The sequence below is a fragment of the Haematobia irritans genome, chromosome 3 (genome assembly GCF_050003625.1).
Source record: "Haematobia irritans isolate KBUSLIRL chromosome 3, ASM5000362v1, whole genome shotgun sequence".
Classification (NCBI taxonomy): Eukaryota; Metazoa; Arthropoda; class Insecta; order Diptera; family Muscidae; genus Haematobia; species Haematobia irritans.
This window is the reverse complement of record NC_134399.1, coordinates 17,527,713-17,590,869: the sequence shown is the minus strand read 5'-3', so window position 1 is coordinate 17,590,869 and position 63,157 is coordinate 17,527,713. Positions and strand designations below refer to the sequence as shown.

The following is a 63,157-nucleotide window of genomic DNA, read 5'->3' as shown; positions in this document are numbered from 1 at the left end:
CCGTTCATATATAAGTTTATCCGGACAGCAGTGCTCGTGTCGAACATATCCCATATATTGACCACATTATAAGTTAAGTTCGAAGGCAAAATCGATATTGCTGCATGTTTTATAATTTTTTTTTTAAAAGAAATTTTTCATTATTATTTTTAAAGATATTGAATTTATAAAAAAAAATTTTCAAAAATTTTAATTCTATAGACAGTTTTTCGATCTTTTATTTCTATAGAAAATATTGCCATATTATTTGTATAGAAAATTTAGTCAAAATTTTATTTCTATAGAAAATTTTTTTCAAAATTTTATTTTTCTAGAAAATTTTGCCAAAATTTTATTTCTATAGAAAATTTTGTCAGAATTTTATTTCTATAGAAAATTTTGTTAAAATTTTATTTCTATAGAAAATTTTGTCAGAATTTTATTTCTAGAGAAAATTTTGTCAAAATTTTATTTCTATAGAAAATTTTTTTTATTTCCATAGAAAAATTTCCGAAAATTTTATTTCTATAGAAAATTTTTTCAAAATTTTATTTTTCTAGAAAATTTAGTCAAAATTTTATATCTATGGAAAATTTTGTCAAAATTTTATTTCTATAGAAAATTTTGTAAAAATTCTATTTCTATAGAAAATTTTGTAAAAATTCTATTTCTATAGAAAATTTGGTCAAAATTTTATTTCTATAGAAAATTTTGTCAAAATTTTATATCTATAGAAAATTTTGTCAAAATTTTATTTCTATAGAAAATTTTGTCAAAATTTTATTTCTATAGAAAATTTTGTCAAAATTTTATTTCTATAGAAAATGTTGTCAAAATTTTATATCTGTAGAAAATTTAGTCAAATGTTTATTTCTATAGAAAATTTTGTCAAAATTTTATTTCTTTAGAAAATTTTGCAAATCTTTATTTCTATAGACAAATTTTGTCAAAATTTTATTTCTATAAACAATTTTTGTCAAAATTTTATTTCTATAGACAAATTTTATTTCTATAGACAATTTTGTCAAAATTTTATTTCTATAGAAAATTTTGTCAAAATTTTATTTCTATAGAAAATTTTGTCAAAATTTTATTTCTATAAAAAATTTTGTCAAAATTTCATTTCTATAGAAAATTTTGTCAAAATTTTATTTCTATAGGAAATTTGTCAAAATTTTATTTCCATAGAAAATTTTGTCAAAATTTTATTTCTATAGAAAATTTTGTAAAAATTTTATTTATATAGAAAATTTTGTAAAAATTTTATTTATATAGAAAATTTGGTCAAAATTTTATTTCTATAGATAATTTTCTCAAAATTTTATTTCTATAGAAAATTTTCTCAAAATTTTATTTCTATAGAAAATTTTGTCAAAATTTTATTTCTATAGAAAATTTTGTCAAAATTTTATTTCTATAGAAAATTTTGTCAAAATTTTATTTCTGTAGATAATGTTGTCAAAATTTTATAGAAAATTTTCTCCAAATTTTAATTCTATAGAAAATTTTCTCCAAATTTTATTTCTACAGAAAATTTTGTCCAAATTTTATTTCTATAGAAAATTTTGTCAAAATTTTATTTCTATAGAAAATTTGGTCAAAATTTTATTTCTATAGAAAATTGGGTCAAAATTTTATTTCTATAGAAAATTTGGTCAAAATTTTATTTCTATAGAAAATTTTGTCGAAATTTTATTTCTATAGAAAATTTTGTCGAAATTTTATTTCTATACAAAAATTTTTAAGTGTACGTCTCTGGCGTTTACCTCTTAACCACAATAGCCCCCTTTCAATAAAACACTTAGTTTTTTATACATGAAAATGTTTAATGAATATTTTTTATTTATTTTCATTTTTATATTTTTTTTTTTTTCAAATACTCTGTATATACAAAGACTAGAAAAAATATATTTATTTTAAGTATAGTCTAAAATCATACATATACGACGATGGAACAAAGAAAATTAAGTACAATTTTTAGTATAGGATGTAAGAATAAAAGAAATAAATAATTAGTAAGCATAAAGTGAAAACAAGATTAACAATTATTAAGGAAAAAAAACTAAAACTAAATAAAAAAATATAATTTATAGAATAAAACATTTTTAGTAAAGAAAAATATTTATTTATAAAACTAATATGGCAAGCAAAGTTAAATGAATTGGCAAATTTTTGTTTTTTGGTTTGGGGGAATATTAAAAATTATTTTTTGGTTTTGTTTTTGGTATAAATCCAGACTTGTGGTTTCTGATTTTATTTTTGGTATAAACAAAATTAAATCTATTAAAAATTAATTATTTATATAATACAGTTTCAAGGGATTCTATAATAGTTAAAGATATTATAATTTATAAAAGTCTTTACAAAACAGAAGAATCGTTCTATTTTAAAATTGTAATATTTTTAGGTTTTTTCTTTTTTATAATAAAAATTAATTGAACAAATAAATTATAAGATTAAGCAATATTCCAAGGTTTTTTGAAAAAAAAAAAAACAATTTTAAAAAATTGTTTTGCTTTTCTATTATGTTTTTTATTGTTTGCTATTTTTAATAAACTAATAGAATTGACTTAATTTTCAATCTACAAATGTCACTGGGAATTTGAAGTATTTTATTTTTAAACATTTATGTATTTATTTATAATTTGTGTATAGCATTTTAGAGATTGGAAATCTTTTCACCTTAAAGACCAATATGCTAAATTTTTTGAAACTTAAGCCGCTCTAACGAAATTTCTGCTACTCATATATTGATCTTTCTGTTAACGAAAATGAAATGAAGCCTTGTTATCGACTGTTTACATTTTGCTATATTTTTGACAAATTTCCGCCAAAGATGCTTCCTCGAGAACATACTCTCCTCAAATGGCGAAACTGTATTAGGGGCGCGAAAATACGAAATATGAAAATGGAAATATATACTGCATTATCGATTTAAAATTTTCTTCTCACAAAAGCAGAGACCGAAGCCAATGTTTGATAAACAACTATTTTAATAATACATACACAAACGAAACATCACAAGACAAATTGGAAACCATAGATAAAACCGTCTTTCTGATTTTTTATTTATACTGTATTATCTATTTAATATTTCTTCTCACAATAAGTAGATATCGTTTTGACATTTCTTTTCACAAGAAGCAGATACCATGTTTCCAATGGGATAATATATACAGTCGATAACAAAATCTCTTGAAATTTTTAGTTAACAAAAATAACCACATACTATGCTTATCATTCTCTTGGCCTTTAAGGACAAAATTCAAATCTCAAAATATTACAAATAATTTTGAATGATTTTTTTTCCTTTTTACAATAAAGAAAAATCTCTTATAGGTTAAATTTCGTTTCCCAAAGGCTTATGTTGTTTTTTTTTTTGTTTTGCAAATTTTAGTAAATAATTTATGTATATGCTTACATGTAAGCATATGTGTGTGTATATATGTAATATTTTGTATATATCTCTATATATTGTATATATTTTAAAGGACTAGATTAGGAACCACATAAATAATTTGTACAACATACAATACATTAATAATATTTAGTTTTTAGTTTTTTTTTGTTTAAGATAATAAAATTAAAACTAGAGATATAAAATCAACTCAAATTAATTTTATTGTTTTGCGATTAACAAAGCAAATTGTAATGTTTCAATGGTTATATGTACAATTTAAGTTTACGTTTTTTAATGTATAAGAACATATATTTAAAAGTTGATTAAACAGGAGAATAAATATTTTTTCTAAATATCAAATTTAGTTTTTTTTTCAAAATATTTGTGTTGGAAGAAAACTGGGTTAAAAATTAAAAAAAAAAACGAATAGAATTAATTCAAAATTCAATCTGTTTCAATTCGATTATTTTTGTATTTATTTTTATAGAAAATTTTGCCTCTCGCTTCCAAGCCGATTTCTTGTTGGCAGCAATTTTCTTTTTACCCCGCTTTACAGACATTTTTAAATTCGAATGTCGTTAAAACAGTTCAACACGTGCATTAAGTCCCTATATAGACCGACGTGTGGCTTAAACGGAAGTTTCTTATTCGGGTCGATAAGACAGTTACACCAAGCTAATATGGTCCTCATTATATGTTGTATTTATTGTGGGTACCAATTTTCATTCTACCCCGCTTTACAGGTATTTTTAATTTGAATGTCGATAAAACAGTCAACTATATGTATTAAATTCCAAGGTTTCTCTAGAAAAATAACAGTCCTCTTCCAAACCGATTTCTTGTGGGCAGAAATTTTCTTTTTACCCCGCTTTACAGACATTTTTAAATTCGAATGTCGTTAAAACAGTCCAATACGTGTATTAAGTCCCTATATAGACCGACGGAATTTTCTTATTCGGGTCGATAAGACAGTTACACCAAGCTAATATGATCCTCATTAAAGTTTGTATTTATTGTGGGTACCAATATTCTTTCTACCCCGCTTTACAAGTATTTTTATTTTGAATGTCGATAAAACAGTCACCTATTTGTATTAAATTCCAAGGTTTCTCTAGAAAAATAACAGTCTTTGACTACGTTTATTAAGTTCCGATATAGGTCGACATGTGGCTGAAACGGATTTTTTTATTCGGATCGATAAGACAGTTATACCAAGCTAACATACTCCTCAATAAATTATGTATTTCTTGTGGGTAGCAATTTTCTTTCTACCCCATTTTACATAACATATGCATAGGGACTTTTGTTAACGAAATTTTCGTTAAAACCATGTTATCGATTGTAAGCAATAGCGGCTGTTTATAATCGATAAAAACATTTGGATGTAACCTTTTTCTTCAAAAAAAATTTGTAGATGTTATCGTCATGGTTAGCAACCAGGTTTCTCTAGATAAATAACAGGCTTTGACCATGTGTATTAAGTCCCTATATAGCTCGAAATGTGCTTTAAGGCGAGGTTTCTTTTATATGTCGATAATGCAGTATACGAAGCAAACATTGCTATCATTAAATTTTGTACTTCCTGTGGACAACAATTGCCTTCCTTCTCCGCTTTAGAGAAACTTTTTTAAATTGAATGTCGATAAAACAGGCCAGTGAAATGTTAAAAAAAAGACTATACGAAATTCTTGCTGGCACTATATCATTAAATTTTGTATTACTTATGGGCGAAAATTTTCACTCTACCCCCCTTTATAGGCATTTTTTAATTAATGTCGGTAAAAACATGCTGGTGATAATAATGTTGTTTATATAGAAATGAGGTTATCTTTAGTGATTTATGTTTAAATGTTTTATTCGATCATAACAGTCGATAATAATGTCTTCACATATATGTCATATTCCGATTTGTTAAAAATGTCGGTAAAACAGGCTAGTTAAGCGACAAAAAAGAACTATGCGAAATGTTTACTGGCACTACTAACCATACATTTTTTATCATAAATCTGGTATTTAACAAAATATCCTCTACCCATAATGAACTAATTCATGAACACTGTGGTTAACAAAGTATTCATGAACTTTTCACAGGCATCTATGGGGGCATTGGTGTTGGTAACATTTGAGAATATTTGATTCTGTAGGCATTTATTTTTCACTAAAAATACATACAAAAACCCACCAGAAGGTTATCAAATGAAAATTTAAACAGTCGATAACAAAGTATTAATGGGGAGATTTATATTTATGAATTTAGAGATTTATATATTATCGATAATAGTGCGCCTTTCAGTGAAATGGATGCATGTGTTCTTAAATAGGAATTGAACAAAAATTTCAAGAAAATTAATTTTCATTTGTAGTTTGTGGGGGGAATTGTAATATGCCATCAAGACAATCGATAACTATGTGCTCACAAAATTGTTCGCCGACATCTCCATAATCGTTAAAAGTACGTATTTGGATGGATATCATAATTACCGCCAGGGTTCGTGAACTTTTCACGGATACCTAATAAAGGACCTTAGAGGTGGTGAAATTTGGGAATATTTTATCCATTCTGTGGGCATTTAATTTTCATTAAAAATGCATTCAAAAACCCGCCAGCGGTTTAAAAAATGAAAATTTAAACAATCGATAACCAAGTATTCATGAACATTTCATAGGCATTCTCCATTGGTAATGTGTTCATGTGAAATTTTCACTGGGATAATACAAAAATTTCATTTGGCCAGCAAATCTTAAGTATATTCGGAAATTTCGTTTGCCTTATGCCAATAACATAATTTTGTCATGTATTTCTTATGAGAGAAAAATGTAAACAATCGATAATAATGTCGCATGAAAATTATGGGTAGTGGAAATCTCAGCTAGAGGGTTTATCAAATGAAAATTTGAACGGTCGATAACCAAGTATTCATGAAATTTTTACAAGCATGTATGGGTGGTAAAATTTGAGACCGTAGAGGTGTTAAAATTTGAGCTGCTTCAACCCGCAAGGGGTTTATCGAATGAATGTTTAAACAGTCGATAACAAAGTACTCGTGAATTTTTCACAGGCATCTATGGGGGCCGCACTAAAATTATGGGTAGTGGAAATCTCGGCTAGAGGGTTCATCAAATGAAAATTTTAACGGTCGATAACCATGTATTCATGAAATTTTTACAAGCATGTATGGGTGGTAATTGAGACCATAGAGGTGTTAAAATTTCAGATGCTTCAACCCGCTAGGGGTTTATCGAATGAATGTTTAAACAGTCGATAACAAAGTATTCGTGAATTTTTCACAGGCATCTATGGGGGCCTTAGAGGTGATAAAATTTTAAATCTCCGCTAGCGGTGTACGGTATGTACAAAGAATAAAATTTTGAATCAAGGTTTATGCAGCTCTAGAGAAATGCATACACACTTTTGGTAATGAAATTTCCCTTAGGGCCATATTATCGACTGTTTACATTTTCTCCCAAAGGCCGGTATGCACCTCTAAGAGTTACATACAGGTCTTAAAGCCTGATTCATTAATTTTGCTTGCCAATAAAACAGTTTTGCAAAAAAGAATGAAAAGACCGTTAACAAATATTTTGTAAATTTTCCATAGACATATCTATGTGTGAAAATTAAAACAGTCGATAACTGAATAACAAAATATTCATAAATTTTCGTCATAACGAAAATTTCGTTGGCAAAAAAGGCTATGCAACTCTTACGGGTAACGAACATTTGCATAACGACATTTATGACCCGTATGCACCTCTCACGAAATTTACGTGATGCTGCATTATCGATAACTTCAAGAAAATACACTACAAAACTTTGTTATTGACAAGCAAACGAAATGTCTTATGGAAACAATATGTAAAACGTAGATAATATCGTTTCAACGAAAATTTAAGAGGTGGCTATGTACATCTCACGAAATTTCCCTCTGAGACGTTATTATCGATTTTTTTACATTTTACTTCCATAAAAATACAATGCAAAACTGTGTTATGGGGAAGCAAGTCGATAATATCGTGTCAACGAAAATTTAAGATGTTGCTTTGTGACGGGTTCATGTCCGGTATATACCTCTCACGAAATTTCCCTGTGAGACGTTATTATCGATTGTGTACATTTTACTTTCATACAAAAATACATTGCAAAACTGTGTTATTGGGACGCAACGAAATTTTCGTAAGAGCCGCATTAAGGGCAAAAGACACGGATCGATAATACAGTTCATTATTATTATTGTTGTTTATAGGAGGAAAATGTGCAACTCCTTTCTGATTTCTTTTCAAACATAAGTAGCTTTGAAAATTCGATGGAATTCCCTAAAGCATGATAATCTACAGTTTCCATTTTTTTCGCCAAAAGGCTGATATGCCCCTTTAACGAATAAATAAAAAAACATTGAAACATAATTTCTCAAGCTTAGATAATCGCAAAACTTTTTAAGGTTTACAAGATCACACCAATCAAATATTTCGCCTTTAGATGGATTGAATTTTTTTCTAGAACATATTTCAGAATTTTTGAAACATTTTTTGAAATATTTACATGGTGTGACAGAACCATAATCTATCAAAAGAGTTTTTGGTTTTTTTTTTGTAATAACTTATTTTATAGGATATCTAAAAGATTTCTTTTGTTTGTAAAACAAACCAAACTTAAATTCTAAAAAAAAAAATATTTTAAGGAATTTCTTTCCTTTTTGGGTTTTGATTCTATTTAAATTTTAACTAATTTTTGGTTGAATTTTTAGTTTGTTTTGCTTTTTAATTTAGCTAAATATTTTTAGGGTTTCTATATATACATACTTTTACATACCAAAATCAAAAGCGGGCAGGCAATTTACAAAAACAAAAAGGGTGTAACAAGAACTTTTGATTGTTGTTTGTTTGGTTTTTTTTGCAGAGGGTCTACAGATGTTGCTAGGATGGCTAGGAATTCCAGTGGGTTTTTGAAATTTGGTTTTCTTGTTTGGTTTAAATCAATTCAGTCTTTCATATTTCCAATAATCCAATATAGAAGATTTTCTTCTTAGTTATCCTTTTTTGAATTTATTTTCTTCTTCTCTTTACTTGCATTATCTTACGGATTTTTTGCTCAAAATCATCATCTTCTTCTGTAGCAGGAAGAGGAGGAGGACGTTTTTTGGAACCCTTATCATCATTGTTATCATCCTCCTCCTCTATGATTTCATGCCATTTTATAGTTTGACTTATGTCTACTTGTAGATTTTTGGTATTTCTTTTGAATTTGGTGCGATTTTTGAGGGCCTTCTTATTACTAACTGCCTCACTTGCGTTGGATTTACTTGGCTCCAGCCTTAGAGAGTCATAAGTTAAAGGCCTTAAAAGATTCGGCGATTCCAAGCCCAGATCTTCTTCCTCATATTCATTAGTTTCCAAGGGATTAGGATCTTGAGCCTCTCCTGCGTCTGCGTCTACGTCTTCGTTTTCCTCTTCTTGTATATATACCGCCGTCTCCTCCTCTCCCGGCTCTTCCTCCTCCTCCTAGCTGGTTGATGAGGGCGTTTGTACCCCATTTACCTTGCCGGGAAAATGACACATACACGATGGATTGGGCGTGTGACCTGGTTGTTCATCCAATTTCTTGGTTAATTTCCTCCAATAGTCTATTTGGGCATTGAGCAATTCAATTTTCAATTTCCTCTCCTCAATGCCCAACATGAAATAATCATTTTGGGAATTTTTATGGCTAACACTATTCGGTGTTGAGGTTTGTCTCTGATGACCTCCTCCATAGTTTTTGGTATTGGGTGTAAATTGAGAAGCTGCTCCAGCCGCCAAGCTATTGATATTCAATAGCAATTGTTGCGTGGAGGAATGATGTGAGAGATTGTGTAGATTTGGAGGTTGTTGCAGCAAATGATTGGGTGTGTGATGGCCATTGGGCGTCCCAACATTTCCCACTGCCGTTGAGGGTATACCACGTTGGAGTGTGGGCATACGGGGATTATTATCCAAAGAATTTGAAGAATTGACTGCACTTAGACCCAGACCACTTAAGAGCAATTTTTGTTCTGTACTGGCCTGATGTAAATTCAAAGCTTGACCACCGGTCGCAGCAGGACCAACTCCATTACTGGCATGTGTTATACTTAACGATGCATTTCCGTTACTATTCGTATTGTTGTTGTTGTTATTAATGGAATTTGCCAAAGCCTTCATATTGGCCATGCTTCCAATGCTCCCGACTCGTATGCCACCTATATTTTGTATTGTGATCTCAGGTTGTTGTTGTGGCAATTTGGGTGTAGAGGATGTCGATGTTGCATTTGTTTGTGGTGTACCTCCATTGCTGGATGTCGATGTGGGTGGTTGATCTTGTTTTTGTTGTTGCTGTTGCAGCTGTTGCCTTAAATCTGTAGCAAAAAGTTCTTCATCTTCTTCCTCGAGACAAACTTCTGGTATATCTTTGGGACTGATACAATCATCATCGTCATCTTCATCCATGGCCTCACCATTATTGGAGTGTTCATTATCGCTGATATCTTCGGATTTAATTACAATGACATCGTGATCCATGCCATCGTAATTTAGCGATGGAATCTGAAATGATAGAAACTGATATAGGTTAGTAATTGAAGGAATTTTGTTTGGGGGGGGGGGGGGAGGGGTATGAGAAATCGAAGCAATCTGGAGAACTTTTGAACATGAACATAATTGTTCATGAAAATCTAACTTGCTAGTAGATCTTGCAAAAGGACGTCGGAATTCGCCGTATGAAGCCTACCGACAAATTCCCAGCAAAACTCGTACAAAGATGCCGGCATTCGTGGCACATAACCTAACTCAAGTGGAACCTGCAGTTGTTGTCTAGTGTTAGTGCCGCCGTAAACCTTGGTAGAAGGTTTATCAGCGATCTTTGGTTCTTTATCTGAAACGAAGAGGAGAGCGAGGATTTCAACATGCTAAATGAATTCGCCGTATGAACCCTGTCGTCGTTCAGACAACAAATTTCTTAAGTGAAAGCCAAAATCCCAGCGATTCTCGTAAAATAATGCCGGCATTCGTCGCATATAACCTAACTCAAGTGGAACCTGCAGTTGAAGTCCCAGTATTGTTATGATGTCTACTGTTAATATTGTCGTAAGGTTTGTAAGCGATCTTTGGTTCTTCATCTGAAACGAAGAGGAGAGCGAGGTTTTCATCCTGCTCAATTCATTAAGCATTACATGACAAATAGGAGAAGAGGGAGGGAGGAAGTTACCTCAAGATCTCAAAGGCCCTCGATCCCGAGAATAGTTCGGCATTAATGTTGAAAGACCTTACCAAGCGAGATCTTCGAAATTATGGTCCTTCCTCGGTATTTTAAATGAAGAGGAGTGCGAATTTTCCCACGACATTCAATTCATTAAACCTTGATAGAGAGAGGGGGCGATGAGTTGAGGCAGTGAGAGAGGAGGGTTGTAGGAAATAACAACCTCTCTTCGCACTCTTAGTCGGTGGATGTTTCTAACCTCAAGTTCTCAAAGGCCCTCGATCCCGAGAATAGTTCGGCATTAACGTTGAAAGACCTTGTCCAGCGACGATCTTCGAAACTATAGTCCTTCCTCGGTATTTGAAATGAAGAGGAGTGCAAATTTTTCCACGACATTCAATTCATTAAACATTTATAGAGAAAGGGGAGATGATTTGAGAACCTCCTCTCTTCGCAAGGTGGCAAAGACATCGACCCCGTGATTGAAATGATCAATTTCCTTAATTTAGAGCTGAATTCCCACCGGACCTCGTAAAACGATGCCGAAATTCGTCGTGCAAAATCTAACACAAAGTGCAAAACGTAACGTTTTGTAGGCCAAGTGAAGGAGAGAGCGAATTTTCGGACCTACTCAAGTCATTGAGCATTACAAAATTGATAGGGATAGGATGAAAGGAAATTAGAACCACTCCTAGCACCTGTATTTGGTCGTTATTTCTGATCTCAAGGCCTCAATATTAAAACACCTTGCCCATTGATGATCTTTTAAATTATAATCCTTCCAGGGTACCTTAAACGAAGAGGAGTGCTATTTTTTCCACGACAATCAATTCATTGAAAATTAAAAGATTGATAGAGAGAGGATGGATGAGTTGAGAACCTCATCAAGGTCTCAAAGACATTCGAGCCCGTGATTCAAATGATCAATTTCCTTAATTCCCACCGGACCTCGTAAAACGATTCGTTGTGCAAAACCTAGCAAAAATGGAACATGCAGTTTAAATACCTGAAGCAATGTAACTGAGAGCCTCCTCAAGGTCTAAGAAACATTCAACCCCGTGATTCAAATTATCAATTTCCTGAATTCCCACCAGACCTCGTAAAACGATTCGTTGTGCAAAACCTAGCACATATGGAACCTGCAGTTTAAATACCTGAAGCAATGCAACTAAAGGCGATTTCGTTTCTGCCAAAAAGGTGTAGCCCTAGTGAAGGAGAGAGGGAGTTTTCCGATCTACTCAAGTCATTAATCGTTACAAGACCTACTCAAGTCATTAAGCATTACAAGATTTATAGGGAGAGGAAGGAAGGAAATGAGAATCACTCCTCGCAGTTCGTCGAAGTTTCTGATCTCAAGGCCTCAAACGCCCCCGATCCCGAGATTATTTAGGCATTAATGTTGAAAGACCTTACCCAGCGACGATCTTCTAAATTATAATCCTTCTAGGTTACCTTAAACGAAGTGGAGGGCTGTTTTTTCCCATCTTGTCAGTTTATTTAACATTACAAGATTGATAGAGGGTGGAGGGATGAGGGATGAGATGAGAACTTCTCTCCTCAAGGTCTGAACGGCACTCTAACCCTACAGTGAAGGCCTTACCAAGTAATGGTACAGACCTTATCTAGTAATGGATAGGTCCATGGCAATGATCTTTCTTCCCTAAAACTTACCTATGACAAAAATGTGCTTATGAGATCTCTTACAGATTCTTCTCCAAAAATCCACAAAGGAAGACCTTCAGTACGAAGAATTTTTGATTTTTTGACCGAAACTAAGAGTACCTCAAATCTGAGTATGGCATGACTACATTATGATCTTTAACGCTTCCGGATTTTTTTTTTCATCCTGGATTTCCTTTTGAAAGCTCCTATAGATCCCTCTCCAAAAAATCCACTAAGGAAGACCTTCAGTACGAAGTGCCGATAGCATTGATGACCGCTAAATGCAAAGCGATGTTTTTGACCGAAACTAAGAGTACCTCAAATCTTAGTATGGCATGATTTAACGCTTCCGGATTTTCTTCTCTATCAGCCCCGGCACAAAGAACCGACTGCTATGATCTTTAACGCTGAATTTCCTTCCAATGGAGGCCATCTATGCAAAGATCTTTCTTCCTGAGACTAAGAATATCTCAAATGTATCTATGGCATAAAAAACTGAACGCTCCTGCAGATCCTTTTTCAAATATCCATGAAAAATCTTCAGTAGTTCTTCGATGTAGTACAGCTCAATAGGCAGTCCTTGATCAGTGTAGTATACCGTTTATCAGCTTTGGTAAGAAGAACCGACTGCAATAAGGGCCCCCAAAGTTACGTATGGCATGACTAAATTATATTCTTGAGTTCTCCTAGAGTTCCTTCCCCCAAAAAAAAATCACGAAGGAAGATCTTCATTACGAAGAGCCGTCTGCAATAAAGACCGCCAGTGATCTTTTTGGCCGAAACTAAGAGCCCTCAAATCTGGATTTCCTTCCCTATCAGCCCACATACGAAGAGCCGACTGCTATTATCTTCTTCCCGATCTTTCTTCCCAAAATTAAGAATATCTCTGATATGCGTATGACATGGCAAGATTATGGTCTTCAATAAGGGACGAACACGGAATTATGTTCTGGTCTCTGGTTAGCCAAGTCAGTTCTCTATAGGTGAGAAAAAACTTCACGGGAAGCCAAGCCCACGCGCCCCCTTTCCTACAACTCCACGAAGAAAAATCTTATAGTATTATGTCCATCAAGTAGTTCTTCGTTGTAGTCCACTTAACAGCCCGATAGGTCTACTTTGCAGTGGAGTTAGCTGACGGAAATAACTGTCTTAATCATTCTCTTCATGGATAGTTGGGGGTACCTTTTTGCAGTAGGATACCGTGTATCAGCTCCCAAATACTGAAGATCTTTTTTCGTGGATTTTTTGAGAAGGATCTGCAGGAGCGTTCCAAAGCGTAATTTTTCATGCCATATGTAAATTTGTGCTATTCTTAGTTTCGGGAGGAAAGATTATTGCATATATGGCAGCCCATATTGCAACCGGTTCTTCGTGCCGGGGCTGATAGGAAAGGAAATGCGGAAGCGTTAAAGAGCATTGTTGTCGGTTCTTCGTGCCGGGGGTGATACAGAAGGAAGTCCAGCGTATGTCATAACAAGATTATGGTCTTCAATCAGGGACGAACACTGAATTCTGTTTCGGGGAACCCAAGCGATAATTTACTATGGCCTCTGGTTAGCCAAGAATGTTTTCTATAGGCGAGAGAAAACTTCAAGGGAAACCAGGATCCCGCGCTCCCTCTACGTTCCGCCCTGTCTTGAACGCTCCTGAGGTTCGTTTGAGAAATTTTGGATTTTTTTTTTGTCTTCGAGGTGATCTACCGAAGGTTTCTACAACTTCTGTGTACCAGCAAGAGTATTATCGACATTATGGAGCATTGGTTATGCCCCAATTACTCCATTACGTTAAGTATATTGATTTGAAGCCTCTAACAGACCGATAGGTCTACTTTGCAGTGAAGTTACTGTAATAGCTACCACAGTATCTTTACTCCATGGATAGTCGGATGTACCTTTTGTTAATTTTTCAGTTTTCAATTTTTAAATAACCAAGGAGATATACCGCAAGTTATTAACATTTCTCTATGCTAGCTACTGTTTTAGCGACATTATAGAAATTGGTCTATACCGCCCTTACTCCATTATATTATGGATATTGTTTTGGAGCCTTATGTTTATCAATTTGCTGTAATTGCTTCCAAAAAAAAACTGACATTTGGTTTTAATCCTCATAAATGGTAGAAATAAAAAAATCCCCTCCCTTATTGAGTCACCTAATGCTTGTGCAATAACCCCCAAACGAGAACTTCCTCATTGAGTGAGTGAGAGTGTGTGCGGGTATAGGTAACTGGAAGAGTAAAGTTGCCTTTCCATTGTTTTCAGTTTTATCAAAAATTCCACTTGACGCTTAATATGCGGACTGATTTCCCCATTGTGTTGGCCATTTCAAAGCCCGTTCGTTATCTATCTTCAAATATACACTTCACCTAAATACAAACATACACCCATACAGAGAGGGGCTCATATGATTTTTCAATCCAAAAAACCAGACAAACCTACCCCCACCTCCCCCCTAGACTTCATAAATCTCCCCTTGCCTTCTATATACATATAGAACTTATATGACTTCTATAAAAAAAATAAAAGCAAAAAATTTTTCAATTTTGAAACTTACCTTCGAGTCATCGTAATCATCCTCATATTTTTGTCTACCATTGCTATAACCATTTGGAGACATTTGTTCTGATATATATTGGGCCACCGATTCCTGTTGTGATATGGTATTGAGTAAATCCATAAAGGTTCGATTACCTTTACCCTCACCGCACAGATCCTTTTTCAATAATAATTTCATATTTTTATACAACTGCCGTAATTGTTTCGATGATCGTTGATGATAGACACGGGCATTGAACTCTTTGGCTATTTGACGCCAGACTTCATCCTTTTTGCGATTTGATTCGGCATCGGTACGTTTATTTTCGATTATATCCTTGTATTGGGCAGCAAAGCCTAGGACCATATTACGCTCCCGCTGTGTGTAACGGGGAGTCTTTTCCATTTTCATTTGACTTGGTAACGACGCCGTTTTGAAACTAAAATTAGAAAACACCAAACGAGAATTGCTTATAAATATAAAAACGGCTATAAGGATTTGTTTGAATTTTTTTGGTATTGAAGAAAAAAAGAAAAACCGAAGTAAGAACCGGAGTTGATCGTGTCAAAGCCTAAATTGAACTAAACTCTCATTTACCCCACATAATAGAATGAGGTGGAGATGTTGTTGATGGCAGAGCCATTGGTGGTGGTAAATGAAGAACAAACACAATAATCAACCTCAACAGCAACAACACAAAAACAACAACAGCCCCTCCAAAGTATTTGGCATTCAAGTGCGTTTTTCTATTACTCGCGTGCTCTTAAGTTTCAATTCGGTCTTCTCAATCTCACACACTCTTTGCTCTCGGCTTGTCCCTCACACAAACACAATCTATCTATCTATCATCAATTAATTCTCCCCCTAGCCGAGGTGTGGAGCACGCTCAACACAACACTTAACATATGGCCTGGCTCTCTGTTGCTATTGCTGTTATTGTTTTACTATCTCAGGCTATATGTATGCACCTTACCCTCAATGAATGTTGTCTGTAGTGGTAGTTATTCATCACACAAAAATAAAAGGAAAATAAACAAATACAAGTACTACAGTTTGGCCTCAGACATGGCACAGCCTATATTAGCCCGAGCTCACTGACTCTTCAGCCAAGGAGGAGGCCGACAAGCCAGCAGGCAGACACTTGGGGTGGTGGTGGTGTTCGGTAACCGTATTGTTCGTCTGTTTTTTCCGATGTGTTCTTGGCTATCTGTGTGGGGGTTTTAGATAAAAACGCGCTTTGTGATGTTTCATTTTTTTTCTTGGTGAGGGGGGTACAATTCAACATTCGGTCCTCGCTTGTGCCTCGCTATGCTAGCGCGTATTTTTTTGTAATCTTTGGTAGTGGTGGTCTCTTTTAAATGTTCCCTTTATTGGTTAAACTTCGTACTCTTTACTTTGTAGTAAAACGAGCGCAAGCACAACACACTTTGTTGGTTTTACTTTAGCCTTCTGCCATAATGGTGTATTATTAATATCTTAGGTTTTGTTTTTCTGTAGCTCCCCTTTGTTTTTGTAAAGGTAAACAATAAATAAATAGGTACACAGATACAGATATTACTAACACTTGATTATGACGATTGCGATGATTATGACGATGTCGTCTTATTTTCGACGTTGGTCTGATAAGAAGAACCTAGCACAAGTTATACGAGTTCTTACGTTATTCATTCATTTATTTTTTTTCAGTTTTCTTTTTTTAATTTATCTCAAATACATTTTATTATTTTTTTAAGGGAAGCTATATTGAGAGCTTTGATTTACTCTTTTAATATTACTCTGTAAATCATCTTTGAAAGGAAGTGCATTGCTATCAAAACACACACACATATATGTAGCCCCAAACATTCATAGCTTTTTGAGAAAAAACCAATAATGGAATCCAATAACGGTTAACAGGAGTTTTTATTACAACTCATCATTACCAATAAGACTAAGAGGTTAGCAGTGGTGAAATATGTAGAGAAGAGCGAGAGAAAGAGAGAGTAATGTACGTCAAATCCTTGCATTGTCATTATGTAGAGTGGCCAGATTAATAATTTAAATAACGCAAAGATATACCTCAACGAAATGCCGCTAAAAGATAATATTTGTTATAAAATTCATTTTTAAAACTTTTCACTTAAAAGAAATTGCAGTTTTGTATTCCTTTAAAGCATTGCAGTTGAAATTTCAGCCAGATATTTTTGTGTGTAAGCGCATTAAGGTGACTGCCATGTTCGGCTTTTCTATCAAATCTTCAAATTCGATTAAAATCTTGTTAATACTTGGATGAAAATATCCAAAGCATTAATTACTTTAACAAAATGTAAAAATATGCTAGTTTTCTTCGGAGAAACTGAACAAAGATCCACACCCAGAAAAAAGTGAATCCACCATAAAAGAAAATTTAGGTTTTAATTAGAAAATTTTATCAAAAATAGTTTAGTAATTACAACTTGATACAAATAAGTTAATAATTTTTGTCCAATTGAAGAAAATTTATTAAAAACAATAATTTCTTTTTTTGTGATTTAATAAAATTTCATATTTTGGAAGAAAAAAAATTGGAATTAAAAATTGCTAAAATGTCTTTAGCGCTATATGAAATTCTAGACAGACACAATTTAAGTAAAATGTACTCATTTGAGAATCTTATGAACACATTTTAAGCAAACTTCACCCATTTTAGCAAAATATGAACTATTTTCATAGTTCATACTTCATTTGTATATTTTTTTTTTCATTTTTAGTTCACGTCATTAAAGTAAGCAAAAAATAAATAAAATAAGAAAAACATTCCTAATATTTGGCAAAATGAAATAATTTTCATGAAGTAAAAGAAAGTTAAATTGGCTATACATAATTTCATTGCCTTTTTTCTGAGGGCATCTTAGATCTGATCAATTAAGCTCAATAATAAAAATCAAAGTTATTATACCCTGGCCACTTTGTGGTTTAGGGTATAATGACGTCCTTTTTATAGCCGTATCTGAACGGCGTGTTACACTATGAGGGAAAACACTTAGAGAAACTTAGAAACACTCAAAAATGTCGTTTTTTTGATGGAATAGAAACCATGACCCCAGTATACGCAAAAACATGCAGAGAAGAAAAATCCACAACATTATTAAATTGAAAAATAACCCAGTTAAAAAAATCCACTTTCAAAAAATCCGGATTGATCAGGAGAGGAAGTTGGTTCGTCTTTAAAAACAGCATACCGTTAATTTTCAGAAAACTCTCTCCCTGGGGGTTTCACAAAGAGAATTTTTTTAAGAGAGAATCATTATACATTTATAATAACATTGTTCTCAGGCTCAGGAGAGAGAGAGAAACATAACACATTCCCCCCAGGTTAACATCAATACTTTACCAGCACTTTGTTTCAAAAAAAATACAATTTTTCATCGCTCTGTCAAATATTCACCCATTTTCTAAACCAAGTTAGAATAAAACCCATTTTTTCCAATACCAAAGATCAAAACGTGGGCAACATTTACTAATAGACGACAATACAGCCACGGGTTTGATATCTAATCTGGGACCAAAGATTAGAGACAACCAAACCAAAATGGAACAAATAATTCCATGATAAACTGTAATACTACGCGACAGGTAGGTAGGTAGATAGGTAAGTAATTAAACATTGCTTTGCTTTGGACAAAAAGCAAAAGAAAAGCTAAAGTTACGTTAAATGCCAAAATGAAGTGATGAACAAGACCAACCAAGAAGAAGGAGGAACATATAACACAATAGATAAGAATTGTAGAATGGAATAGACCATAATCAACAAAACCTCATACACCTCCTCTGCAACCCAAATATATATATAAACTATGTTAAAGATAGATTTAGAAAACACACACACATGCACACACTCAAGGCAAAATAACACAAAAAAATAATAACTCAACCTAGATATATATGCGCGTTTTACACGGAGACACTCCACGGAAAGTAAATACGGTACTAACCACACGTAGTCTCAACAACATCTATGTATGAATCCATACTAAAAACTAAACTGCAGCACAATTCAAGTCCGGGTGGGAGAGTGTAAAAGCAAAGAACAATCAAGAGGGACAACGTTGCGAGGGGTTGTAGTTCAGAATAACTGCCACCCATTAAAGTCATCAACCTGACTCATAGACAAAGTAAAGTTTAAAATAGCATTCCTTGTAAGAACGAATAAGCTCTTGCAAACCCCATTTAAAAGAGAAACAGAGAGAGAGTGAGTGAGAGCAAAGCGTTACTCTATATAAAATACCAGACTTTTAAAAGACAAATGAGAGTTGAAAAGCATTGCTGATTCGTTGCGTGTGACAAGCCAAAGCTTTAAACCATTGCTTGCGCAGCACAACACAAGATAAAGTCAAAGAAAAAACCCAAAACCAATACCAGTTTACAGGTTAGGGGTTGGTTTTCCACCTAGAGAAATACAAACACACACAAACCCACACATGGAAAGCAGCCCGAAGCCCTCGAATGAACAAAAAACTACGGCTTAACGTGTATGTAGCCTGACTGGCAATGCAACAACAACTAACGACTGTTTCGTTTATTGACAATACCATTTAAGGCTTGCCATACATTTTGTTTATGCTTGGCTTTTACAGTTATTTCCACCCAAGGACAGAATAATGGGATGGGGATAAAGGAGATGAATTCCAACCAATGAATAATAATTTGTGAATGACGTAAGTTGAAAATGATAATAAACTTTGTTTATACCATGTTCTCCTAAAGCTCGAACTCTCTGTTTCGGGATTTCTTAAGGGTCTTTCCAAACAAAATCGTCGAAAAAGGAAACAATCGAGCATAACTTGAACATAGTATTAAGGATTTTGGTGTTGATTTCTTATTAATAAAGACATTTTTAGGGAATATATACGTCAACATTTTATTTCTATAGAAAATTTTTATTTCTATAGAAAGTTTTGTCCAAATTTTATTTCTATAGAAAATTTTGTCAAAATGGTATTTCTATAGAAAATTTTGTAAAATTTTTTTTTCTATAGAAAATGTTGTCAAAATTTTATTTTTTAAAAAATTTTTTATCAATTTTTTTTTAAAGAAAATTTTGTCAAAATTTTATTACTATAGAAAATTTTTATAATTTCTATAGAGCATAGCAGCAAAATCGCACTTGAGAAAGTTGCAAGTTCTTCAAAACAAATGCCTAAAGATGATAAATAATAAGCATTGGAGATACTCTACATCTATACTCCACAACGAAACAGGATACATGAAATTGGAAGAATTTCTTGCCATGCTTAATTCTAATTACATGAACAAAGCAAAATATTCTCCTTATCCGCTGATAAGGTCTTGCTGCGAATAAGACTTTTTATTAATACTTCAATCATTAGAATTATCAAATCGGAAGTCGTATGTTAATCGTGGCTATTCCCGCAATATCCCTCTTTAGTCATACATATTCCAAAATATTTGAACTGATTATGATAATGTATATAAAGGTTTTATCCTAATTTTCCCTTTAAAAATATATAGATAAATATAGATTGAAACATATTGTTAATATCTCTGATGAATAATCTTATTTGTAGCAATATCTAAAAGATAAAATCTCATCCAAACATTGTAATTATAAATGAGAAATGAAGACTAATAAAGACGAATTCAAAAATTGAAAAAAAAATATATATATAATTTCTATAGAAAAATTTATCAAAATTTTATTTCTATAGAAAATTTTGTCGAAATTTTATTACTATAGAAAATTTTGTCAAAATATAATTTCTATAGAAAATGTTGTCCAAAATTTTATTTCTATAGAAAGTTTTGTTCAAATTTCATTTCTGTAGAAAATATTGTCTAAATTTTTGACAAAATTTAAAATTTTGTCCAAATTTTATTTCTATAGAAAATATTGTCTAAATTTTATTTCTATAGAAAATTTTGTGAAAATTTTATTTCTATAGAAAATATTGTCTAAATTTTATTTCTATAGAAAATTTTGTCAACATTTTATTTCTATAGAAAATTTCGTCAAAATTTTATTTCTATAGAAAATTTTGTCAAAATTTTATTTCTATAGAACATTTTGTCAACATTTTATTTCTATAGAAAATTTCGTCAAAATTTTATTTCTATAGAAAATTTTGTCAAAATTTTGTTTCTATAGAAAATTTTTAAAAAATTTCGTTTCTATAGAAAATTTTTGTTAAAATTTTATTTCTATAGAAAATTTTTAAAAAATTTCGTTTCTATAGAAAATTTTTGTTAAAATTTTATTTCTATAGAAAATTTTTAAAAAATTTCGTTTCTATAGAAATTTTTGTTAAAATTTTATTTCTATAGAAAATTTGTCAAAATTTATTTCTATAGAAAATTTTGTAAAAATTTTATTACTATAGAAAATTTTTATAATTTTCTATATTTTATCAAAATTTTATTTCTATAGAAAATTTTGTTAAAATTTTATTTCTATAGAAAATTTTGTCAAAATTTTATTACTATAGAAAATTTTTATAATTTCTATAGAAAATTTTTATCAAAATTTTATTTCTATAGAAAATTTTGTCAAAATGTTTTTTCTATAGAAAATGTTGTCAAAATTTTATTTTTTAAAAACATTTTATCAAAATTTTATTTTTATAGAAAATTTTATCAAAATTTTATTTCTATAGAAAATTTTGTCAAAATTTTATTACTATAGAAAATTTTTATAATTTCTATAGAAAATTTTTATCAAAATTTTATTTCTATAGAAAATTTAGTCAAAATTTTATTATTATAGAAAATTTTGTCAAAATATAATTTCTATAGAAAATTTTTTCCAAAATTTTATTTCTATAGAAAGTTTTGTCCAAAATTTTTTTTCTGTAGAAAATAATGTCTAAATTTTTGACAAAATTTAAAATTTTGTCCAAATTTTATTTCTGTAGAAAATATTGTCTAAATTTTATTTCTATAGAAAATTTTGTGGAAATTTTATTTCTATAGAAAATTTTGTAAAAATTTTATTTCTATAGAAAATTTTGTCAAAATTTTATTTCTATAAAAAGTTTTGTCCAAATTTTATTTCTATAGAACATTTTGTCAACATTTTATTTCTATAGAAAATTTTGTCAAAATATTATTTCTATAGAAATTTTTGTCAAAATTTTGTTTCTATAGAAAATTTTTAAAAAATTTCGTTTCTATAGAAAAATTTTGTTAAAATTTTGTTTCTATAGAAAATTTTTGTCAAAATGTTATTTCTATAGAAAATTTTTAATAAAATTCCTTTCTATAGAAAATTTTGTCAAAATTTTATTTTTATAGAAGTTCCCCTCCTATGTAAATTATAATTTGGCAACCCTGTTATAGGGAAAAAAATCTATCGATTGATTATTGGTCAATGTATATTGGGAGCAATTATGAAAGAAAGTTAGGCCAATCCCTACCCATGGTGTCCCATTACTAATATACCTCATAGCTGATTTCATATCGGCTTGTGTCGTTATTTCATTTACCTTATATCTTATACGATACCTTGACTGCTTATCATTGCTTTTCTTTCGAAAGCGTACATTCATGATTACTAACAATTATTACTTTTGGGCCAATACCTTGTATAAGCTTTTCTTATTGGAGAAAAATCTATGGTATAAAGGTGGCCTCAGTGCATAACATTCTTCAGGATGTCCATATTCTCATATCTATGCAAGCTTCTAAGTTGACAGATATACTCTTGGTATACAAGTTCATTGAATCATGGGCTCAAACGATTTACCCCTTTGTTATTATTATTAACAACATTGTGAAATCTAGTCGAGATTATAAAAAGGACAGACATAGCAACGGCATACATGCTCATAAAGAGTTGGTCTCAGCTGCTTGTAGGTGTTGTTGTTGTTGGTTTTTGTTTTATTTTTTGTGGTATGTATGTCGCAGTTTTACGTAAAACAAAGTCAGGTGGAATTCTATTCATTTTAGCCCTGTTTGTTATTGGTTTATTGTAGTCTTTCATTTTTCTTGTTTTTATTGTCACTGATAAGCGAAGCTTTATTTTGTTGTGATTGTTGTTGTAGTTGCTGTTCAGCTTGCTAAGGTTTACTTTGATTTAAAATGCGTACTCTCTTTGTTTTGTGTGATAGTGGTGTTGGTGGTGAAGGTGGCAGACAATTTTTATCCTCTTCCTCACCTCGCACTTGATCTCTTTTCATATCTTGGTTGAATTTCCAAAACTAATTTTTGTTTTCATATGCTCACAAGTACTGTTGATAAGACAAAAATAAAGTCAGCCCCTCTTTCGTTTAATAATATGTGGGGCATATGAATCAACCTGGGCTTGTGTGGCTATAGAAATCAATACAAGGGTTACCAAAACCTAATTATTAATAGGATGTTATTGATTTTCTAATTGACAAAATTTTCTAGAGAAATAAAATTTTGACAAAATTTTCTAAAGAAATAAAATTTTGATAAAATTTTCTAGAGAAATAAAATTTAGACAAAATTTTTTAGAGAAAGAAATTTTGAGAAAATTTTCTATAGAAATAAAATTTTGACAAAATTTTCTAGAGAAAACAATTTTGATAAAGTCTTCTATAGAAATAAAATTTTGACAAAATTTTCTAGAGAAATAAAATTTTGACAAAATTTTCTATAGAAATAAAATTTTGACAAGATTTTCTATAGAAATAAATTTTTGACATAATTTTCTATAGAAATAAAATTTTGACAAAATTTTCTAGAGAAATAAAATTTTGACAAAATTTTCTATAGAAATAAAATTTTGACAAAATTTTCTATAGAAAGAAATTTTGACATTTTCTATAGAAATAAAATGTTGACAAAATTTTCTATATAAATTTTTTAGAGAAAGAAATTTTGAGAAAATTTTCTATAGAAATAAAATTTTGACAAAATTTTCTAGAGAAAAAAATTTTGACAAAATTTTGTATAGAAATAAAATTTTGACACAATTTTCTATAGAAATAAATTTTTGACAAAATTTTCTATAGAAATAAAATTTTGACAAAATTTTCTATAGAAATAAAATTTTGACAAAATTTTCTATAGAAATAAAATTTTGACAAAATTTTCTATAGAAATAAAATTTTGAGAAAATTTCTATAGAAATAAAAATTTGACAAAATTTTCTATAGAAATAACATTTTGACAAAATTTTCTAGAGAAATAAAATTTTGACAAAAATTTCTAGAGAAAAAAAAATTGACAGAATTTTCTAGAGAAATAAAATTTTGACAAAATCTTCTATAGAAATAAAATTTTGAGAAAATTTTATAGAGAAATAAAATTTTGACAAAATTTTCTAGAGAAATAAACCAACAGAGGAAAAGTACCATATTTCCCCTCTGTTGTTTAAGCTCAAATGTCAAATTTATTTGGGATTTTTTAAATTTGGTAGATTTGTGGAAAAATTTTTCTTCAAATTTTGGTAGATTATTTTTTGGCACTAGTGACAAACGTGATTAGCGCTTCCTTTTTTAAGTATATGCTTGTGTTTATACATTGGCAACTCTACGTTATTTACCGTTAAAAAAAAATATATTCGATTTTAATTTGGCAACACGCAACTCTGCGTTATATATTCCTATCGCATATATTGGACTTCCTTTTCCAAAATGTTTATTCTTTTTCTTGGCTAAATACTTATTTAACCACTCTCGTAATAACATTATTTGATATTTTATTCTTAAAGCTTACAAAATTTACAAAAACAACATCATATTATTCTTTGTGTTCTCATACCTGTCTGTCATTTTTCCAGATTTTTGAAAACTACCTCGAGACTAAAATAGCTTTCTCAAAAAAAAAAGAAAAATCCAAAAACAACAACAACAATAACTGAATGGAAATTTTGGAAAATATTCAACAAATATCCCCACCAAGCTTATATATACAGTGAGTTAAGATTTGGGCCAATTAAACGTAAATAAGTCGTAAGGCATAAAGTATATGTGTGCGCCGCATCCAATGCAAATGGGACCAACAACAACAAGAAGATCATCTCAATATACACCCCTCCACAAAATTTTAAGAGCAAAATGAGTAAAGATTTTGGGGATATAAGAAAAGCGACAACGAGACTAAAAGCCAAATAAACAAACAGTGGGATTTCGTTGTATTTTTTTTTTGTAGCAATAAACGATTGCTATGGCTAAGAATCACCTAGTGTTTCTTTTTCTTCAAACCTTGGACTAAAATTAAATGTTCAATTTTCACATAAGCAAAACCAAACACACACACGCACACAGATATACACCAATATGAAAATCACCTAGAAGCCAAATTCATATGTCTCAGAGATCACCGTTATTTAAAATATTTCTTAAGCAAGAGTGCTGATGAGAGAGAGAAAAGAAGAAATACAAGGGATATGTGTGTGTGTATGTGTGAAATTCATTCAAAGGGCAATTTATATAGTATTACACACCTAGGCCGGCCTGCCCAAAGTGAGTGTTGTGTATAAGTATCAATAGGTGGTATTTAGGATGTCTAAGAAGGGGAAGGGGGGATGCAAAATAGTGATGATCTTTTTTCCTCGTTCTAAACTTGCTTGTACTCTGCTTTGATTGACTTCTAACGGCACTTTGTATAGATTGGCTAAGTAATGCAGTAAGCAAGAGAGAGTGAGAGAAACATAAGATTCTCATACGATTGTATGAACTTAAAGCATGCGCCTTTTTAGTATTATCTCAAGAGAGCTTACTTTATTTGTACTGACATCTATTGTTGGCGGTTTTTGCGTTGTATATAATGATCAAAACCAATCCTGTACAGTAGGGGTACTAATATCCACCACATCGCCATACTACTGGCAACTTTAATAAAGAATATCACAATATTTATTGATCATAAATGCAAAATTATTGATTTTTTATTTCCATAAATTTGGAAAAGGTTTGTGTTAAAGTATGGCTACTATAGAATCCATAATACAATTTGCTATGATAGCGAGGTATGCTTAACGACTGACTGGCTGTTTGGCCTGTCTGCCTTCCTTCAAATATACATTCAGCCATCTCCATTCATTTGGCCGCCAAGTTAAGACTTTGGATGCTATTTTTAAATGATTTTCACATTCCCACTTTTGTGTTGCTCACTACTCACTCCTCTCTCGAGGCCATAAACATAAAGCACTGTTTATATGTCTCTGCGGTCTATTGTGTTTATACTACCACCTCACACAATCGACAAGGGGGACGACGACTCGGACTATAACGGAGACTCTCCCAAAACAAAAAATGAATTTTCAATTCGCAGAGTATTGAAAACGGCTGTTGTTGTTATTATTGCTGTTGCCTGCCTGCGCAGTGCTCTCTTCACTACAATTTTCTACTTGCACATAGTATATACAAAAATTTTCAAAACACTTGGTATTGAAAACACGGAACTAATTTCTCCTAAATTCAATCAACGTTCTACACTCACGAGTTTTCATTTTGGTTCATGATTTTTTTTTGGTTTTTTCTTTATTTTTTTTGCCTTGGTATTGTTGTTGCTGCCTACGATGATGATACTCAGAGATTGTTAGTGGTTCTTGTTGATCGCAATGTTTGCAGCAGCGACTGAGTCCTACTGTATTGAAGACGGAATGGATACTGATTTAAGAAAACCATTTCAAGTTGGCTATGAGCCGATCGCATCTCAAAGATCGACCAGAATATGGCAACAACAATACAACAACAAAGGAGGACAACCAGAAAAACTTTCGCTGTTTCGCTCACCAAATGATTAAACATCAGAATCATCTTAGCCTCGTTATATATCGAGTATATCGAGTGTATTACTCGTTGAATTCCTTCATCAGAATATGTACTATGTGGGCAGACTTTTTCGTTTTTTGTTCTGCTTTTCTTTTTTCTTGGTTACATATAGTATTTGTTGTTGAATTAAGAAAAGCGTAGAATTGAAAAATAATTCTGAGTCAATACAATTTAATGAAAAGCATAAAGGGTATAGTTTTACTACAATGCAAGATTATTTTCCAAGGATTATTTAATCCTTGGAAAGAATGTATTAGGTTCTCAAGAAGCTAAATAAACTCCAAGGTTTGAGACTTAGGCAAATTTCCAGGGGGGGTTTGCAGTAAAGGGCTTGAAATTTAATTCCAATGTTTCTGGTAACCTTAAATTCCTGGCATACCAGTGTGTGGAAAGCCCTCTATCTGCCGACGTATAACGAATTACGACGTTTCTGGACAATGAGGAGGCCTTCATAACGAGAATCCGAGACCAATAATGAAATAATAGGTTAGGTACAATGGTGAGCATGTTAATTACGATAACCTGAGATATATTATACCAAGTATGGAGGAGTGGGAGGAAATGAGGATCCCTTTCGGAATTCTGAATATCTAAAATGGACGAATGAACTGATAGCGGAATTTATAGCAGTGAACTATGAATATGAGAGTTGTAGACGTTAGATAGCGATTGCAGTATCCTTCAGGCAATAACTTCTCACAAAAAGCTGCTGGGTCCCTATTGATGAGGCCGTTATTAAGAAGCGATATCAGCTTCTTCATCGACAGCCAAGCAGCTATAAAGCCTTGGACAATGCAGACATAAGGTCTAAGGTAGTCCGACGCTGTCGTAAAGAGCTTAAGGTTCCCACTGAACAGCATAAGGTAACTCTGTGCTGGGTACTATGAGATAATGAGAAATGAAGAAGCATTTGTGCTGGCCTAAGTAGGGCGCTTGTGGAACGAATAATTTCCTTGTGGTCGTTTTTCCTCCGCTGTCTTCATATCTTTAAACGATTTATGACAAATATGATTAACTATGGCGAGGACATAGGTTCTCTTCCGAAGGCTGTGAGAAATCGTCAATCATCGTCAATCATATTATGGTCCATGATCGAAGTTGATAGCCGAGGAAACGAACCGTAGGATGGCGATGAAGAAACAGAAGTAGAAGCCTTTGATTGGAATTATAACTGGACATAACACACTAGGGAAACCTATGGTAAGAATATGCCTCAAAGACGATGACATTTGCAGATGGTGTCTGGACACGGATGTTACGGAATACTCGTACCACTTCCTGTGCCAGTGTCCAGCATTATCCTTTAGAAAAAACAAGATATTGGGCTTCGTTTTCTTTTAGGTTCTCATCGATCTGCGGCAGTGTAGCTTAAGGAACCCACTTTCCTTCATCAGGATATTTTAAGTAACTTCAAGGAAGACGGATATATTTAAGTTCTTGAGCCACTTTAAAGAAGACCACCTCAGAAAGAAAATGTTGAGAAAATTGCCTTGATGAATCATAATGGACCTATAGTTGTCTAAGTGAACATCAATTCGATCCAAGAATTGTTGTCATCCTCTACAAAGTAACCTAATCTTATCTAGAGATGAAGACAAATCTGTGATGTGTAGTTGTAGCCCTTGGGAATTGATGTATGAAACAAATAAGGAGAAGACAAAAATTATAAGGACTAGACATTTAAGCTTCTACATCCAGTTTGAAGAACCAAGCTGCCTCTACTGGATGAGTCCAGGGTGAAGTAAGTGTATCAAGTTTTGAAGGACACGCGAAAAGATGATTCTTGATGAGGTGATCTGCCCACAATTTGGGCAGACATCATGAATTGGCCAGTTTAGAAGGGGTAGGTTAGGTTACCATAATGATGAACTTCACTCCTATCGATTAGTGCTGCCCGATCTATGTTCAGCTTAATGACAAGGTACCTCCTTTTTATAGCCGAGTCCGAAAATGTTCTGTCAAAGGAAATGTTCTATTATCTTTACATTGGAAGCGTACTTCAATGATGTAACTAAAGACATTAAGCTCTAGAGATAATGTCCTTCGGATGACTAGAGTTTTGTACCACATGAAACGTTAACTCATCTCCCTTGGTGAAATTGATAGTTGTTCCTCATGGCACTAATGATACTAATGTTCCTAATTGACCAATTCTATTATACGAACCTCGTACACTTTATTATTTTATTCCTTTGGTACAAGCGAAAAACAAAAAATCAGCTCATTTCATTGGCAAAACTCGCTGTTGCATCCATTGGTTTCACCCATTCTATAGACTTGAGATTGAGTTCAGATTCTATTTTTATCAAAACTATTTTGAAATACCCAAAAGATACGAAACGTCCGTGTATATCCGACACTCGCATTTACGTGCAATCAAACACTAAACATGCCTACCGACTCACACATACGCAAAGAATTTTATATCCATGATGATCTGCATATGAATGTGTGTTCATGTGTGAGATATGGCGTAATTAGAATTGTGTTGTTGTTTAGACTTGTATTTTTCTTTTGGTTTTTAGTTAGTATTAAATTGTTTTAAAACGGTTTATAGTCATTCACACCATCATTATTATGGTCATGATGATGATCATCATCAGTATCTTTATTTTGAAGCTGTAATCCTTTACGGTTAAAGGTAATTGAACTTCATTTTGTACTACAAGTCATTACTCTTCTCCATATTTATAGCTAAGGAGTTGTAGTGAGCAAAAGGGTGTGAGAGTATTAGAGTGAATGATGACAGAGATTATCAACGACGAGGATTTAATTAAAGCAAAGAGTGAAGAGAAACAATTGGTTATCATATTATGGATTGCTCACATTTTAATCACTAATAGAGTTTGTTATGCGTTAAGTTCGCTTATTGAAGAGAAATCCCTAGGACTCTTTAGGGATAAACACAACTTTTATCTCACCACATTTACGGTTAAAGGTAATTGAACTTCGTTGTGTACTACAAGTCATTACTCTTCTCCTTATTTATAGATGAGGTTTTGTAGTGGGCAATATTTTGTGAGAGTATTAGAGTGAATTATGCCAGAGAGAGAATTAATAATGATGGAGAAAGAATCAATAATATTTAAAGCAAATAGTGGAAAAGTACGAAATATGGTCGCTTATTGAACGGAAATCCCTAGGACTAATTGAAGTTAGGTTAGGTTCGCTTAATATTGTTTTTTTTTTTTATTTCAGCTTAAAATCATGAGTTGATCAAACTGCAAGAGTAGCTTAACTAACAGAGAGTCTACAGGGCAAAGCCATGTATACGGTTGGTCGGACGGCCGTTATACGCTTTTATTAGTTTTTTGTAATAAGTGAAACACAAAAACACGAATCGGAAGATAAAGCAGAGATATCTAATAACACTATCGGCAAGTAAAGCAGAGAAGCAGATATAAAAAGAAAAGTAAAAACAGATCCTTTAAAATTTATTGTACGCTTTGTTTATTTTATTTTATTATTTTTTTTCTTTGTAAGGCGGAATGAAGTTATTACATTTTATTTATTTTTTTTTATAAAAATATTTTATAACCAAAAAATTAGATTTTTTTAGTTTTTTCGAATTTTGGTGAAATATAAAAAAGTTTATTTGGATCCCAAGATATTGCCTTCCTTTAAGGATTTTGGTATTGATACAGAACCAAAAATGCTGATTCTTAAAAATCCTTAACAAGTGAAAACCATTAATTATGTCTAATAAATATTCTTGAATTTGTCGAAAAATATTTATTTTGTTTGTAATAATGTTTAGTTAAATTTTTCTAAAAATAATCTAATTTTGTAAAACTAACTAAAAATTTTATTCCTGATTGGTTCACTGTTTTTTTTAGTGTAGGGAACTATATACATTCAAGAAAAGTTTGCATCCTAATTGTATACTTCGTGTAATTTCACGCTACTTTGACTCGAAATCAATACCAAAAAAATTAAGTAAAGACAAAACCTTTGGAACAGAGAAAGTTTATTTCCTAGTGCACAAATCTACACAGGATATTTATGGAAAAAACATTGATAAGTTAACAGATTCATTACAATATAGGAGTATAGGACTTTAATTATGCTAACCATAAAGCTATCAAGGTAATCGAAATCGAAATTTCAATTCCATTTTTTATGCCTGCTTTGATTGCGCAGGGGGAGTGGAGGCGTTTCTGAACTCAACGTATATCTAAATGCCTTTCTCTATTTCACATCCAACATTTGCCCTAATTCCAAACTAAACACTTTTCACCTCTCTCTCTCTCGCTCGCCGTGCATTTCCCCACCTTTCACAATAGCCCCAAAGACTCGCCTGATATTTGGTAAGCCTCTAATTTTAGAATAGCTAACGTATACTTTGGAAATGGAGAAAAACGAAATTGAGTGAAATGAAACATTAATACTTAAGAACAAATCATAGAAAATAACAATGTATGCTTGAAACACATGCCACGAGAGATCACCAATGGAGTCTATAACGATGTAGTTTGGCCAACATAAGATGTCTGCTGCAGCAACATATCTCTTGAAATGTTTAATGGTTAGGCTTAAGTAAGGCATTAGAAAGAGAAATAAATGCGGAAGTATGGAGGAAAACCAAAGAGTTAGCACGTACCACATGTGTAGAAAACCAATAAAATGTCTCACTCGAAAGGTAGAGATTACGCATAAAAATCATGGAATTGATAATTGCGGTAATTTCAATTACAGACCTTTAATATGAATTCTTAATTTTTCTTAGAGATTTTAAGGCATCGAACCCTGTTTCTTATCCGACAAAACTTTTTATAGAAATAATTTTGATAAAATTTTCAATAGAAAAAAAAACTTTTGATAAAATGTTCTATAGAAACAAATTTTTGACAAAATTTTGTATAGAAATAAAATTTTGACAAAATTTTCTATAGAAATAAAATTTGGTCAAAATTTTCTATAGAAATAAAATGTTGTCAACATTTTCTATAGAAATAAAATGTTGTCAACATTTTCTATAGAAATAAAATGTTGTCAACATTTTCTATAGAAATAAAATTTTGTCAAAATTTTCTATAGAAATAAAATGTTGACAAAATTTTCTATAGAAATAAAATTTTGTCAAAATTTTCTATAGAAATAAAATTTTGTCAAAATTTTCTATAGAAATAAAAATTTGTCAAAATTTTCTATAGAAATAAAATTTTGGCAAAATTATCTATAGAAATAAAATTTTGACAAAATTATCTGTAGAAATAAAATTTTGACAAAATTTTCTATAGAAATAAAATTTTGACAAAATTTTCTATAGAAATAAAATGTTGACAAAATTTTCTATAGAAATAAAATTTTGACAAACTTTTCTACAGAAATTAAATTTGAACAATTTTTTTCTATAGAAATCAAATTTTGACAAATTTTCTATAGAATTAAATTTTTGACAAAATTATGTATAGGAATAAAATTTTGAGAAATTTTTCTATAGAAATAAATTTTTAAGAAAAATTTCTATAGAAATAAAATTTTGAGAAATTTTTCTATAGAAATAAATTTTTAATACAATTTTCTATAGAAATAAAATTTTGAGAAATTTTTCTATAGAAATAAATTTTTAAGAAAATTTTCGATAGAAATAAAATTTTGAGAAATTTTTCTATAAAAATAAAATTTTAGGAAAATTTTCTATAAAAATAAAATTTTAGGAAAACTTTATATAGAAATAAAATTTGAAGAAAATTTTCTTCGGAAATAAAATGTTGACAACATTTTCTTTAAAAATAAAATTTTAACAACATTTTCTTTAAAAATAAAATTTTGACAAAATTTTCTATAGAAAAAACTCTTTGACAAAATTTTCTATAGAAACAACATTTTTACAAAATCTTCTATAGAATTAACATTTTGACAAAATTTCTTTAAAAATAAAATTTTGACAAAATTTTCTATAGAAAAAACTCTTTGACAAAATTTTCTATAGAAACAACATTTTTACAAAATCTTCTATAGAATTAACATTTTGACAAAATTTCTCAAATATCAAATTTGGCCACCCTCTCTGGCTCTCTTTTGCTGGCTTTTTGGACTAAACGAACGACTTCCAGTAAAAATTTGTTAGAATTATCAAAAATGTTTGAGTTCGCGAACGGGGCTAATACAGTGGACAATTTTTTTCATGTAATCAAAGATTTTTCATTGCTATTTTTATAGTTTTTCTTTTTCAGAGCTGTGGCACATGTAAGTTCTGGCCTCATATTGTATTAGCTTTTCTGCTATTCTTAAATGTCTAATGCTACTTTGTATTTCTCGATTTGGAAATTAAAACAAAAAAAAAAAACGAAACGAAGAAAAAACACAATTCCAATGATGATCAAACACACGTAGTGCCTTTCTTGTGTAATTTAAAGTTTATTTTTAAAACATAGCCCCCATTAGGAAGAGACTCAGTATTTATCTAAAGCAACGAAGATAAAAGAATATAGCATTCGGAGGCACACAAGACGACCACAACCCCCGGGCATGAGAATACTCAGTGATCTATGATTTAGTTCTGAGCCAACTTCCATGATATTCGTAGTTGTCTATATTTGATGTTATATCTCCTCAATTTCCTTGTGCCATGCTAGTCAGAAAATTTCCTTTATTTAGATTCTCTACAAATCTGAGAGTAAACATTAATGTCATTATTTTTAATTTGTTTACATGATGTTTGATTAAACGCACACGCCAACTATTCCATTTAGACTCTGATCATGCTGCTAGCAAATCATAGACATATAACCCAAAGCCACAATACAACATATGGTTCAAGATTTCAACAAATTCTCAGATCTGCATCATACATATGTTGTGTCTTAAAAAATCCCTCGATTTACTCATTTTTTTCTGTGGCCATAAAAGGGATTCAAGGATTTTATATTCACAAAAAAACTAATGTAGGGTTTTTTATTTTTACAATGTTACAAAGGAAGTTCTATATAAACATTTACACCATTTCCATGCCATCACTTCTAAATTTAGCTACTTCCGGTTGTGATGTAGGTACAGATTTGATGAGACACTTGAATGACAGATCGCTACCTGTGTGAAAGGCTTTTCACATGGGAGATAAGTGTAAGCAATCTCAATAATGCATTAAAAAATTTCGCTCCCGAGAGAGAGTATATCCTCATTGTGTTCTTACATTTCTTATCTCTCTGGCTTAAAGATACTTTCTTAAGCATTTTCAAAAAATAAAATAATAATCAATAACAATTACAATTAAGTAATTCAAATTACCTTAAAAATTTGCTATATGGGAAAAATAGAACACAGCATTATTGCCGTAAACACAAGACACGCTCTCTCTATATCACACACTCCCACATACTTCCTCTATTTTAGTAAACACGATTTAAAACCAGGAGAATATTTTTTCTCAGTTGGTTATTGTTCGACGGTTTACATTTCCTATCTAATTGATTACAAAGAGTTCTTTTTCAGCCACAAAACAAAATCGATAACAATTAACTTTGTAGTAAAGTCAAGTATGACCAATAATCAAGGTATTGGAAGCTTTCAAAATACATTAAAAAGTTGCTATATTAGGATAATTGAACACAGCCATTATTGTCGTAAACCCAAGACACGCACTCTCTCTCCCTCTCTCACACACATTCACACATACCTCACCTACTTTAGTAAGCACGATTTGAAACGAGGAGTAAAGCAACAGAGCTACAAAATAATAGACAATCACACAAATGATAGACATACAAACAAACAAATATTTCAACAGGATACCAAACAAGCGCACATTTACCATTGATGTCAACTAGCAACTGGATAAGGACTGAAGTCCATTCAAAATAACAACAACGAGAAAGCAACTATAAACGATTTGATGACGAATAGATAGAAATATGTATCATCAATTAAATATTGACTTTATTTGTGAAATGGAAATATGACGTGGGAGAGAGAGAGAATAAAACCAGCTCAATCACAAGGGGGGGACGAAAAAGGAAGGTAGTTTCAATGCTCAAAGGAATAAATTCACTTGATATTTAGGACAAAGTGAATAACAGAAAAATTTGGCTTGTATAGATAAAATGAAAAGTCCAAAACGAAGACAAAAGTTGATGTCATGGTTTGAAATGACATTTCTGTAATAGTAATAAAATAGCAACAACAAATGGATAGTATTGCAACGGTATATTGTCAGAAAGAGACAATATGTTACAATTGTCCTGGGGTCAGGGGTTTAAAACTGAGATTTAGATCCATAACAATGAGTGAGAGGGAGAGAAAATATTGAATACATATTTTTGAGTATGGTTTTTAATTCCCGTTAAGCCGAAAAGGGGGCAAAAAAAAACGAATATTTGAAAATCTCAATAACGTTGGGTTTTATATTGCTCTGTGTGTGTGCGCGCTAGAGATGTTTTTCAAAACCTTGATGATGACGACACTGCCATGCACACAAACACACCCATACATTATCCAGCAGCACTCACAAAGTTGGGTTTAGTTTGCCAAAATTGAGGGGTGAAAATCTGCAGCTCACAGTAAACACACACACACACATCAAATAAACAAGGGGGCAATGGCAAAACCAAACCTCAATGTTGCCACAATGGGCGCCTGTATGGGAGTGTGTGTTCGTGTATATAAATAATACAGACTTGAGACAGATGTTGGCTTATGAAGTCTGTATTGAACAAAGATTCTTTTTTTCCTTTCAAAGGTGGTGGAAAATCCAGATTCATAAAACAAGGACATGGTTTTTGTGAAATGATGAAATATATAATTCTTATAAGAAATACTCAAATAAAATTGATTATTAAACAAATATCAAATAGGGTATAAAAATACAACTTACCAATAAAAGATAAAAAAACACTAAATTATAGTTAGTGTACACCAAGATCTTAAGTTTTTTTTTTTTTTTTTTTTTTTGTGATTGTACACTAATATTTTCTTTAGTTTTTTTGTTTTATTTATATTTCCATATTTTTGTTTTTCAATAATTTTGATTCATTTATTCACTCATGGATTTCACACAACTCTTCAAACAACACTAAATAAAGCTTCATTCTATCCTTTAAATTTCCGTATTTGTCATTGCACACGCAAGCACACCGAATGAATAAATGCTATTTTCTTCGTCCTGCATCACGAGTTCACTTCTCTCTTCTTCTGTGAGTTATAAGCGCGTTTTGGCTTCGTCCTTTTGTTCCCGCCTTTCAAAACTCATCTTTAGTTTCAGTGGGGTTTTTGACTAGTTAGGGCTTAACTTTGTCAAGCTGTTTTCATGTCGAGAGTTTTCATTTCTTTTTCACCCATCTGTTTTTATCCAAATACAACCCCCTTGGTAATGATGTTGCCATATGTTGGCAAAGTGATAAACCCAATAGGCACATAGTAGATTTCAGATGTGTTTTATGGTTGTCAGTGTTGCCGACAGAAAAAAAGTTTCATTACACTACATTACTTTTTCCTCTACAACGACTTTAAAGAAAATTTAACTCATTTTCTTCTTCATCTAAATTTAGTCAAGATTTAACATCAATATTTTTTTCAATCATTTTGATTATTTTAGAAAAAGTAATCGTAAATATAACGTGGTTTTCTATTTGAAAACTAAACATAGTACCGGTACTACAAGTGTAATGATGTTTGAAACTTTTCCTGGTGTCAGAAGTGATGCAATTCCTTTCTGGTATGTCAACAAAATTGTATGTCGAATCCTGGGTAATGACCCACCAATCACACAAGCATATAATTACCATAAATGTAGAAGATTTCCTGTATATATTGATAAAACAGTTTAACAATAAAGTTTTTCCTAATTTCCCCTACCTATGAAAAATTGCATTGCTATATATTTGCTAACGAAAATTCTGTGAGGCATTATTATCGATTGTTTACATTTTGCTCCCAAGGAATACATTGCAAAACTGTGTTATTGGCACGAAATTTTCGCTAAAGACAGAGAGAATAAAAACACAAGAGAATGAAAAGCGCACTTCTACAAAAACAACAAATGTCAACCGTATAGATGTCGCACAATGCCTGCAGCTTTTATATTACCGACGTTGCGATCGAAGCGCTGTTTTGATAAATTCTTTATAAAGGCATCGATAGTTATAATTTCAAATTGTCTGCCAAAAAATTATTAGAATGAAAAGATTTAAATAAAAGAACATTTGTTATTACAAAGTAGGTTATAAATCCTATTTTCCTTACGTTCGTAAAGCCGGCAGACAACTCAACTGGGAGACGGCGAAGCAAATTGTATGATATTTGAGAGAAGCGCCGACAAAACTGCATGATATTAGAGAAATTTTTCTCATGACTGACAGTTTCGTCCTCTTGTATTTTTATTCTTTCTTTGCTAAAGGTGCATACACGCACACAGAAAACAAATTTGTTGGGACAACCAATTCTTTTGCCAACCGATATATTTGGTTCCAGCTACTACCAAGAAATAACTGACATAATTTGTTACTACAACCAACTGTTGTGTGACATAACTTGAAACATATTTGTTTGGATAACTAACATATGAGTAGATGAACCATATATTGGCAATCACAACCAATTCGATTTATTATGTGGTTAGAACAATCAACTGTTGTCTATGCTAATAATATGTTGAATTATCGAGGCAACCAATATTTTGGTATCAGTACTATTTGTTTAGCACGAAAACCGTGCAAAATTTTAAAGAAAACTCATTCAAAATATTTTAAGTTTTTAAATTAATTTATTGTGTATTCATAAAAACGGAAAATAAAAGCATATAAACATTTATGCCCATATTCATAATAATTTACTCACAGTTTATCGAAGGAATTTGTATGGCAATAGTAGGTTTAAAGTTTACGTCAACTATTATGAATTTGGGGATAAATATTTAGTAATCCCAAACAACAAATTCTTCGCCAGTAGCGGATATAGACACATGTGACCAACAATTTACATTAATTTTTTTAAAGTCAATAATAGTATTAATACAGTCAGTAGAACTTATTTTATACGCAAAATAGTGATTATCAAAGTATAAAGTTTTTAAAAGCATCACACAAAAAATAATAACCATCTTCGACAATTATATGTTCAATTAATCCAAAAAAGGGTTCGCCATTTATGTATTCGTCAAAACAAATAACACAGTTTTTTTTCAAAGACTTGTTGTTAATTAAAAGGTAAGAGATTTCATATGCGGAAGATCCTATCTTATACCCTTTAATATTGGAAGATTTTGTAACTATTCCTGGTATAGTTTTCGAGGAAAAATTATTTTCTAAAATTTGTTTTGCAATATTAAGCTGGTTTTTAATATGTAAGGATTTTAGTATATTAATTCTGTTATTGGAGTTGTGCGCCGTTTTTTTAAAGAATTGGTGTTTACTTTCAAATCGACAAATCAGACAATCCTTCTATTTTGTCTAGAATTTTTTTTGCATTAAGATCCTTAGTTTTGCTCAGTCTTACAAACACTTTTGAATATAAATTATCCCAGACTGCAATGCTGCTGCAACTTGGATAAAAAGTTGTTACGTCGATCTTAAAAAGTTCAAATATTGATATATCATTAGAGTTGAAGATGGGAAACAATTTTAAATAGTCGGATGTAGGCAAATCACTATTTTGCAGTAAATGTTTTCTCTCCGACATGCAGTTAACCCATTTGGAAATATATTCCTCATTTAAGATAGTATTATTTTTAACGTATGCGAAATCATCGGATTCATCTGGAAAAAAAAAACTAAAATATGTCGAAGGCGTTTAAATGTTATATCAAATTTTACCGTTAAATGAAATAATCCCACTATTTTTAAATTGGTATGTTCGCCGTTTCAATAGACCTGATTTACATAAACGTTTTCTCAAATTATTAAAGGCATCGTAAAGTTTTCCTGAGGCTCGCTGGCCAAAATTTGTTGGACAATAATATATATCTTTTGGTTCCTGTGGCAGAATTTGTATTATTAAATCCGTTAAAAAAATGTAATCGTGGCGTGTTAATCTGCAAAATTAATTATTTATATTGTTAAATTTATTATTATTATTCGTAACTGTCAAAAATTTCAATTCTCTAATTTTGATTTAAACGGTTATATTTTAAGAAGTAAACTTGGACTAATTACAGCTCTGACATCTGATTTACATTAAAAAATGGAAGGTTAGCCTGGCCTACCACAGAGTTTTAAGCGGAATCTTATGGTAATGGTCGGTTATACATAAATAAAAATATGTACATATATACGCTTTAACTGCATAGTGGCGCAAGTGTCACTTCTATTACTTACTCGAAATTGACATCTTTTTGCAAGATATACTTGATTATTATTTTTGATAGCTTTGTTCTATCTGAATTATCCAAACATTTAACGGCGTTTTCTTGGATCAGAATTCGATATTCTATATCTTCTAGCTGCCGAAGAGTCTAAAATTCGAGAAGTTCTGGAGTGAATAATAAATAATAAATATTTGATAGCGTATACATTTAAGTTTATTAAAGAAGCCACTTTCACAGATCCCGTCATTTCTTCACACACTTCTTTCTCTGTTTCTAGTGCATTGTCTAATTTATAGTTTGCAATATCTTGCACATCGCCTTCATTTTCGATTTCATACACCAGATCTTCGTAGTCAATGGTTTCATCTGGAGATACCAATATGCAATAGTATAGAATAAATTTCTGAATTCTAAGATATATATTACTAACCTTTTTCGTATTCGATAGCTTCGATAAACCATCCCGGAACGCATCGAAATTGGTTAACATAGTCCGCTAAAATATCGTCTGATATTTGTATTTTATTCGCCCCGTCCATGAAATATACAAATCCATTTATTTTAAAGTGATTTTTGACTAAAAGTGGGATGAAATAAATAAAAATGTAATAAAGAGATCCATTTTGTGTGAAGAAAAAGGGTGAATTGTCTTTATTACATATCTACTTAAATTTTGTACGAACATCATAAAAATCATTTGTTATTTTGAGCGACATTTTTCAAAGTTTTCTGTAGTGGTCAAAAGTATTCAAAGGGTTAAACCCTAACCGATAGCTCCAAAGAGTCATTGCTTTTAACTTGTTCCATATATCGGGCAATAACTTCAAAAACATTGGTGCCCGCAAACATATGAATTTGTAGCAAACTACGATAACTTAAATACCAACCAACTTACAAACCTATATATCTTCTACGAATTTCAATAAGTTCCCTATTATGATGATGATTTTTTTTAGCTACGCTATTGACAAATTTCTTTTTCCACCGACTTTTTTAGTTAATTTGCGATTTTAACCCTTATGATATGTTGGGGTCATTTGATGACTCACGTCGTATTTTTCATCAGCGCATTTCTTACTGATGGAAAGTAAATAAAAGTTCTTAGTGGCCAGTGCATGCCCCCAACATAATATAAGGGTCAATGGTGATATAATCTGTACTTACTTTCTTTATGGATTGTTTCGGCAGTCAGGATTTCTCCAGCTATTTTTAATATATCTTTTTTGCCTTTGAAAACAACATTTAAAAACATCGCCATGGTATATAATCTAAAGAATGCAAAATATATAAAATATTAATAACGTATTTAACACACATATATGTTAATAACGTATTTAAAGATTTTACTTACCTCAGATCCAATTCGAGCACAGAATTTAATGATGTTTTTTTATATTTTTGTATTTTGATTTTTTCCAATTGACGACAAACAGATTGTCAAACATGTTTTTTTTATTGAACATGCAAAGTATAAAAGAATTGGGTTAAATTTGTTTTCGCATGCGTGATTTATGCGACTTGCAAAGAACATTCGAAGCCGCTTTCGTGGGTATAAATTCTGTGATTTTCTGCATGATATTTGGTTACAAATTTCGACTTCTAAAATTTTTTTTAATTATAAGCTCTATAAGTTATAGCACCCAAATGATTGTTGGAGCAACAATACCTACAATTTCCATTTATAACTTCGAATCTGTTATCACAACCAAATTATTTGTTCTGTTGATACTTTGAAAAAACAAATAAGTTGTCATGACAGAGTAAAATAGAACAAATATTTTTTTACTTGCATAGATGTAGAATAACTAATATTTGGTCGTATGTACTACCATTTGGTACCATTGATACTTTTTTTGGTTATTCTAACAATAAGATAAAAGAAATAACTGACAAATAGTCCACACAACTAAATAATATGAGTTCCAACAATCTATCTGTTATCCTGCTCGAATTCCAACCAATCATTTCTCTGGGTGCGGTTGCCACAATTGGTGGGGTTCTACCAAAAATGGTAGATTTTTTACTGTTTGGTAGATTGGTAGAATTCTTGTTATTGGTAGATTTTCTTTTTTTTTTTTGTTTGAATAAAATTTTGACCAAATTTAGAAATAGAAATTTCCAAAGAAATAAAATTTTTCAAAAAATTTTTATAGATATAAAATTTTGACAAAATTTCCTATGGAAATAAAATTTTAACAAAATTTTCTATAGAAATAAAATTTTGCAAAATACTTCTACAGATATAAAGTTTAGACAAAATCTCCTATAGAAATAAAATTTTGACAAATTTTTCTATAGAAATAAAATTTTGCCACAATTTTCTATAGAAATAAAATTTTGACAAATCTTTCTATAGAAATAATATTTTGACAAAATTTTCTATAGAAGTAAAATTTTGACGAAATTTTCTATTGATATAAAATTTTGACAAAATTTTCTATAAAAATAATAATTTTGACAAAATTTTCCATGGAAATATTAATTTTGACAAAATATTCTATAGAAATAAAATTTTATTAAATAGAAAAAATTTTTGACAAAATTTTCTATAGAAATAAAATTTTGACAAAATTTTCTATGGAAATAATATTTTGACAAAATTTTCTATAGAAATAAAATTTTGACACAGTTTTCTATAGAAATAAAATTTTGACAAAATTTTCTATAGAAATAAAATTTTGACAAAATTTTCCATAGAAGTAAAATTTTGACGAAATTTTCTATTGGTATAAAATTTTGACAAAATTTTCTATAAAAATAAAATGTTGACAAAATTTTCTATAGAAATAAAATTTTGACAAAATTTTCTATAGAAATAAAATTTTGACAAAATTTTCTATAGAAGTAAAATTTTGACGAAATTTTCTATAGATATAAAATTTTGACGAAATTTTCTATAAAAATAAAATTTTCACAAAATTTTTCTATAAAAATAACATGTTGACAAAATTTTCCAAGGAAATATTAATTTTGACAAAATTTTCTATAGAAATAAAATTTTATTAAATAGAAAATAATTATTCAAGTTTGAGATCGTCTTTTTTTGTATGTATTAGTTCCTTCAAGCCTGAATAATTATTTTCTACTCAATAAAAAAAGAAATATCGAATAAAATCAAAATTTCTGAAATAAAATTTTGCAAAAAAATTCTATTTATTTATTCATATATTTACAATCATAATGAATTATGAAAATAAACAGAAAATATAGGTGCGAACAACATAGGTTTTCGACCTAAAAAATTGCTATAGATATAAAATTTTGCAAAAAAATGTCTATAGATATAAAATTTAGACAAAATTCTTATGAGAGTAAAATGTATACAATCGATAATAACGCTTCACGGAATTTTCGTTTGCAAATTTATATTGCAATGCATTTCTTATGGGTAGCGGAGATTTCGGCTAGAGGGGCATACCGGCCTTTAAGGTCATTACAATGGTAGCTTTTCACGTTGAATTTTTTTACTTTATTAAAACAGTTCAATATAAAGCAGGTAAATTAACTCAATTGGTGAACAGTTTCTTGTCTCTACATTTCGTGAAGACTTTACAGGAATATGGTTAGGTTAGGTTAGGTTATGTGGCAGCCCGATGTATCAGGCTCACTTAGACTATTCAGTCCATTGTGATACCACAGTGGTGAACTTCTCTCTTATCACTGAGTGCTGCCCGATTCCATGTTAAGCTCAATGACAAGGGACCTCCTTTTTATAGCCGAGTGTGAACGGCGTTCCACATTCCAGTGAAACCACTTAGAGAAGCTTTGAAACCCTCAGAAATGTCACCAACATTACTGAGGTGGGATAATCCAACGCTGAAAAACTTTTTGGTGTTTGGTTGTAGCAGGAATCGAACCCACGACCTTGTGTATGCAAGGCGGGCATGCTAACCATTGCACCACGGTGGCTCCCTTTACAGGAATATGTTTGTTTTCATTTATAATTTTCATTATTTCAGGAAAAGTAATCGCGAAAACATAGTGATTTTCAATCCGCAAACCGATTTTAGATGGTTATGCATCTAAAAGCGTAGCGTAGCCGTATCATAATGGCAGAAAAAAGTTTCTTTTTTACATTTGAAATGAATTTCACGAAAAATATTAATTTCTCATCGTCCATTTAAACCGAAAACAATATTTTAATGAAATATATTTTCTCACTAATCGTATTTTTCATCGATCACGCTTGTTTTTTTATCAGCTGATACGACAACGATATGTAAATTTTTGTTTTTTCTGAATCTTACGACACGCTTACGTTGTGCAAACGTTGGGTAATCGTTTATATGGGCTGTCGTATATCAAAAACAAACAGCTGACACGCCACGTTACGCTGACGACCCGTTTTTGGATGCATAACCAGGCCTTAACTTTAGTCACTATTGCTAATGAAATTTTCGTTTAGACGATGTTATCGATATATGATTGATATATCCACAAAAGAAAAACATAGGAAAATTGCCATATTGGCATGAAATAGGAATTTTCGCTAATCATGAATGCCGTGCTATAAGACATAAATAAAAAAAATCAATTATATTGTACAAATTAAATTTTTGATAGCTAGAACTGCATACCTGGCTTAACAATTAGACCTGGTTTCATTAACCACACATTGTATGCTTCATATTTACTCTATCTGGCAACTTCTTGAATATAACCCCACTGGCAATACTATTTGCTGTCAGAAACAACTCTGCGAATGCACTGTCTTACCCACCATATGACAGCTGTCAAAGAGGTTCTTTTCCGGTTTAATTCACTAAGAAGAAGGTACGATATTTCTAAAAATACCAAAGAAAAAATTTGAAAACATCACAAAAACACAAATAAATTTTCATAAAACTATAGTGTCGAAAGAATTTCGATATATTGAAGTGATCATACAAGGAAATATTATGAAGTGCAAAGCAAGTGATGTACTAGAAATTTATGGATTTAAAGTTTTCAACTCACAAAAGTGCTATGCAAGAAGTAATACATATTGGATTTTTTCTGTTTTTCTTTTATGTACGGTGTTGGGGACAAACAGAAATTAAACACAAACGATGGGTCGCTACTCCAGGGAACCTGAGACAGCCGCCAAGGCTTGCAAAGCCCGTGGACCAAATCTACGTGTGCATTTCAAGGTAAGTTAAATGGATTTTTTTTTGTTTTTGGGATGTCTTTAGCAACAAAGCCGTAAACATGCTATGTAAAGTCGAAAAATGACAGATGAGATGAGTGCTTGTATTTGATAGTGTGTGTGTAGCATTTACGCGTGTGAAATGAAAAGTCTAATGTGAATTTTTTTGTTAATCCAAGTTAGGTTAGAGTTATTCGAGTTTTTTTTTTAGGAATTTGTTAAATATTTCTATTGGAATTTTTCGAATTCATGCATCTTAAATCAGTGCTAAGACTTTGCCATGTCTTTTGTTTACTTTTGCAAAGATGCCAGAGCAAAGAAGTTTTCCTCCCAAGGGAGTAAATCTTTGGTGGTCCAAGCATCAGCAGAATATAGGTGGTATTTTTTAAAAACCCTATGCCTATTTTCTTCTTAGACTTGGTTATATTGCAATAATTTAGTTTATAATTTCAGGGGAATAGTTTTGATAGGGGTTGCGGAGGAAGAGATGTGGATGTTGAATAGTGGACCTTCTTAGTATTTTTTGATACAATCGCATGCGTTTCTTATCGTTGCAGTCAATTTTGGCTGTGCATTTCCAAATATTTATGAGGTAAACCATTTTTGCAATTTTGTATTTCCCGGATTTGATAAGACCAACAATACAAGGTTAAGATCAAGGACAATTTATAGTAAAATATACGATAAAATCGATTTCAGTTTCTTTACCAGAGAGAGGAGGGGGCATATAAGTCTAGAAATAATTTTGAATGCGATAAGTTTTAGTACCGGCTTCTAAATTAATAGTTTCCTCAACCCTGAAATGTTTATTACGCGTCATCGAAAACCCCCAACTATTTCGAAATTCTCAATTTCACAGTTTTCAGAATCTATCTAGGCCCACTCCTCGTTTTGCTTAATGCCCTTGAGATGTTTGCATTGTTTTTATTAACTGGATGCGGCTATAGGAAAGTCTCTTTTTGGAATCGGATTTTTTTATCTCATGTGAGCGCAACTGACGTTTCCTTGCCCCAATTTAGTAGAACTGATATGTTTTATTCAATAGGGCGATAATAGGGCATTGCCTTTTTTACTGGCATCATTTGAATGTGGCTATAAAGCGGGAGGCCTCTTTTTTATTTATCTAAAATATGGAAAGGCATATATTGACCCCACGCGAGTGCAATTAACGATTCCTTGCCCCAACATAGAACTGATATTTTTTTTATTCAAAACAAATTTCTGCAGTGGTGATACACAGATTATAGCTACCTAGGAACTTTTCTATACCACTTTCTTGGGAAATATTTACTTTGATTCGAAATAGGCCTTAATTCCGGGGATCATTGGGCATTGGGATGTGGGGAGGGGAGAGGCCTTTATTGAAACCACGCGAGCGCAACTGACGTGTCCTTGTCTTAACTTAGTAGAACTGATTTTTTTGTATTCAAACCAATTTTCCGCAATGGTGATTCACAGATTAGAGATACCCAGGAACTTTTTCTATGCCATCATTTTGGGACCTATTTGCATTGCTTCGAAATAGGCCTTAATTCCGGCAATCATTGGACATTGGCCTTTTTTACTGGTACCATTTGGATGCGGCTATACGGAGGTCTCAATTTTTATCTCAAATGTGACAAAGCATTTATTGTCCCCACGCGGGCGCAACTGACATGTCTTTATCATTCCTTAGCAAAACTAATTTTGTTTTATTCAAAATAATGTTCTGCATTGGTGATACACAGATTATAGCTGTTTTTCTATATCACTTTTTTGGAGGTCTTTTACTTTGAAGTAGGCCTTAATTGGGCAGTACTAGTTTTTCAGTGATTCTATATTCGGGAACGTTTAGTTGTAGTATTCCGCTATCCAAAGTCCGCGTCACTTTAACGACTATTCAAAGTCGATTTGTAATCGCAAAATATGAGTTCAAGCCACAATTAATCTACCAAACTTTGGAGAAAATTTTACCAAAAAACTACCAAACAAACAAATCTTTTCTCTTATTTCTATAGACAATTTTGTAACAATTTTATTTCTATAGATAATTTTGTCAAAATTTTTTCTATAGAAAAATTTTCCAAAATTGTATTTCTATAGAAAACTTGGTCAAAATTCGATTTCTATAGAAAAAATTGTTCAAATTTTATTTCTGTAGAAAATTTTGTCAAAATTTTATTTCTATAGAAAATTTTATAAAAATTTTATTTCTATAGATAATTTTGTCAAAATATTTTTCAATAGAAAATTTTTTCAATATTTTATTTCTATAGAAAATTTTGTCAAAATTTTATTTCTATAGAAAAATTGGTCAAAATTCGATTTCTATAGAAAATTCTGTCAATATTTTATTTCTATAGATAATTTTGTCAAAATTTTATTTCTATAGAAAATTTGTCAAAATTTCTATAGAAAAAAATTGTTCAAATTTTATTTCTATAGAAAATTTTGTCAAAATTTTATTTCTATAGAAATTTTGTCAAAATTTTATTTCTATAGAAAATTTTGTCAACATTTTATTTCTATACAAAATTTTGTCAACATTTTATTTCTATACAAAATTTTGTCAAAATTTTTTTTCTATAGAAAATTTTGTCAAAATTTTATTTCTATAGAAAATTTTGTCAAAATTAGATTTCTATCGAAAATTTTGTCAAAATTGTATTTCTATAAAAAATTTTATTAAAATTTAATTTCTATAGAAAATTTTGCCAAAATTTAATATCTATAGAAAATTTTATTAAAGTTTTATTTCTATAGAAAATTTTGTCAAAATTTTATTTCTGCTGGCAAGAGAAAAGATGATGCGTGTCGTGTGGCTCTTGGTTACAAATTGGACATACGTCAGCTACGCTGCTATCAATCACGGATATGTAGGAATTGGGGCGGCTGCACTTGCCTGATCTTAATTGGGCTAAAACTACCCTAGTATGTCGTGGGAGGTCTCTTTCATCCGGTGTTATGGGCGGTGGTCGGACTCCAGAGCAGGATTAACCTTGTAGCTTCTCACCAAGAGAAAAGATGATGCGTGTCGTGTGGCCCTTGGTTGCAAATTAGACATACGTCAGCTACGCTGCTATCAATCACGGATAAGTAGGAATTGGGGCGGCTGCACTTCCTGATCTTAATTGGGCTAATACTATCCTAGTCTGTCGTGGGAGGTCTCTTTCCTCCGGTGCTATGGGCGGTGATCGGACTCCGAGAACAGGATTAACCTTGTAGCTTCTCACCGCTTCAGCTATAGTATCCTCATGAATCCTGTTCAAACCTGCCTGGTACGCTGCTTGACCTAGAGGCTCTCTTTTGTAGCGCTGGATCTCGCGCTCTAGATGATGTATATCAACCCTTACGTTCCAGGGTGGTGGTTGTTTGGATGATTTCTGCGATAACAACCCAGGAACTGCTTTGACCACATGTAATTGTGTCTTCGCACAGGGATGATCTTTGTCTCCACATAAAGGTGATCCAGGGGTGTGCTGCGGAGACACCCAGTCACAGTTCTAAGGGCAGCGTTCTGGCAGGTCTGTATGTTATTCCACTGCGTGTCACTAGTCTGCGGTGTCTACACTGGAGCTGGTCAATTGCCTTATAGGTAGTTAACAAGGTTTCGTTGTCCGCACCCCAAGTACTGTCGGCAAGTGGCATGAGGACCTTGTCTATACCACGCAGCTTATTACAAATTGCAGTGACATGGGCAGATAGACGACCTGAAAAGTCTGTCGAATGTGACCCCAAGAATCTTGGGGTAATTTGTGGTCGGAATTATTTCGCCATCGACACTAATATTCAATTGCCTGCGCACTTCTGTCGTCCATGAAGTGAATAGTGTGGCTGAGGATTTAGTGGGGGATATCCGCAGTGAATAACTGTTTATTTCAGTAGAAAACTTTGTCAAAATTTAATTTCTATAGAAAATTTCTTCGTTACAGTCAAAATAGCTAACACTTTTAGTTCGTATAACATCACGATAGAATAATCTTTCCCAAATGGTACGCAGATATTAGGAAAGTGGTCCCAAAAAAAAAAACGTTTGATACTCATTTTGGTCAAATATTTGCCTAGTGTGAGCATACCCTGAATATTAGGGTTACTATTGAGCATGTCTTTAAAGTGGCATCCTAAATTTCGAAATTGTCTGTAAAAGTAAAACAGTTTACACACTAAACACAAACATTTGATAAAATTTTCTTAAAATTTTGGTATACACCCAATATTTAGCTTTGATTTTCTCCGCTAGCATGATGCCCTAGCGTTCATCCTAGCAGAAATCAGTCTCGTAAAATTATTAAGACAGAAATTTTAACCAATACGATTATTAAACTATTCCCTCGAAAATACAGCATTTTTAATAAAATTTTGAGAAGTATATTTCTTTACTTTTCAATTCAACAAGAAATGCTAACATAAAACATTTTTTACAGATAAACAGTGTTTGAAGCTTAAAACGATGAGCATAGACACTACCTGTCCTGTTGAACATTAAAAACCAAAATTAGGAAATTATTCGTATAGTATAAAATAATGGCCTTTTTAAATTATTTGATAAGTTGGTCATTAAAATAAACTTGTCGTTTTGTATGAGAAGGCCAAGAGCAAAATATTTGACAGATAAACAGTGTTTAAGACTTAAAACGATGAGTTTAAACACTACCTGTCCTGTTAAACAATAGCACATAAGAAAAAGTTAATGAAATCATAAAAAATAAATAAAAAATAAACGAAAATATTCAACAAAAAATGACGTTTATATTAACTTCCTTTTTTTGTTTTCTTCTTTCAGAACACCCATGAAACAGCCCAAGCCATAAAGCGTATGCCCTTGCGTCGTGCCCAACGTTTCTTGAAGGCTGTCATTGAACAGAAGGAATGCGTTCCCTTCCGTCGTTTCAATGGTGGTGTTGGCCGTTGCGCCCAAGCCAAACAGTGGAAGACCACCCAAGGTCGTTGGCCCAAGAAGTCCGCTGAATTCCTTTTGCAATTGCTCCGCAACGCCGAAGCCAATGCTGACTACAAAGGTCTCGATGTTGATCGTTTGGTTGTCGATCACATTCAAGTGAATCGTGCCCAATGCTTGCGTCGTCGTACCTATCGTGCTCACGGTCGCATCAACCCCTATATGTCCTCTCCCTGCCACGTTGAGGTCATCCTTACCGAAAAGGAAGAAGTTGTTGCCAAGGCCGCCGATGATGAGCCAGCCAAGAAGAAATTGTCCAAGAAGAAGATGCAAAGACAAAAGGAGAAAATGATGCGCTCTGAATAAGTCGACGTTGTAGTCTAGAGCGTTAAGAGTTGCTTTTATGTATAAACACTTTTTTTTTGTAAATTAGGCGTATTGTTGGACATATGCAATTTGTAAAGGACACCTACAAAACTACCATTTTCCAAGAAAACTATGATGTATGTTCAAATAAAAAAGATCCCGTTTGAACGCTGTTTTTTAAGAAAACGATTTGTTTTGATAGGGGAAAAGAAATGAAGAAAATTAAAAAAAAAATGCAAAAAACAAAGCATGGAAAATTTTAAAAGTGACAGCATGACAGGATTCGAGATACACTCCAGAGCACCTAATAGGTTAATGGAAATTTGGCAAGGCATGCCCACCTTGCAATCGCGGTTGCCACTCGAGTCAAAAATAATCTACCAATTTTTAAAGAAAATTTTTCCAAAACCCTACCAAATTTTATCAAAATTTTATTTCTATAGAAAATTTTATTAAAATATAATTTCTATAGAAAAATTTGTCAAAATTGTATGCCTATAGAAAATTTTGTCGAAATTTAATGCCTATAGAAAATTTTGTCAAAATTTTATTTCTATAGAAAATTTTGTCAAAATTTTATTTCCATAGAAAATTTTGTCCAAATTTTATTTCTATAGAAAATTTTATCAAAAATTTTATTTCTATAGAAAATTTTGTCAAAATTTTATTTCTATAGAAAATTTTGTTAAATATTTATTTCTTTAGAAAATTTTGTCAAAATTTTATTTCTATAGGAAATTTTGTCAAAATTTTATTTCTATAGAAAATTTTGTCAAAATTTTATTCTATAGAAAATTTTGTCAAAATGTTATTTCTTTAGAAAATTTTGTCAAAATTTTATTTCTATAGAAAATTTTGTCAAAATTTTATTTCTATAGAAAATTTTATCAAAATTTTATCTCTAGAAAATGTTGTCATAATTTTATTTCTATAGAAAATTTTGTCCAAATTTTATTTCTACAGAAAATTTTGTTCAAATTTTATTGCTATAGAAAATTTTGTGCAAATGTTATTTCTATAGAAAATTTTGTCAAATTTTTTTTTCTATAGAAAACTTGGTCAAAATTCGATTTCTATAGAAAATTCTGTCAATATAATTTCTATAGATAATTTTGTCAAAATTTTATTTCTATAGAAAATTTTGTCAAAATTTTATTTCTATAGAAAATTTTATCAAAATTTTATTTCTATAGAAAATTTTATTTCTATAGAAAATTTTGTCAAAATTTTATTTCTATAGAAAAATTTTGTCAAAATTTTATTTCTATAGAAAATTTTGTCAAAATTTTATTTCTATAGAAAATGTTGTCAAAATTTTATTTCTATAGAAAATTTTGTCAAAATTTTATTTCTATAGAAAATTTTGTCAAAATTTTATTTCTATAGAAAATTTTGTCAAAATTTTATTTCTACAGAAAATTTTGTCCAAATTTTATTGCTATAGAAAATTTTGTGAAAATTTTATTTCTATAGAAAATTTTGTCAAAATATTATTTCTATAGAAAATTTTGTCAAAATATTATTTCTATAGAAAATTTTATCAAAATTTTATCTCTATAGAAAATTTTGTCTAAATTTTATTGCTATAGAAAATTTTGTCAAAATTTTATTTCTATAGAAAATTTTGTCCAAATTTTATTGCTATAGAAAATTTTGTCAACTTGAAGTGAATAGTCAAGTGAGCCTAAAAAAATAAATCTGTGAAAGCAGAATACAATTATAGCCTTTTTTGCAACTTTTATTATATCTTGATTGGGTTAATTTTCTTTAAAATAAATTATAAAATAAAAGTAACAGGAAAATGGCTATTGTAGTGCGATAAAGCCAAATTAATATCGACCTTAAGGTCCTTATTTAGTCTGCTTTTACAGATTTATTTTCGGTTCTCGTCTTAATACCCACCTTTAAACTCAAACTTAATACTGGCTGTTAAATAATAAGAAACTTTAAAAATGTGTAGCATAGTTTTAGGATGTATTATTAAATGGCGACAGTTAAGACAAACACATATCCATTTGTCAAAGAGTCGAGAGTTGCCATACTCGTGTGGCAGAATTTTCTTAATAGATGGCGCCAGTAGTGCTAATGGTGCTGGTAGCATTAATGCAATTATTTTTGCAAAAAAAGTTGTTCAAATTCAACGATATCTAAGGATTTGAACATATCCCATGAAGGATACTGAAAAACTGATTTACAAGCTTTATAAAGATTTACAATTTGTAAAACTTAGACTCGTAGGAGCGACGGATTTGCTGTTCTTGTGGGAACGTGATAATTTCGGATTGTAGGACCTGAAACAATTTTCATTTGAGAAATTCATAAACCCCCTAAATCAAGGCCGTAAAAGCTATGCCAATATGGATGTGCTTAAGAAAACCACTTCTCAGAAATGGACCAAAACACAATCTACAATTTGCAAAATACTTTTTTTTATTTCAACTAAGAGCAATGGATACAAAATTCGAAATTGAACTTTTGATAAATAACTATGTATGAGTGCTAAAGGAATTAGGGTGTCCAAAACTGACACTGTGTACAGCTCTATCCAAATGTACAGCTCTATAATTTTTAATGCTTAGTTTACTTTCATTCAATGCATTTTAATCAGTAATGGATTTCAAAATTGTTTTTTCAGAGAAGAAAATAAATTTTTCGTCATTAAATTTTAAATATTAATATTCTAGTATTTTAATATTTGAAGTGAGTCTATTTCATCACTGTTGATTATTATCATACCCAACGTCTCTCAGTCTCTCTCTATGCCACTGCTATTATATTATTTGTATGCAGTGCTGCCAATTTTGCCGATTTATAGGCATCTTGACGATTTTTTACTCACAAAAAGGAAAATACCGATTTTTTCCGATTTTAACGATATTAACTCCGTAGACATATAGTTTAGGGAGTTAAAGTTTTTACATTTTGAAGAAATTTTTGAAAATGTTAAAATAAATATGAAAATTTTTGGGGGAAAAATCGGAAACAAAACGTGGAGTATTTTGGCTTTTCGAGTTTTGTTAAAATTCGTACAAATAATCATGATTCTTCCACACTCCACAGCAAACATAGAAATTGTTAAGCAAAAAACTAAAATTAGATCATAGCTGGAGAATAATTCATTGGATGGAATATTCTGTTCAAAAAATAACCTAAAATGAAATAACTCAAGTTGTTTTAATACCAAAAATGATAATGCTTTATTCAGAATGTGCAATAAAAAGTTTTACTAATTATGATAAAATTCTGATATAGTATAAAAAATAACCACATATAGACATAACTATTGGAAACACCATAAATAATAAACACGGGACTTTTTCTTTAGTTTCAAAATATTTAATTTTTAAATAAAAATGTTACACAATCAATAACAATATTTAAAAAAAATAGATTTTTTATACAAAAATTACGTAATATTTTTGTTTAACCAGAAAATGGTTTTATGGTAATGTTATTTGTATACAAAAGTGATTTCTTTATATATTTTTTTATTGAAATGCATAGTTGTGTACATTAATTTTCTGTTTTGTATATGAAATAAATACTTTTGTTTTGTGTTTACCCAAAAAATATGTTTAATTTTAATATTATTTATGTTGCCGATTTTTTGACGATTTTTAATATGCAAGTGCCGATAATGACGATTTTTATCGAAAAAGTGACGATTTTTCTTGAAATTTTATTGGCAGACCTGTTTGTATGGTATGTCAAATTGGTTCTTTTTTGGAAATCTAAAAGCACTAAATCCGGTACTAAAATCACCAAATTAGCATCACTGCATATGTTGATTATTATCATACCCAACGCCTCAAAGTCTCTCTCTCCGTGTCCCTACCGTTATCTTATTTGTATAGTATGTCTCTCACACAACTGACAGTTATTTTGCATACTCTTGTTGTATTCTCACATTAAATTAAAGTACATGCCATTTGTGACATACTCTCCTTATACCTAATATCGGCTTCATAGTAATACATCATTCGATCCTAGACCCAGCTTTGTATACATGGAAATGGAAATATAATTCCGTAGGGTTGGATTAGAATATCATAAAATCGACTCTGCCCTTTTTTACCTTTATTTTATCCAATAAATGTAAGAAGTTTCTCTTGGTCTTTGAGAAAAAAAATATCATAAAGTCAACTTTGTGCATACTTACGCTTTATGTTATCAAGTAAATATATGTAATATTGACAAAATTTTCAATTTAGACAAAATTTTCTAAAGAAATAAAAATTTGACAAAATTTTCTATAGAAATAAAACAAAGTTTTATATAGAAATACAATTTGGACATCATTTTCTATAGAAATAAAATTCTGACAAAATTTTCTATAGATATATAATTTTCAAAAAAAAAAAAAAAAATTTGTTTGGTAGTTTTTTTTTGCCAAAATTTTGCCCAAGTTTTGGTAGATTATTATTGGCTCGAGTGGGAACTGTGGTTAGAATATCATAAACTCAACTCTGTCATTACTTTATTTTAGGTAATAAATGTAGAAAATTTCTCTTGGTATTTAAGATAAAGGATATCATAAAGTCAACTTTGCCTTACTTAAGCTTTATTTTATCAAATACATTTAGAAAATGTTTTTAATTAAATTTACCAACAAATATAGAACATTTCTCTTGGTCTCTGAGAAAAATATATACGTAAAGGAACAAACATTTTAGTTTGAATATGAATAAATCTCTCATGGAGAAGAATAGAAATTCCAATCAGCTTTTTTCTATATTTTTTGTTATAATTTTCACACATTTATCAATAATTTCTTGGCGCTAGTCAGGTATAAGTTCCTTCTGGAGTGGCTATTTTATTGTGATAGCTAATCAAATATAAAAACACATACAAGTATATGTCTATGGGCATAGGTTGATTATTCTCATACCCAATGTCTCTCTCTCTCTCTCAATCTCTTTGTCTCTACTATCATATTATTTGTATAGTTTGTCTCTCACACAATAATACAATTATTTTGCATACTCTTCCTATTTTGCACTCACATTACATTAAACGTACATGACATTTGTCACATCTACTCCAAATACCTAATATCGTCTTTGTAGTAATCCATCCATCCATCATATTTGTAATATTTCCCATTACTTTCATTCTTTTTGGTTTAGGCTTGTGTTCTTGTGAATAACATTTGTGGGGTATGCAATTGTATGTGTTTAGCATTGCCTTTGTTGTTGTTATCATCATTGTTGATTTCTTTTTATTGTATTGTATTTCGTTTATTTTATTATGAATTGAATTTAGTTGATATGTATTTATTTTGTCAAATGCTTGATATGATGCTGTGACGCCGCCATATTCTGGATCCTGGCTTTACTTGGGGGGCGGTTTGACTGGCTGAGATGGCTCTTCACAAAGAAAACAAAATCAAATCAAATCAAATTAGTGGGAGCTCTTGGTTTATAGTTGCTCTTGTAGTTGTTTTTGTATTACTGATATTATATGTTGTTATTGTGATCGCTATGTTTATTTGCAATGGTGCGGCATTTTAAAGGTGTATGAATAGGCAATTTGATCTTGGATGGGTGGTTGTATGGCATGTAAATACACTGGTGGAAAAATTACTGATAGCTGTGGGATACATAAATTGAAAAAAGTAAATATAAATTTTTTGGAATAAATATAATAATACGCTTGTAGCTTTATAGGTGGTTGTTGTTGTTGCAGTGTAGTGTGTTTCATTTATTAAATTAGTGAGCCCATGTTTAGGCGAACACACGTTTACGTCAATTTCTTATGGAAAGCCGAAAATCCGAGACAAAATACCGTGACGGCTAGCGGCGTGTCGTCAAATTTAAATATATTCTAATTCTTTGGCGAAAAATTGTAAAGTGTTGCCGTCGCTTATCAAATTTTTGAACTGACCACTAGACATTGTTGTTGCCTTATCACATGGAAATTCTATTTTCTTGAGATAACTCAACAAATAACAAGAGACTACGTACTTTTATTCACCTTTCAATATAGAATAGTGAAAAATCATGCTTTATTGACATCAAAAATACTCGGGAAAATAGAATAGAGGACATTTTTGCCGACAAGATTGTTTTACTTGTTCGTCACGGAAAAATGTTTCGCCTACAGCCTGTCGCTGTAGGTATGTTTACACACTTAAGGTGGGTATTAAGTTCGAGTTTAGCCGCTAAAATCGTCATTTATCAGTAAAAAAAACCATACAATTATATATATTTGCTGCATATTTTATTATAACTAGATGGGGAATAGCTCAAAGCAAATTTTCACAAAGTTTGTATTTCTTGAAATGGATTATTAAAGAAAAGTATTCGTGAAAAAATTACGATTTTAGCGGCTAAAATCGAACTTAATACCCACCTTTAATGAGAAACTGACCTAATTATGTATATTATAACCAATGGCATATGTGGCGTATGAGTATTCGTTTATTTAGGTTATTAACATAACGTATACGTACCCTTGCACTACAGTATAACAATCAAGGTTGTCACACTTGATAGAATTCTACCAAAAATGGTAGATTTTTTAATGTTTGGTAGAATTCTTGATTTATTGGTAGATTTTGCAAAATATTCCTCTTCAAAACTTTTCTATAGAAATAAAATATTGAGAAAATTTTCTATAGAAAAAAAATTTTTGACAAATAAAATCGATATAAAATTTTGACGAAATTTTTTATAGAAATAAAATTTTCTATAGAAATAAAATTTTGACAAATGAAAGAAATGAAATTTTGATACAAAAAAAATTGTTGGCGATATAAAATTTTGACGAAATTTTCTATAGAAATAAAATTTTGATAAAATCTTCTATAGAAATAAAATTTTCTATAGAAAACTAATTTTGTCAAAATTTTCTATAGAAATAAAATTTTGAGAAAATTTTCTATAGAAATAAAATTTTGACAAAATTTCATATTGAAATAAAATTTTGACAAAATGTCCTATAGAAAAAAACTTTGACAAATTTTTCTATAGAAATAACATTTTGACAAAATTTGATTTATTTTGTTTCTTATCCGATCATTTTTTGTTTAAATAAAATTCTATATTTTTGCCAAGCTTGAGATCTTTTTCTTTTATTTTTTCAATTCATCCGTCATAATATTTCGCAATTTTCGCTGCATTGCTTCCTCAGAGGTATATGATATATATAATATATAATGCACTGAAATAACAATTTACAAAATTTTCTTTAGAAATAAAATTTTGACAAAATTTTCTATAGAAATAAAATTTTGACAAAATTTTCTATCGAAATAAAATTTTGACAAAATTTGCAATAGAAATAAATTTTTGACAAAATTTTATATAGAAATAAAATTTTGACAAAATAGTCTATAGAAATAAAATTTAGACAAAATTTTCTAAAGTAATAGAATTTTGACGAAATTTTCTAAAGTAATAGAATTTTGACAAAATTTTCTAAAGTAATAAAATTTGGACAAAATTTTCCATAGAAATAAAATTTTGACAAAATTTTTTATAGAAATAAAATTTTGACAAAATTTTCTATAGAAATAAAAGTTTACTATAGAAATAAAATTTTGAGAAAATTTTCTATAGAAATAAAATTTTGACAAAATGTCCTATAGAAAAAAAACATTTTGACAAAATGTCCTATAGAAAAAAAACATTTTGACAAATTTTTCTATAGAAATAAAATTTTGACAAAATTTGATTTATTTTGTTTCTTATCCGATCTTTTTTTGTTTAAATATAATTCTATATTTTTGTTAAGCTTGAGATCTTTTTCTTTTATTTTTTCAATTCATCCGTAATAATATTTCGCAATTTTCGCTGCATTGTTTCCTCAGAGGTATATGATATATAAGACAACCATTATACACAAAAATTCTTATCAGAGCATCAAATTTTATTTTCTATAGAAATAAAATTTTGACAAAATTTTCTCTAGAAATAAAATTTTGACAAAATTTTCTAAAGTAAAAGAATTTTGACAAAATTTTCTATAGTAATAGAATTTTGACAAAATTTTGTATAGAAATAAAATTTTGACAAAATTTTCTATAGAAATAAAATTTTGACAAAATTTTCTATAGAAATAAAATTTTGAGAAAATTTCCTATTGAAATAAAATTTTGAGAAAATTTTTTATGGAAATAAAATATGGAGAAAATTTTCTATAGAAATAATATTTTGACAAAATTTTTATAGAAATAAAATTTTGACAAAAATTCTAGAGAAATAAAATTTTGACAAAAATTTCTTAAGTAATAGAATAATAGAAATAAAATTTTGACAAAATTTTCCATAGAAATAAAATTTTGACAAAATTTTGTATAGAAATAAAATTTTGTATAGAAATAAAATTTTGACAAAATTTTCTATAGAAATAAAATTTTGACAACATTTTCTATAGAAATAAAATTTTGACAAAATTTTCTATAGAAATAAAAATTTGACAACATTTTTTATAGAAATAAAATTGTGATAAAATTTCCTATTGAAATAAAATTTTGACAACATTTTCTATAGAAATAAAATTTTGAGAAAATCTTCTATAGAAATAAAATTTTGACAAAATTTTCTAAAGTAATAAAATTTTGACAAAATTTTCTAAAGTAATAGAATTTTGACAATTTTTTTTTATAGAAATAACATTTTGACAAAATTTTTTATAGATATAAAATTTTGACAAAATTGTCTATAGAAATAAAATTTTGACAAAGTTTGCTATAGAAATAAACTGTAGAAATAAAAGTTTGACAAATAAAATCGATATAACATTTTGACGAAATTTTCTATAGAAATAAAATTTTGACAAAATTTTCTAAAGTAATAGAATTTTGACAAAATTTTCCATAGAAATAAAATTTTGACAAAATTTCCTATTGAAATAAAATTTTGACAACATTTTTTAAAGTAATAGAATTTTGACAAAAATTTCTAAAGCAATAGAATTTTGACAAAATTTTCCATAGAAATAAAATTTTGACAACATTTTCTATAGAAATAAAATTTTGACAAAATAGTCCATAGAAATAAAATTTTGATAAAAAAAATCCTATAGAAATAAAATTTTGACAGCAATTTGTATAGAAATAAAATATTTTTATAGAAATAAAATTTATAGAAATAAAATTTTGACAAAAAATTCCATAGAAATAAAATTTTGTCAAAATTTTCTAAAGTAATAGAATTTTGACAAAATTTTCTACAGAAATAAAATTTTGACAAAATTTTCTACAGAAATAAAATTTTGACAAAATTTTCTATAGATATAAAATTTTGAGAAAATTTTCTATAGAAATTAAATTCTGAGAAAATTTTTTATGGAAATAAAATATGGAGAAAATTTTCTATAGAAATAATATTTTGACAAAATTTTTATAGAAATTAAATTTTGACAAAAATTCTAGAGAAATAAAATTTTGACAAAATTTTCTAAAGTAATAGAATTTTGACACAATTTTCCATAGAAATAAAATTTTGTCAACTTTTGGGGGAAATTTCCTGTTCTGAAGGGATTTTAGAACTTTTAACGGTATATGCTTTTTTTATAAACGACATTGGACCATATGGCATTATATAGAAAAAAGATTTGAACATACATTTTTTATCGGGTGTACTAAAAATTTTGTGAGTCTTGTCATTGCTGAGAGTAGTTTTTTTGTCAGTCGTATATTTCTTTTGTGGATTTATTATAGCGATACAAAAAAAATCTAACCTCATATTGTGGCAACTAAGTGTGGTTGATTCGATCAAATCTCAGTTTAAAACAAATCACCGTTCTAAACACTCCGAAAAATCCATGATAAGTTAGAAAAACAAAGTTAGAAAATTGAAAAAATACAAAAAAAATACAAAAAATAATTTCGTATATAAAACATTCCGTTTTCAAAAAGAAACAAAAAATAAAACGTAAATTATTTGTGAATTTAAATACAAAAGCCCCAGGCACATACAAACACAATCAACTAGAAAAAAATAATGTGAAATTTGTAAAAAAATGTGGTATAATTATGTTTTTTTTTATCAAATAATCATTATGGGAATTTAAATTTGTGTAACAAAATGATAACTAATTCAGTTAAACATAATTATCTTGTGAAAAATATATATTTAATGAAGTAAATGAACAAAAAAAAAACAAAAACATATCTATAACAATAACTATTCAAGAGTTACAATAACAACGATCAACTTGCTTTAGTAGTTTTTCCCTACAATTATAAAAAAATTTCATCAATTATTATTTTATTTTTAAATTATTTTACCGGTAAAAAATATGTATATGTTTTGGGAACTATGCAAAATTTACAATGTTTTATGGAAACAACATAACAGTATATTCATTTCGATCTTTTTTTGTATTATTCTACTTGTCGAAGAATTAATTTAAATCAATGCTCGGTTTTTCCTCTACAAGCAATTCAATATTTTGCTGCCTAATTAACATGTCAATGCCAAATTGTGTTGATTTTTTTTTACGTTTCACAATATAAGTTCGTCTGTCCGTCCGTTTGTCGACGGTTTTTCTATGCGACTGACTACATGATAAATGATATTGCCCTCGATGTAGATACTTGCGAGAGCACTTATCCAAGCCTAGATAATAGGAAGTAGTTTTCATATAATGGGCGCTTTGCTAGACGTTTGGATAATGGGTGGGCCATTTTAAGTTTTGTTAACTTATGAGAATTTCAATACTTTTCTACAGGTTTTAAAAATTGGTCTTTATTATAATTAACAGTTGGCAACCCTACATAATCATCATGTAAGGACCATTAAGAATATAAATTTGACAAATTTTCTATAGAAATAAAATTTTGACAAAATTTCCTATAGAAATAAAATTTTGCAAAAATTTTCTATAGAAATAAAATTTTGACAATATTTTCTATAGAAATGAAATTTTGGCAAAATTTTCTATTGAGATAAAATCTTGACAAAATGTTCTATATAAATGAAATTTTGGCAAAATGTTCTACAGAAATGAAACTTTTGGCAAAATTTCCTATAGATAAAAAGTTTGAAAAAATTTTCTATAGAAATTAAATTTAGACAAAATTTTCCATAAAAGTAAAATTTTAACAAAATTTTCTATAGAAATAAAATTTTGACAAAATTTTCCATAAAAATAAAATTTTGACAAAATTTTCCATAAAAATAAAATTTTGGCAAAATTTTTTATTGAAATAAAATTTTGATAAAATTTTCTATAGAAATAAAATTTTGATAAAACTTTCTATAGAAATAAAATTTTGACAAAATTTTCTATAGAAATAAGATGTTGACAAAATTTTCTATAGAAATAAAATTTTGATAAAATTTTCTATAGAAATTAAATTCATACAAAATTTTCCGTAAAAATAAAATTTTAACAAAATTTCCTATAGAAATAAAATTTTGTTAAAAAAATTTTGACAAAATTTTCTATAGAAATAAATTTTTAACAAAATTTTCTATAGAAATAAAATTTTGACAAACTTTTCTATAGAAACAAATTTTGACAAAATATTGTATAGTAATAAAATTTTGAGAAAATTTTCTATAGAAATAATTTTTTTTTTAAATTTTCTATAGAAATAATTTTTTTTTAAATTTTCTATAGAAATAAATTTTGACAAAATTTTGTATAGAAATAAAATTTTGAGAACATTTTCTATAGAAATATTTTTTTTTTCAAAATTTTCTATAGAAATAAGATTTTGACAGAAATTTCTATAGAAACAAATTTTGACAAAATTTTGTATAGAAATAAAATTTTGAGAAAATTTTCTATAGAAATAATTTTTTTTTTAATTTTCTATAGAAATATAATTTTGACAAAGTTTTCTATAGAAATAAATTTTGACAAAATTTTCTATAAAAGCAAAATTTTAACAAAATTTTCTACAGAAATAAAATAAAAAAATCCATAGAAAAAAAATGTTGACAAAATAGAAATAAATTTTGACAAAATTTCCTATGCAATAAAATTTTGCAAAAATTTTCTAAGAAATAAAAGTTTGACAATATTTTCTATAGAAATGAAATTTTGGCAAAATTTTCTATTGAAATAAAATCTTGACAAAATGTTCTATAGAAATGAAATTTTGGCAAAATGTTCTACAGAAATGAAACTTTTGGCAAAATTTCCTATAGAAAAAAATTTAGACAAATTTTTCCATAAAAATAAAATTTTAACAAAATTTCCAATAGAAATAAAATTTTGTTAAAATTTTCCATGGAAATAAATTTTGACAAAATTTTCTATAGAAATAAATTTTTTAACAAAATTTTCTATAGAAATAAAATTTTGACAAAATTTTCTATAGAAATAAATTTTGACAAAATTTTGTATAGAAATAAAATTTTCACATAATTTTCTATAGAAATAAAATTTTGACAAAATCTTGTATAGAAATAAAATTTTCATAAAATTTCCTATAGAAATAATTTTTTTTCAAAATTTTCTATAGAAATAAGATTTTGACAAAATTTTCATAGAAATAAAATGTTGACAAAAATTTCTATAGAAATGAAATTTTGACAAAAATTTCTATAGAAACAAATTTTGACAAAATTTTGTATAGTAATAAAATTTTGAGAAAATTTTCTATAGAAATAAATTTGGCAAAGTTTTGTATAGAAATAAAATTTTGAGAACATTTTCTATAGAAATAATTTTTTTTTTCAAAATTTTCTATAGAAATAAGATTTTGACAAAAATTTCTATAGAAACAAATTTTGACACAATTTTGTATAGAAATAAAATTTCGAGAAAATTTTCTATAGAAATAATTTGTTTTTTTAAATTTTCTATAGAAATAAGATTTGGACAAAATTTTCTATAGAATAAATTTTGACAAAATTTTCTTTAGAAGGAAAATTTTAACAAAATTTTCTACAGAAATAAAATAAAAAAAAATCCATAGAAAAAAAATGTTGACAAACTTTCTATAGAAATAAATTTTGACAAAATTTCCTATGTAATAAAATTTTGCAAAAATTTTCTATAGAAATAAAATTTTGACAAAATGTTCTATAGAAATGACATTTTGGCAAAATGTTCTACAGAAATTAAACTTTTGGCAAAATTTCCGATAGAAAAAAATTTTTACAAAATTTTCTATAGAAATTATATTTAGACAAAATTTTCCATAAAAATAAAATTTTAACAAAATTTCCGATAGGAATGAAATTTTGACAAAATTTTCCATAAAAATAAAATTTTGGCAAAATTTTCTATTGAAATAAAATGTTGACAAAATGTTCTATAGAAATGAAATTTTGGCAAAATGTTCTACAGAAATGAAACTTTTGGCAAAATTGTCTATAAAAAAATTTTTGATAAAATTTTCTATAGAAATTAAATTTTGACAAAATTTTCCATTAAATTAAAATTTTAACAAAATTTCCTATAGAAATAAAATTTTAACAAAATTTCCTATAGAAATAAAATTTTGTCAAAATTTTCCGTGGAAATAAATTTTGACAAAATTTTCTATAGAAATAAAATTTTTAACAAAATTTTCTATAGAAATAAAATTTTGACAAAATTTTGTATAGTAATAAAATTTTGAGAAAATCTTCTATAGAAATAACATTTTTTTTAAATTTTCTATAGAAATAAATTTTGACAAAATTTTGTATAGAAATAAAATTTTGAGAACATTTTCTATAGAAATATTTTTTTTTCAAAAATTTTTATAGAAATAAGATTTTGACAAAAATTTCTATAGAAACAAATTTTGACAACATTTGGTATAGAAATAAAACTTTGAGAAAATTTTCTATAGAAATAAAATTTCAACAAAATTTTCTTTAGAAATAAAATTTTGACAAAATTTTCTATAGAACTAAAATTTTGACAAAGTTTTCTGTAGAAATAAAATTTTAAGAAAATTTTCTATAGAATTGAAACTTTCTATAGAAATAACAATTTGATAAATTTTTTTGTAGAATTAAAATTTTGACTTTACTTTCTAGTTTTTTTTTACCTATGAAGAATTGCTAGGGATATAAATCTTACTTGTATTTTTTGTCAAATTGACTCCATTCTTTGGCTTAATAGATGGCAAACTTGTGCTTTTGTTTTCTA

The 63,157-nt window shown here is 29.6% G+C and overlaps 2 protein-coding genes across 4 annotated transcripts; one reads left to right on the top strand and one right to left on the bottom strand.

Annotated features, from left to right (window-relative positions):
• Positions 1-8,869: 8,869 nt before the first annotated feature.
• On the bottom strand, positions 8,870-35,762 carry LOC142228399 (uncharacterized). 3 transcript variants are annotated; one of them, XM_075298819.1, is made up of 3 exons: positions 35,322-35,762; positions 14,805-15,225; positions 8,870-9,952 (listed from the first exon to the last, which is right to left on the bottom strand). In XM_075298819.1, the coding sequence occupies exons 2-3, from the start codon at positions 15,195-15,197 to the stop codon at positions 8,879-8,881; spliced, it is 1,467 nt and encodes a 488-aa protein (XP_075154934.1). In that variant the 5' UTR covers positions 15,198-15,225; positions 35,322-35,762; the 3' UTR covers positions 8,870-8,878. The 3 variants fall into 3 exon arrangements, with proteins under 3 accessions (XP_075154934.1, XP_075154932.1, XP_075154933.1); XM_075298817.1 differs by lacking the exon at positions 35,322-35,762 and adding an exon at positions 26,172-26,313; XM_075298818.1 differs by lacking the exon at positions 35,322-35,762 and adding an exon at positions 26,172-26,313 and having other exon boundaries at positions 8,870-9,937.
• Positions 35,763-43,399: 7,637 nt separating this feature from the next.
• On the top strand, positions 43,400-49,300 carry RpL17 (ribosomal protein L17). Its single transcript, XM_075299049.1, has 3 exons — positions 43,400-43,520; positions 43,780-43,876; positions 48,635-49,300. Exons 2-3 carry the CDS (start codon positions 43,796-43,798, stop codon positions 49,112-49,114), a joined length of 561 nt encoding a protein of 186 aa, XP_075155164.1. The 5' UTR covers positions 43,400-43,520; positions 43,780-43,795; the 3' UTR covers positions 49,115-49,300.
• The last annotated feature ends 13,857 nt before the right edge of the window (positions 49,301-63,157 follow it).

What these genes read in the sequence shown, in the direction of transcription:
- LOC142228399 (XM_075298817.1), bottom strand. Translation starts at nt 26,191, where the DNA reads ATGAACCAAAATGAAAACTC. An exon ending in ATGAACCAAAATGAAAACTC is followed by an intron (nt 15,226 to 26,171) that starts GTGAGTGTAGAA and finishes TTCTAATTTTAG; the next exon opens with TTTCAAAACGGCGTCGTTAC. An exon ending in ATGATTACGATGACTCGAAG is followed by an intron (nt 9,953 to 14,804) that starts GTAAGTTTCAAA and finishes AACCTATATCAG; the next exon opens with TTTCTATCATTTCAGATTCC.
- RpL17 (XM_075299049.1), top strand. Translation starts at nt 43,796, where the DNA reads ATGGGTCGCTACTCCAGGGAACCTGAGACAGCCGCCAAGGCTTGCAAA. An exon ending in ATCTACGTGTGCATTTCAAG is followed by an intron (nt 43,877 to 48,634) that starts GTAAGTTAAATG and finishes TTCTTCTTTCAG; the next exon opens with AACACCCATGAAACAGCCCA.